Source organism: Pipistrellus kuhlii, unplaced genomic scaffold, assembly GCF_014108245.1.
Source record: "Pipistrellus kuhlii isolate mPipKuh1 unplaced genomic scaffold, mPipKuh1.p scaffold_m20_p_3, whole genome shotgun sequence".
Lineage (NCBI taxonomy): Eukaryota > Metazoa > Chordata > Mammalia > Chiroptera > Vespertilionidae > Pipistrellus > Pipistrellus kuhlii.
In genome coordinates this window covers 25,415,629-25,487,717 of record NW_023425529.1, presented here as the reverse complement: position 1 = coordinate 25,487,717, position 72,089 = coordinate 25,415,629, and the positions used below count along the sequence as shown (strand labels likewise).

Below are 72,089 nucleotides of genomic sequence, written 5' to 3'. Positions count from 1 at the left end.
GCACTCACGTTACAATAGTACACTAAACCTCTCCTACTTACATTTGCTCAGTTACAGTACACTTTCATTGGCTCATGTAAACGCTCAAGTCTGTAAAATTTAGGAGTGTGAACAGTGCCAGGCTAAAAGTAGACTGGAAAGAATTTGCTCATGTATACAATTATAATAGTCTGAGCAACTGTAATGAGCTATGGGTTAGCCTATCATTATTCCCGCATCACATGTGATCCTTTTCTGTAGCCATTCTGGAGACATTCCTTCTTTTGCTTCCCTAGAACATATCTCAGCAACTAAAACTCTTAAGTTTCTAATTTATGGAGCAGTTACTATATGTCAGATTGTAAAATCACCAATACCCTGGGAATGAAGATAATATGATTTTCAATTGTGGGAATTTAAGCTCAGAGAAGGCAAGTAGCTTCATGGTCATACAGCTTATAAGTATCAAAATGGATATTACACCATAGACTTACAGGATGCTAAAGCTTGAGATGTTAACTATATTCTCCTCATTCCCCAACTGTTAATTGTAATAGGAGAGCAGGATCAGGTAGGGGCCTGACAGTTGTAATAAGCAGCTTCCCAGGATACCTTCCGGGGACAGACAGGTTTGTTTGTCTACTTTTCCCCTTGGTAGTAGAAGCCTGATTTTGCTTAAGGTGGGAATGTACCTGGCTAAATAATTGTTCATTTTTCCTTGCAGCTAGAACTAGCCATATGATGCGTGGGCAATATTATGTAAATTAAATTATTCTAGGAAGTTTGGGGGAATGTGTGTTTTCAATCTTTCACTGTACTATGTGATTATGATGATGCTAATATTTGAGAACCTCTACTTTTTACAAAATTAACTATGATAGAAGGAAGTAAAGTGGCTGGAAAGAACCTGGAAAGAAAAATAAAAAAGAAAGGAGGAGAAAAACGGGAGAGGAAGCTAAGCATGAGGAAAGATTATATTGTGGGACAGTTTTATAATCATCCCCCGCCCCACACCATCTTAACAAAATGTTCTGTAGAATTTATAAAAGATTTGACAAGATCTTTGTAAATAGCTTTCTTGAGAAATTGATGTGATTGAGTGTGTGTGTGTGTGTGTGTGTGTGTGTGTGTGTGTATGTGTAGAGACTGGTGAAGGAGGTGGGTTCTGGGCACACGGATTGCCATGTGGGAAAAGATATACTGCACAAACAGAAGGATCAAGGAAGGCCTCACTGGCATCAGAATTACATATGGAATTTCCCTAAAGAAGTTCTCCTTGATAGCATTTGACACAGACTTTAAGTTTGCTGTAAATACTTATCTTCTCCTCTCCGTCTTACATCCTGACACCCCCACATTAAGTGTGAATCCCACTCCATACATATAAACACACAGATCTTTCTAGATTTAGGGTAATAGCCATATTGCTTCAGCATTTCTTTAACTAGACACTGTTGTCCACTGCACTCCTTGTTATCAGGCCTTGGTGTCATATCCTGATATTGTTGTTCTCCCTACTCCCCCCTCAGATTCCAGGTTCTTCTTGGAAGTGGATTTCCTGTTATCTTCAGGGAATCTTTGGAGGAAAATACCCTTTAAGAGCACTTCCTCATTTGGAATTTTAACCTCCCACTACATGCAATTTTCACTCTTTCATTCATTTATGATCCTCTCCATCTAACCTGTGAGCCTCTTTACCTAAGGGACTCAGTGTTATGCATCTGTGTGTTCCCAATGACTAGGAACAGAGCCTGACATGAAGTAAATACTCTGTAAAGGTCTGATGACAAAGTACTGGTGTTATCAATAGATGTAAATCTTTTCAAGGCCTCAGTTTCTCCCCCTCATACCTTCCTTTTGTCCCTGGATTTACTCCCCACACCCTCAACTCCCTTGGACTCTGACTTCTTACTGGGATTGGCCAATGGAGAGTTGTCACATGAGACTGGAGGGAGGGTACATCTTTGAGGTCAGGGTACATCTTTGCCTGTTGCCCCCTTTCTTGTGGGGCATCTTGAATGGGTTGTGTCCCTTGACCAAAGGTCATTGTTCCTCTTAAGGTGGTTTTCTCTATGATCTTATTCTCCATTCTAGGAACTTCTCCTTCTCCTCATTCCTATGGAGTAAAGAATGATAATGATTCTGCTGATCCTAGCCAGGTTGAATACACTGCCCTTCATGGTTTTCCTGCACCCTGCTCACACCCATGTAAACAGAATCAGTATTAAACCATCCTCACATTATCCTAATCTGATTGTGCCATTTGTTTACTGTTGGAACACTGACTCATATAACTGCCAAATATAAAATATGAGAAAACCTTACACATCATTAAACGTTCACCAATAACTGGGCTGTTCTTATGTTGTTTTTGCATTCATACACTATTTTAAATATTTGGTAAGTGTAATATTGAATATTTTACTTTAGCGCAGTTGTGAAATCTATGCCCTTCTCTAGTGTCCCATAAAAGCAGCCAATCTGTGTCTGTCTGGAAAGTGTCCCAATAGAGCTAGGATTTCTGCAAATAACTTCATGCAAGCAAAGGATTTCAGAGAATGCACAAATATATGTATAGAACACATTCCACTTGGTTTTTTACATGCATAATGCAATTTTTCTTGTTGAGTATAATATCCTTGATTTATTACTTTTACATTTTGATTTGTTAAGATACTTACATTCTAAACCATTCTTTCTAGCAACAAAACCACTTTTAGAACTTTAGAAGATACAGTCTGAAATATATATATATATATATATATATATATATATATATATATATATATATATATTTAAAAAGCCCATTAGATGGTTCTGACTGGAGTTCAGGATAGAGCCCAAGTACATATGATAGTGGAATAGGGTTAGCATTAAATATTATAGTTGTTCTTGTTTAATGTTTTAGTACATTCCTGTAGATGTGGTACCACAGTCTGATTTTGTAAATGACCCACATTCTGGCCTTTGCATCCAGGAGAAAATGGTGAAGGATCCAGATGCCCTCACTTGTACTCCTCCCCTGCTGCCATGGCAACTTGTTCATTTTTCTGCACTTTGCTTTTCTTACTTGTAAAATGGGAAAGTAGAGAATTAGTGATCTTCAGAGCCATTTCTGAATCCGTACTTTTTTATCCTGCTGTCATTAGAAAAAGAAGGGGGGAGAATACATTTCATTTCAAAATTCCATTTTCATAGCTAAGTGTTAACTGACTAGAACCCAACCAATATGAAGTCCTATATACTTTATTTTTCAAGTAGAAAAATTCAACTATGCCTCTTTAAAGATTTCCTAAATCCTTCCTGTCTATAAGTTCTGCTCATTCACCATTATTACCACAGTTAATTTAACTTCTCTCTGCTGTATTTGGCCTGTGATACCCAGATACTTTCCTTATATTCTCATGATTAAAGTGTTTCAACCAATCACTTCCCAATGTTTCCATTCTTTTATAATTTAAACCTACAGAAGACCTCTCTCATGATCCCTTCAATCTCAGTTCTCTTAAACAACTTTATATTTCTCGTTGGGAACTTTTAGGCCAAATATATATGCTAAAACATGGATTAGATCTTTTTATTATAGTGACTGCTTCCTTCCATAAGCCCGAGTGGCTAGAAGACCAACTAATTCCTCAATGTCACCTTCAATAATAGTGGTAACTCAGCAATTTCTCCCTCGCATTTACTCAATCAAGAAATGTTTGTTGCTGCCTGTTCAGTGGTAGTGCTCTTTCCATTAACCACAAATGCTCTATGTCCTTTCACTCATGAATATTAAATCTTGTCTATTTAATTATCATTGATTATTCAAATAGATAAATATCTATTAGTGCTTGTTTGCATCAGAATAAACACATGGCCATAAGGAACCATATCTGCTCACATTAACATAGTCATGGCCCCAGCTGTCAGTCACACTATTTGCTCTTTGAAGGCATTCCAGGCTTTCAGAACCCTCCGGGCACAGGTCCACACATTAGTAAATGCTATGGTATGTCATTCAGATCCTTTTGTGATGATGAAGGTCTTATTACCCCACTACCAATAGGCAGCCTCTAGGGTCAGCCTCCTTTGAATAGTGCCTCAGCGGAAGAGAGTCTTCTTGTCCAAGTCAAGCTCTCTTTGAGGATGGCCTATACCCAGAGACTTGGCATGAAGCTAGAAATCCCCATCCCTCTCACCTCAAATCAGGGTGGCTGTGAAGTGTCTTATAGAACTTCCCATAGGGTTGGCTGAGGCTTCTGATGAAATTGTCTTGAAGCTTCAATTTTTTCTCCACCCAGTCTTGCTTGTTCTCTTCACAGGCATCGTTCTTAGGATCTAAAATCTCCCTGCATGCTGATCTTTGTCTTAAGAGTTTGTTTCACCCCAACCTGCAACACACTTAATGGATTTGAAAAGGTTTCCACCATTAGGTGAGTAGGGATGCAGAGGGAGAGCTCACCCACAGCAGTCAAGTTCTTTTTAGCTTTTTTTGGGGGTGCGGGGGGGGGGGGGGGGAAGAAGAAGAAATTGGTGCAGAGGCTGTGTGCTAAATAATTGAGCAAACAGATTCAGCAAGGTGCCTGTACTTTTCTAGCTATCATTGGATAAGGCCTAAATTTGGTGAGGAGGAATACATGTTTATTGAATTTTGCTCACATGATTTCAATTCAGTATTTAAAAGGCTAACATGCTCAAAGAGCTAAGGTAATTTGCCAGATATCACACCATTAATAAATTAGTTAGAAACAATATGACTTGAATTGGTGCAAAGAATAAATGAATGTAAGTTTTTAGGTCTTTATAAGAAGAGGCTAGGCAGTTCAGTTGGTTTGAGCATTGTCCTGATATGCCAAGGTTTCGGGTTTGATCTCCGTTTAGGGCACATACAGGGAATCAGTCAATAAATGTATGAATAAGTGGAATAACAAATCAATGTTTCTCTCCTTCTTTCCCTTCCTCTCGTTCTCACTCAAATCAATCAACCAATCAATCAATCAATTTTCTTAAGATTCAAACATTTAACTTATATTTCTCTTTCCTGCATGACTTGGAAAAAACTCACTTTCTCACAATGGCAATACATTAATCTACCACGAACACATCAGCATTGGTGCATATCAAGTAACTCTGAAATGCAAGGTTTTGGTAATTTAAGAAAAAAATTAGAAAAGGCATTCAATCACACTTTGCCCCAATCAAAATAACACTTCTCAGGCTCATGTTGTCTGAGACCACCCCTCAAATAAGCTATTTAAACTTCTGCGAGGGCCTGTTTAATTTATGTCCCAGAAAAACTTGTTAAGTGTCAGAGAACTGTGCCAAGGGACCGCTTAATTGGGTTTTTGTTAGCAGATCTGAAAATTTCTGGGCCTTTTACTAGACTTGAGAATTTCAAAGTGAATTTATACATGTTTTAATAGACAGAAAAATCAAAGTGAAAGGGACCAGAGAGACCTTTGGAGTAAAGGTCTCTTTCTCATGTGGACAGTTTAATAGCTTCGTGTGAAATAACACGATGCTTTTAAAGATACTTTTGGAGGGCCTGTTTCAACCATAAAAGCGGTGGATTTCCTGCGAGTATTGCAGTATGTTGCCATTGGCTCATCACCATTGGAAGGCTGCTTTTGAATCCTGCAAAACTGGCTCGTTGTGATCACTCTTGAGCAAAGGTCACAGTCAGCAAATTGTAAGAAAGAACAATAGGTCATTGGCTCAAGAAAAGAAAAAAGAAAAAGAAAAAAACGCATTTCCCTAGATAGGTCTTTAGATAGTGGTGCTCACATCTTAAATAACTTCTACCCCTTTTGGAGCAATCCATCTTGTCAATTTTTTTCAACTTCCTGCCAGACTTTTTATCAGAGGAAATTCAGTACCTGTCCTTGCAATCTTCATATCCTGAGTAAACAAAGTGTCTGACAAATTGTCAAAAATCATGAAATACTAATTCTTCTAATATTAAAAAGTTTTAATATTTTTTACACATTACTTTTAATTCTTCTAATAGTAAATGTCTCTGATTAAAATGGTTCTAAATTATAAATAGTGGTAGTGATTATTTATGAAACACATACTAACCTTGACTAGGGGCCAGTTACTAATGTATGCATTATCTCAAGAGAAGATTCAGAGAGGTTAAGTAAAAAACAATACAACTAAAACTTAGCCCCATTCCTGGCTCACTCCTCACTGTGACTTTAACCAGTAAACAGACAGTGAAGCTGGAAGACAAGTAATGAATTCTTTTCTCTCTCCCTCTTTAGAAATACCACTTACAATCCTGTCACAGGGCGAGATGAGGAGTTTGCTACCATCACGTTTTATCACACCATGACTTTAAGCAAAAGAGTAATGAAACTGGTTTCAGCTTGGCAAAACTCAAAATATGCACCATGCAGATTGCTTATTGCCTTGTGATCTTATTTGTTAGATAGATAAATAGATGATAGAAACATACATATATACATACATACATATACACATATATTACAAATTATATGTAAATTATATATATACATATATATGTGTGTGTGTATATATATATATATATATATATATATATATAGTATATGAACAGTACACAAGAAGTTCTCTAACAAAGGAATATTACATAGGCCTTTATGAAGAATATACAAAAGTGTTTTCAGTTGGAGGAATTTGTATTTATTAAGAGACTTCTGCCAAGGACATTCATATTCTGTCAATGCTACAAGGTCTATATTTTAATTCCCTTTTACAAATGAGGAGAGTGTGGGTAAAATTAAGTATCTGGCACAAGGCCACATGAATATCAAAGCAAATCATCTAAACTAGAGCACCCCCTCAAATTCTCAAATTGTCAACTTTCTTATCATAATAACCTCACCATTTCCGGCTGATTTCCAACAGCTGTTTTTGTTATTGTTCTCGATGTTGTTTTCATTTCCTGTTCCCCATTTACATAGAGATATTTTCAGAATTAATCTGTCTTTCAGCCAAGATCAATTTGTCCTATATTAATTCTCACCAAATGATACCATATAGGGTGACACTATTGCAGTGGTTGCCAAACTTTGCTGACCTTGAAATTACCTAGCAATCTGGAAAGACATAATCATGTTGTGTTCTTATCCCAAATATTCTTGTTTAATTGGTATGGGCCCTGATCAGAGAATCCATGGGTTTTAAAGCTCCCACCTAATTCTAATGCAGCAAAACTTGGGAATTTTAATGAATTTTTAGTGTTCTCTAGGCTGAATCTACAAAACTCCAAGCTCATGTCATTGGACTATATTTCTTACTACCCTTCTTATTGCACTCATCTGTGGACCTCCAGGATCCTTCCCTCTTTCCTTAAGATATTAGAAATGGTCCCTTCAAAACAATTATTGCCATAATTTTTTAAAAAAATATATATTTTATTGATTTTTCACAGAGAGGAAGAGAGAGGGACAGATAGAAACATCAATGAGAGAGAAACATGAACAAGTCCTTGACTGGAATCAAATCTGGGATCTTTCAGTCTGCAAGCCGACACTCTATCCACTGAGCCAAACCGGTTTCAGCTATTGCCATAATTCTTGGTGGCTTCCATATCCTATAGACAATCCCTTGAATATCTTGTCTTTTCAGATTTTTGCCTCCTTCTTTGAATTGTGGTTGTCCTTTATACTGCCTACGTCACCTCCTGTGAAATTACACCCCCCAAATGTTTTACTCATAATTGCAGCATTCCCCAAGGTCAATTTCAAGTGCACATCTTTCCAACCACCACATCCTATCTTTCAAGGTCATTTATTTTTGTCCTTGACTCTAACAATTACTCAACTTTATTTGCACCTGACTTTGAATCTCCAATTATTCTACAATCTCTTCATAGTCCCTTGCCCACCTCATATTCTCACTTTGTTCTTATCTACCTTAGATTCTAGAATTCACCAGTATCATTATTCCCTTACACACACTATGCCCCATTTCCCCCTCCATAGCAGTCCTCTGGCAAAATTCCAAATTTAGCTAAATACCCAACAACCTCAAGAATTCTTTAATGCCGCCAGACAATTCCACTCATTTCCCAAATTTATTCCCTCAGCCACTAACTCTCAGATGGTGACATAGATTCTTATTCTGCTGAAAAATATGTACCAAATTGCAAGAAAACATCCACATGGGTCTATCACAAAGCCTACAACACCATATTTTTATGTGTTCAGATATTTGATCTTTCCTCCTTTTCCGTGGATGAACCTTCTGTGCTCTTATGTATGACCACCTCTTTCACTTACACACTAAATTCTCCTCTCACTTGCTTTTTAGATTCCACATATAAGTGAAATCATATGGCATTTGTCTTTCTCTATCTGACTTATTTTATGCAACACAGTACCTTCTAGGTTCATCCATGTTGTTACAGATGGGATGATTTCATTCTTTTTTGTGGCTGAATCACATTCCATTGTATATATGCACCCTTTCTTTATCCATTCATCTACTGAAGGCCACCAATGTTGCTTTCACATCTTCACTATTGTAAATAATGCCTCAATGAACAGATGGATGCATATGTCTTTTCAATGTACTTTTGGCTTTTTTGGATAAATACCCAGGAGTGGAATTGCTGGGTCCTTCTTTGTTTCTTGTTATAGTCTTTGTCTTAAAGTCTATTTTGTTTGGTGTAAACATTGCTAAACCAGCTTTTCCCTTTCTTTTCATTTCCATTTTCATGAAATATGTTTTTTAACCCTTTATTTTCAGTCTCTGTGTGTCTTTCAATATGGAGTCTTCTGTAGATGGGTCTTTTTTTGTGTGTGTGTATTTTTTCCCCCATTCAGCCACCCTATAGCTTTTGATTAGAGCATTTAACCATTTACATTTAAAGTAATTATCAATATACTAGATGCTCAGTGCACAAAATTTGTGCATGGGGGTGGCGGGAAGAGGGGGAAGGTTGTCCCTCAGCCCAGCCTGCACCCTCTCCAACCTGGGACCCCTGGAGGGATGTCTGACTGCCAGACATCCCTCTCACAATCCAGGACTGCTGGCTCCCAACTGCTCGCCTGCCTGCCTTCTTAATTGCCCCTAACTGCTTCTGCCTGTCAGCCTGATCACCCCTTAACACCACTCCCATACTAGCCTGATTGATGTCTAGCTGCTCCCCTGCCAGCCCATTTGCCCCCAACTTCCCTCTTCTGGTGGCCTGGTCACCCCTAACTGCCCTCCCCTGCAGGGTTGCTCACCTTCAACTGCCCTCCCTTGCAGGCCGGGTGCCTCCCAACTGCCTTGCCCTGCTGGCCATTTGGTGGCAGCCATCTTGTGTCCACATGGGGGCAGGATCTTCGACCACATGAGGGTGGCCCTATTGTGTGTTGGAGTGATGGTCAATCTGCATATTACTCTTTTATTAGATAAGATATGTAATTATTGCCATTTTATTATTCAAGTTTTTAAAATTTGTTTTCTCTTCTTAAAGAAGTCCCTTTAATATTTCTTATAATTGGTGGTAATAAACTCCTTTAGCTTTTTCTTGTCTGAGATGAATACCATTTTCTTTAAAAAAAAAAATACATTGAATTTGAATCAATTTTGAAAAATCTAATGTATGTTTAATGTTTTAAAATAAAACAATACTAAAATTAAGTATTCAGAATAGCATAAAAATTCTATATTTACTAGGCCTTGAATTATCACCTTGAACTTTTCTAAAAACAAAAGTACATTTGGCTTACAATACATATTTCTAAAGGAAAGGAAACAAATTTCATTCAGATGTTTGTGAAACCAAACATGAACACTGTCATCTGAGGAGTAGAATTTATGGGAAAATAAGAGAAAAGATGTTTCTGGGATCACTCAAATCCCAAAGGAAGAGAAAGACACATCTCACTTAGCAAGAATTCCCACCAGAAACAAGGACACATGCATTTGAGACAACGAAAAACTGAATGAAACCCAAAAGCAATAGACAGATAAGGAGGTTTAAATGAGTGAAAACTAGTTTTCATTGTTTCTCATTGCAGTGTCACAACTAGCTTTTAAGGCAATTTTCCCATGATAAATTTTTAAACCTCTTTCTAATGTAAAAGTTGTTTGAGATATTTACTTTATATGTTAGTAAACATTGGCTTACTAGCGGCCACCAGTGTGCAAAAAAGAAAAATATTGGGATTAAAATAACTGGTTGAGATTTATTGATGAGAAAATATTCGTGTCAGTGTTCTAAGGAAAAGCAGCATATAAGTACAATAGGAGCTGTGAGAGCTACTTCAGAAAGTCTCTTCAGGAAATGTGCTTTGCAGATATACGTGACCACCAGTTGCACACCTTATCTCTTGTGCCCTTGGACTAGGGAGAAGTCTGGCAATAGTTAGCTCCCAACATGGGAGGAACGTTAATCTGAGTTGAAAAAGAACATGCTGAGTACTATGGAATGTTCTGTTTGTGCATCTCAAACGGTCCTAAGGCTGAGTTCAATGCTATGTAAAGCCCCACAGATATTTTTAACTTAGCAAATCATTTTAAACTTCTGTGAGATCGAATGGGTAAGAACTAATGAATTTGTATAAAGGACAAAATAGCAACATGAGGATTTTATTTTACTAGATGTGAAAATTTGTTATAAAGTTCTAATATTCAAAACTGTGGAACTAGAATAAGAATGACAGATTAATGGAATATAATAGGGAGCCCCAAAATAGTTATATAAGAAACTAAAGGTCCAGTGCACAAAATTTGTGCATGGGGGTTTGGGGAGGGGGGTGGTGTCTCTCAGCCCAGCCTGCACCCTGTCCAATTTGAGAACCCTCGAGGGAAGTCAGACATACCTCTCACAATACAGGACTGCTGGCTCCCAGCCACTCACCTGCCTGCCTGCCTGATTGCCTCTAACCACTTCTGCCTAACAGCCTGATCCCTCCCTAACCACTCCCCTGGCAGCCTGACCAACACCTAACTGCTCCCCTGCCAGCCTAATTGCCCCTAACTGTCCTCCCCTCCCAGCCTGGTCATTTCTCTTACTTGCCAGCCTGGTTACCCCTAACTGCCCTTGCCTACAAGCCTGGTTCCCCCCAATTGCCCTCCTCTGCAGGCCTGATCTCTCATAACTGCCCTCCCCTGCCAGCCAATCTGTGGCTGCCATCTTGTGTTCACATGGGGGCAGCCATCTTTGACCACATTGGAGCAGCCATATTGACCACATGGGGGCAGTCATCTTGTGTCTTGGAGTGATGGTCTATTTGCATATTACTCTTTTATTAGATAGGAATGGTGTATGATACATGTGTGAACAGAATGAAAATTTGTGGTCAGTAAAAAATATGTAATAAATATATATATATAACTTTTAAAAAGATTATTCAATAAATGGTTCTGGGAAATTAATAAATTATTTGAGTGGAAAAAAACAAGTTATTCCAAGTTAATTATAAAGTTAAATATTAAAACTTTTAAGTAGAAAAATCAAAATTAGGAGAAAAAGTAAAGAAATATTTTCAATGCTTTATATGAAAAATGCATGAAAAAAATTATTTAATTCAATTATTTGTAAGTACTATCAAGAATTCCATTATCAAAATTAAAAGGTTAAAAAAAATTAAAAGGTTGCCCTGACTGGTTTGGCTTGCCTTACTAGATAGAGCGTTGGCCTGTGAACTGAAGGGTCCCAGGTTTGATTATGGTCGGAGGCATGTACCTTGGTTACAGGCACATCCCCAGTGGGGAATGTACAGGAGGCAGCTGATCGATGTCTCTCTCTCTCATAGATGTTTCTAACTCTCTACCCCTTTCCTTTCCTCTCTGTAAAAAAAATCAGTAAAAATATATATATTTTTTTTAATTAAAAGGTAAACACTAAAATGGAAAAATATTTATACTATGTATGGGTTCAAATGATGTTCTTAATATATAATGAGTTCTTATGAACCTGAGAACCACATGTCATACACCAAATCAAGTTGGGAGAGAATCACAAATAGGCAATTCACAAAAGAAAGAATTCATATTCCTTTAAACATAGAAAATTGCTAATCTCCCTAATAAACAAAGATTGTAATTAAAATAATATTAAAACCTTTGCCTATATATATTTTTTAAAATAGGTATGTATATATAATCACAATGCCTAGAGCAGCAAAAAGGAAGTGAATAAGCATTATGATAGGTTGTTGAAATTATAAATTGGTAAATATTTTCTGGAAGAAAGATATACAGATTTTTATGAAAACATTTAAAAAAGTAAAATCAAAACAAAAACAACTTAAATGACCAATAGGCAATTGATTAAATAAATAATGGATATCATAATTGTGCATTTGGATAATATTCATAACAGAAAATTCATGATGGGTTATTTGTTCACACACACATAGAAAATTGCTAATCTCCCTAATAAACAAAGATTGTAATTAAAATAATATTAAATATTAGGGTTAGGGTTAGGGTTAGGGTTAGGGTTAGGGTTACAGTAGTCAAGGAAGGGTGCCAGGGCTGAGTTATTTATTTATTTATTTATTTATTTATTTATTTATTTATTTATTTTTATTTCAGAGAGGAAAAGAGAGGGATAGAGAGATAGAAACATCAATGATGAATCATTGACTGGCTGCCTCCCGCATGCCCCCACTAAGGATTGAGCCTCAACCCAGGCATATGCCATGACTGGGAATCAAACCATGACCTCTTGGTTCATAGGTTGACACAGCCACTGAGCCACACTGGTGGGGCCAGGGCTGGGTCTTGAAGGAAGATAAGAATTTGTCTAATGAGAAAAGAGAAGTGATAAAGAGAAGAAACGGGCAGGACTGGGTGAGACAGAACCAAGAGATGATGAGGACAGATGCTTGATGTTACATATCATATTCTCTACCCTTTCAATGGTTGTTTTAAAGTTATTAGGTATCTGGAAAACCAATAGATATACTCTTAACATATCGAAAAGAGCATGTGAAAACTTTCATTTTCTACCAGAGGTTCTATAAGAGCCTGTTTCTTTGAGAAAGAGGCAAAACTCATCTTAAAAACTGACAACTGGGTTATTTAAGTGAACAAGCATTGTAAAAATTTTTCACACAGCAACAAGTTTGGCATTGTGAGTCCCTCTAAATTCCTTAGAGATAAGTGGAGCTATTTACTACTGAAAAGTGGCTATGGTGTGCAGGGCCTGTATATGGGCTGTGCAGGGAACACAGAACTTTCCCATGACCTAGAGACTCCGCGAAGTGACCGCAGATGGTTTACACCAGAAAAGCTGGGGAAATTATATGAAGTCCTGTGAAAAATCTTAATTTAGGGAGAAAAAAAAATTAGCAACCTCCCAATTATTGGAGGTCTCCTGGAATCAGCCTATCTGAATTTTGACATATGGACTTTCTAAATCACAAAGTTCTGCAGAGAAGATGAGAAGCAAAGCGAGTTCCAAGTCCTGGGTTTTATTACCCCCTTCTTACACACCAGAAAGATTCATGGGAGCCTCTCCCATAAATGTTTTGCATGTACTGGAGAAATGGCTTGTTCTCAATGGACCTTTTTATAAGGAAGCAACACAATGTGCCAGGAGGGATGATGACCAGAACTCCAGTCTTCCTGATAGTTGTCTTAGGGAAATGGCATCTCATGGTTAACCTCACAGTTTTCACTTTTATTATCTTGCATCAAGAAGGCAGTGAAAGCAGAACAATACAATCAGTCCTAAGCAGAGGGAGGAGACCGCTGTTGGACGCAATATCCAGAATGTCCCAACATAGGAGACTCCAACTGAATTCATAAAAATCTAAATAGTATGGGATACCCAAAAGCTTAGTGGTGAAAGCTTATTTGTCACCAGCGTCAGAGATTCTACATTCGACCTCAAGTCCTTCTAGCCTGCCCCCTTCATTTTATAACAGTACTTGACATTGATTGAATGCAATCTAACATCAAACTTGAGGTAAATGGTACTTATGAATGTATAAGGTAAATCATAATTTGGGATAAATGATATCTCTATGAGATATACAATATTTTACAGAAAAAAAAAAAAAAAAAACCTGACTTGTGGCTGGCCAGCATGGCTCAGTGGTTGAGTGTTGACCTACGGACCAATAGGTCACGTTCAATTCCTGGTCAGGGAACATGCCCAAGTTGTAGGCTCTAACTCCAGTGGGGGGCATACAGGAGAAAGCCAATCAATATTTTTCTCTCATCATTGATGTTTCTATCTCTTTCTTTCTCTTTGAAATAAATAAAAATGTATTTTTTAAAAAAAACAGAGGTATAACAGAAATTAAGTCACTTGTTAGAGGCAAGACAGCTAAACAGCAGATGGATGGAGGGCCGCCCATTCCAGAGTCATACTCTTAAGCAATTTGCTCCAATAGGAAGGAGCTGAGACCCAGCTTGGGCCAAGAATGGTTTAGGGCTTTCCAAAGAAGTGCTTGGAAAATCTATCTAATATCATCCTATATAATAAAAGACTAATATGCAAATCGACCAAACAATGGAACAACTGGTCAGTATGACATGCACTGACCACCAGGGGGCAGACAATCAGTGCAGGAGCTGCCCCCTGGTGGACAGTGAGCTCCCACAGGAGGAATGCAGCTCAGCTAAAAGTTGAGCTCATGGCTGGTGAGTGCAGCATGGTGGTGGGAGCCTCTCCTGCCCTCACAGCAGCTCTAAGGATGTTCAACTGACAGTGGGGAGTGGGCCTAAGCCTTCAGTCAGACATCCCCCATTGGCTCCCAGATTGTGAGAGGGTGCAGGCCAGGCTAAGGGGACCCCCACCCCTCACCCCGCAAGTGCATAAATTTTATGCACCAGGTCTCTAATAAAAATAAAAAATCAGTACACTAAATTGCCCATTAGAAAGATAGTGTGGAAATTGAGATACAACTAATAACTTAGAAAAACAACACATTGCAATCTTATTTCCAAGTTTCAATGAGAAGTTTTGAATAATTAAAGATACAATCTCAAGATGGCAATGTTTGTTACTTTTATGATAAATGTTGGTATGGAAGCATCAACACAATTTCATTTCTTACCGTTAATGAAAACAAAAAACAAACAAATAAACAAAAAAAGCAATGAATGATTGTTTCATGGAGAGGAAGTTTTTAAGAAATAGTGATTAAGGGCACACACTCTGGAGTTAGCTGAGCTGAGTTGAATCCTGGTCCCCAGACTTCCTGGCCATGATATGCAATCTTAGTCATTGTTGTATCCTGAAGGCCTAGTAAAGGGCCTGACACCTAATAAACTGCTAATAAATGTTTATTGAATTTTTAGCACTTAATTCATTTTTCCAGAAAATGGACTTAGACTTTAGACTTGATCTCCTCTCTCTCTGTCTCTTTCTGTCTCTGTCAGTCTGTCTGTCTATCTCTCTCTCTCTGACACACACACACACACACACACACACATAAAATCAAGACTTTTTTTTTTAAGGGATAATATTTCTGCTCTTTTCTTTCTCTCTTTTGCTCTGTTTGAGAATAGCTGCTTCTCCTAGGACAAGGGCATTTGTAGAACAACATTAAAGTTGTGCTATGAATATTTTAACCACAGGTTTAATGGACACAAATAAGAAATTTATAGAGCCAGACTTCCAATACATTGCACGTTCAGTTCCAAACCACTGTAATAAAGTAGGTATCTCAATGAAGTGAGTGGTAATCTTTTCACTGGTGAAGGGATTTGTGAAAAATGCAACGCCTATGAAGCACAATCAAACAAAGTATGCCTGCATTTTGAAGTCTAAAATAGCCAGTTTGTCTCTTTTGATCACATTAACTTAAATATTCCTTTCCACTTTGTGCTCCATTAACTTGTCTGATTAGAATGTCTTTGGGTAGCATTTATTTTTCTAAAAGAAGTTGAGGAACTATTTGCATGGTACTTCATATCACCTTAGAAACACAAAGTCCTTTAGCCAGACTCTGATGTCTGCTCTTCTTAGCATTGGCAGCAATCAATAAAAATTAAAAAATTACATAAAAACTAAAAATGCATTTCAAAGCATCCATAACCACCAATATGAGTAGCTGATATGATGTCCTGAGTAATATGGAAGATAGAAAATGGGGAGCAAAGTAGTTCTACTTAGTGAAACATGCATTACCTTTAAGACTTTCGATTGCCTACTTTAAAATTTGTATTTTCTTTTGATGGTAAGCCCGATTACAATGAGACTATTCAATTCCTCTCAAAAAAATACAGATTAGAAGCTTTTGGTTAAAATCCTGGCTTTATTACTAGCTAGCTGGATGATTTAGCACAAGTAATTTGACATTCCTCATCCTTGCTATCATATTTAACTGAGACAGTTGCAATAGATTATTCCTCAAGGCATTGTTAGATCTAAAACACTATGATTATAAGTTTAATGACAAAAATGAGCTCTAATAGATGAACTGTGTTATTATAGAGACTCATTTAGTATATAAATTTTTTATTCAATAACAATGTTCAATATTTATTGAGCCAAACACTTTTCTAACACTTCATAAGTATAAACACCTTTACTCCTTCCAATGTCCCCCTGAGATAAGCAGCACTCTTATGCTGATTTATTTTATTTTATTTTATTTTATTGATTATGGTCTCAAATAATTGTCCTTATTCTCCCATTCCTATCCCAAACCCCTCCCTAGATATAACCCCCCCCCCCAACACCCGTTGTCTATGGCCACTGGCTAGGCCCATATGTATGCACACAAGCCCTTTGGTTGATCTCTTCCCCTTACCCCCATCCTCCCTTACTTTCCCTCTGAGGTTTGAGTCTGATCACTGCTTCTCTTTCTCTGGGTCTGTTTACGTTGTTCATTATTTCCTCTAGATGTGTGAGATCATGTGATCCAAGAAATACCCTTGTAAGAACCTAAACTGCGACAAGCCATAATGGTTACGCTGAGAGGCAAATGAATCAATCTGTAGTGAGTTCCTTTCTGGGCCAACAGTTCTTTTGAGTCCCAATTTCAACGCCAGATAGTTCCTTCTGTGTACATGCCAACTATGCTATTTCAGATCTGGTTGGTGGACAAATGGTGGTAATGCAGGTCCGCCTGTCTCTGGTTTGGTCCTGGGCATCCTTCAGCAACCCGCAGCTGCTGTCTGCTGGTATGCTGAGGCGTCGTCAGCATCTTCCATCTCTGAATTGTTCTTATGCTGATTTTATAAATGATAAAACAAAAGCACGGCAATCACAAATCTAGTGGCCAAGCAATGTAGCTGGGATTCAAACCCAGACCGTCTGGTTCAGTCCCCAGATGTTGAGGCAATTCTGCAACTCTGCTCATGCAAATACAAAGCATTTGTCCTGATCTAGAGGGGGAAAGATCTCCCACCCTGACCATCACAGCAGCTGGCAATGATTCCAGTAGTGCAAAATGTCATATCTTCTTAGAAATGTTTTTTGGTTTTTTTCTGGTAGAGAAGAGCATTTTGAAGGTTAAAGATTACTTTTCTCTACAGAGAACTATATACATATAACTCCTCTCATGTTTTTAACATTTTCTCTAGTTTTTAAATTACATAATCTGATTGCTGGGATTTAAAAATAATGCTGACACATCAATATTTTATTCTCTGTGTCAAGACAAGTAGAAATGAATGCTGCATGATTATTTCAATCCTATAAAGACCCCAGGGGAAGATTTATTTACAAATATAAGTATTGGTTTTTTAAAATGTAACTACTATTTTAAAATATAGAATAAGTGGAGAAAAATTATGCAAATAATCAGTTAGGTATGCCTATAAGTATTGTGTGAATGTGCATGTGTGTATAAGTATAAATTGCTAAAGATAGTATAAAACAGCCTAAGTATTGCTCATTATCAACACTTTCTAAAGAAAAGTCAGTAATGTTTTAGTTACCTATGTATTTTGGTAAACTTTTATGTACTTACTGAGGTAAGTTTATAAGATCTAATTCATATTAAGTAAAAAACATGGTGAACTTATTCTGTGGCAGCATAAGCCCCAACAAAAACGTACACACAAATGTTTGTAGCATCTTAAGTGTAATCGCTAAGAACTGGAAACAACTCAAATATGTATCAACAGTTGAATATATGAATCAATTGTGGTAAACATATACAATTAAATACTACCCAGCCTTAAATGAAATGACTATTATATAATGTAACACAGATAAATCTCAAATAATTATGCCAAGTAAAACTAGCCAAATCAACTAGAATATATACTATATGACCCAATTATTTAAAAGACTAGAAATTACAAACTAATATATATATATAAAAGGCTAAGTGATCATCCGACCAACTGACCATCTGACCAGCCGATAGGTATGATACACACTGACCACCAGGGAGAAGACACTCTACACAGGAGCTGCTGAGCTGCTGTCACTTGGGAGCAGTGGTTCTTGGGTAATGCACCCCAGAACCAGTGAGGAGAAAGCCTGATTCTAGGGTGCATCACTGGAGAACTGCCCTCTTGCAATCCGGGAACCCTCAGGGGATGTCATAGAACCTGTTTCAGCCCGATCCCCACAGGCCAGGCCAAGGGACCCCACCTGCCTGAGGGACCTCACTCACCCCATAGACACCCTTCAAGCTACAGTGCCACCCCAGGGGCAGCTGGCCAGGGAAGGATCCAGGGCATGCCTGGCCTGTCTCGCTCAGTCCCAACCCGCCAGCCACCTTCTAATTAATTTCCTTTCAATGTGCATGAATCTGTGCACTGGGGCACTAGTTTATAATAACAGAAAGCAGATCAGGCTTGCCAAAGAATAGAAAAGATTGAGATGGGATTGGAGGGATGGATTACAAAAAGGCATGGGGAATATAAGGAGTGATGAATATGTTCATCTTGATTTTGTTTATGGTTTCCAAAGTGTATATATGTCAAAATTGATCAAATTCTACTCTATTGGTTTCCTATGGCTGCATAACAAATGATCACAAACTTAATGGCTTAAAACAACACAAATTTAATATCTCACCATTTCCCTGGGTCAGGAGTCCAAGCCCGGATTAAATGGGTGAGGTTCTCACTAGGCTGAAATCAAGGTATCAGCCAGCGCTGTTCTCTTACTGAAACTCTAGGTCTTAGAACTCAGTGTCTTATGGTTATAGGACTAAGACCCCCATTGTCTGGCCAGTTGTCAGCTCCTAAAGGCTGCCTTCAGGTTCTAGTTATAGCCATGTGGCCCTTTCACAACATGGAAACAAACTTCATGAAAGCAGGAGAATCTCTGCAGTCTTCCTGATGAAGTCTTACAGGAGACAACAGGAGTGATGATCCCACTGAATTCACAGGTCTCTGAAGACACTCCAAGGATAGCACCGTCTCTGCTCCCCACTTCCTGTGAAGAAATTCTTGGGTGTGGGTCAGCTACACAGCTCCATAAAACAGTGTTTTTCAGGCCTTATACAGTCTATATTTATGAAGAAAAAAAATTCTAACTCTGCAGAGACAGAGTTTGACTAACACATAGAATTTACATGACTAAATAAAATGATTGATGCCTCAATCTGCAGGCACAACATTTTGGTTCCTTCACTGGATTTCAGAGCTTCTCTAAGAAGAACGGGTAGGTGGGAAGTCACCCCATAAAACCATCAGGAAACTCCTGAGTGAAAGGGAAGATCTACCATAAAGGTAAATTCCTGTGTCACCACCAGAAGATAAAAGAGAATCACAACTCCTCAAATGAAAGTTGTTCCCAACTTCTCTACATTGAGATCTAGGCTTTTGACCACTCTACATTTTAGAACAAGGCAACCCAAGGCTTCTATCGAACAAATATAATCTGGCAGGTCTGCCAAACTGCCATGTGGTTTTTGAGTTCATAATCCCTCAAATGTCCCCAAGTAAAATTCTAAAACACAAGTCATTCTTTCAAAGTTCCAAGATTTCATGGGTCATTATTCTCTATTTCAAAAATAAAGTTTAAAGGTATTCAAAATAAAGTATCAATCAGTTAGTGCTGAAACTGTAGAAGGGGCTGTGATTATTATCTGCCTTTAGAAATCTGTGCCATTCCAGAACGTAAGGGCTGTTGAGCCAGATTCACAGGTCACAGAAATACATGTCAGAGTTGGAAAATCTTCAGTGAGACAGATATTAGAGGTCCCTCTAAGAGGCATTTAGTAATCCCTTCATATTGAAACATGCTCTTAAGTCCCTCTGTCCCTTGAACAGAGCATTTCAGAGCATTGGATTGTTAATTACCCAACTTAATTTTCACTAAATTATTCTGATTAGTAGCATTACTTCATGTCCAATAAATTGGAAGGGGTGCTTAATTTCGTTAGTCCTGCCTTCTTCCACTTCTCTGCCTTCCCATTTCAAAAATGCGGTCTAGCTCTGAGTGTGCACTGAATAGGGAGATGCCCATGAAAATGTTATAAACTAAAAATTCTTTCCCCACTTAGAGTCCCTTTGGGAAAATTCCAAACCAAAAGGAGAATGTTTACAGAGCGAACTTCTGGAGAAAACAAATATGGAAGCTAACGCATTGCCTCTTTGCAATGTAAGCTCGAATCAGCCTGCTTTCATCCTGAAGGTGGGCTGAGAAAAGAGAAGCTGCTTTATTGAGTAGAGCACGCATGGCCGCTCTCCATGGGCTTTATCTCAATGAATCCCCAGGTGGGCGTTAATATCCCCATTCTACACATGACCATAAAGAACATGCCTACATCCACACGCCTGATATGTGAAAGTGTACATAGCAAGCCCAAACCTATGGGTTATAATTTTTAAAGATAATTGCATCTCACTGATAAAAACCGTGTTTGTAGGAACATCCTGGGTAGCCGAAGAGGCCCTTAACATTGCCCTTTTCTGCTGCAGCTACAGTCAGATCAACTAATCACTTCAAGCTATTGAAAATGGTCCAGAGAGTCCTCACTAACTAAAAATACAATGAACCAAAACTCCATCTATTTCAAGCTATTTTTCCAAGTGACTTGAATTTTGAGTGTGAATGTTTGGTTTAAAAACAGCCTCATCAAGCCAAGTTTAAAGAAGTATGTCCAAGATCCTTTTGGGTCAGCACAATTATGGTTTGGTTTTTTTATTTAATGTTCAGTAGGTTTCCATAGATAGTTTTACATAATCAAATAAAAGTTACACTCAAAAATATGCTGCTTCACAAGCTGAAGCAGGGTCTTGTGAATCCAGGAGAGTAAGAAAATTATTCTTGGAGAAAAATATCTGAGAAAGAAAAGATGCCATAGGGAGGCAAACTGAGTAAGAAAGGTGAGAAGTAAGTGGAATAGAGATCAGGTACATGTAAGGCCCCACTTCACCTCTAGATAACCTCATTCTCTGATCCTCTTTGTTATTGTTTTTGTTAATCTTCACCAAAGATATTTTTCCATTCGTTTTTTAAGGAGAATGGAAGAGAGAGGGAAAGACAGAAACACATCAGTTGGTTGCCTCCTGCATGAATCCCATCAGGGCCTGGACTGGAAAGGAGCCTGCAACCAAGGTACGTGCCCTTAACTGGGGACCCTTTGATATGCAGGCCTGTGCCTTATCACTAAGCCAAACTGGTTTAGGGCTCACTCCTCATTTTTAATGGATGCATGCCTACAATGTGAGAAAAGTTACTTATGACAGGTGTATCAAAAACCCAAAGGAAGTTTTTCGCTCTCTCCTCTCTCTGGAAGCTAATTCCAGCATGTCATAATAAATGTAAGAAGTCCTCAAAAGGTGGAAGGGCTTCTATATTCAGCAGGGCTGAATCGTATTATTGCCTGTTGTTATAGCCAAAAGCATTTCTGCAAACCTGAAAAAGATGCATATATTATTGCCTGCTTCCAGTCAGTTGAGGGCATTTTAATCTACATGTAATTACTTGCTGCTGGCTAAACAGCTGAACAGCCAAAGGCAGTTCCTCCAACCTGACAATGCCTACTGTATACCAAACTTTACCTTTGATATGTATATCTGCTTTGTCTTAGGGCAATTTGTGTTAATAAAAATCTAGGGGTCCAGAGATTCAGGGAACTTGGTTACTGAAGCTAGGTCTCCTCTGACCCCCTTATATATTCCAAATTTATATTTCATGTCTAGTCTCTTTATTAATTTATATGCATTCCCTTCTCCAGATTCCTGAGCCCTTCTAGAGGCAGGGAGAAACACCTGGCACAAGATAATATTTTATTACTTACTAAAATCATTGTTACTTACGGTTATTCCAATTCCCACATAAGATTACATTATTTCAGGACTTTCAAGATGGCAGCAGAATGGGTAGATTTTGCACTCACCTTCTTCCAGAACCAAACTAGAAATACAACTATTAATAAATTGGGGAACAATTACCACAAATAACGAACTGAGGACTAACTGAAGAGCCTTATAACCAAGGATTTGCAGAAGAAGCCATGTCAAGACTGCATCTGCACAGCAGCTCACACATCACAATCAGGGTTGAGCCTCATGGTGAGCCAGGCTGAGGGTTGATCCCATGCATGAATGAGCCAATAGCATCAAGACTCAAGTACAAAAAGAGGGCTCACTCAAGCTACACAATGGACATTCCTAGAGCACCCAGGTCAAGAGATCAAGGAGACTACACCACTGGGTCCCACAGCTCTTCTACTACATAAGGCCACCCCTACATGTTAGGACACAAATTCTCAATAGATTTAAAAAGATTGAAGTGACAAAGCACCTTTCTGACCATAATGGTATAAAATAATAAATCAACCACAGGAAAAAATAAAACCTGTTAAACACACAAAGTCATGGAGGGTAAATAACATGTTACTCAACCATGAATGGGCTAACAATGACATTAAGGAAGAAATATAATGTTACCTTGAAACAAATGAAAATGAGACCATAACAATCCAACATCTATGGGCAAAGGTCCTACATAGACATTTCTCCAAAGGACATACAGATGGCCAATAGACATATGAAAAAAAATACTCAGTGTCACTCATCATCAGAGAAATGCAAATTAAAACCAAATGAGCTATCACCTCACACCTGCCAGAAGGGCTGGCAAGGATGTGTATAAAAGGGAACGTCAGTGCATTATTGGAGGGAATGCAGACTGGTGCAGAGACTGTAAAAAATAGTATGGAGTTTCCTTAAAAATTTTTTTTAAATGCAACTGCCTTTTGATCCAGCAATGTCACTTCTTGAAATATATACTAAAAATCCTGAAACAGCAGCCAGAAAGAATATATATACCCCTATGTTCACAGCAGCCAAGATTTGGAACAGCCCAAGTGTTCCTCAGCAGATGAGTGGATTAAAAAAATATGGTACATTTACACAGTGGAATACTATACAGCCATAAAAATAAAAGAACCCTCGCCAGTTTGGCTCAGTGGATAGAGCATCAGCCTGTGGACTCAAGGTTCCCAGGTTCCATTCCAGTCAAAAGCATTGTACCTGACGAAACCAGTTTGATTCAGTGGCCTGCAGACTGAAGGGTCCCAGGTTCGATTCCGGTCAAGGGCATGTACCTTGGTTGTGGGCACATCCCCAGTGGGGGCTGTGCAGGAGGCAGCTGGTAGATGTTTCTCTCTCATTGACATTTCTAACTCTCTATCCCTCTCAATTTCTCTCTGTGTAAAATCAATAAAAAAAATTTTTTTTAAATTAAAAAAAGCATTGTACCTTGGTTGCGGACACATCCCCGTTAGAGGATGTGTAGGAGGCAGCTGATTAATGTTTCTTTCTCATTGGTGTTTCTAGCTCTCTCTCTCTCCCTTCCTCTCTGTAAAAAATCAATAAAATACGTGTTGTTTTTATTTTATTTTTTTAAAGAAGGAAATCTTAACTTTTAGATCAACATGAAGAAACGTGGAAATTATTAGGCTAAGTGAAATAAGCCATTCAAAGAAAGACAAATACCATATGATCTTACTTATGTGCAGTTTCTAACAACCAAAATAAACTGATGAACAAAATAAAAACAGAGGAAAAGACTGACAGCTGTCAGAGGGGAGGGAAGAGGGGGGAAATGGATAAAAGAAGGTGAAGGGATTAGCCAATGTATATGCAGACACAGACAACAGCTTGTTGATGGCCAGCGGGAAGGTGAACAGGAGCTTGGCAGAGGAAGATAGCTGGGGAGAGGGTCAGGGATATTTATAACAGTGTTAACAATAAAAATGAAGGGGGAAAAGATTATAATAATTTCATCTTGCCTCAATGCACACATTTTCACACTTTCTCTAACCAGGGAAATATGACTCTAGCATACTGACTTGCCATAGAAAATACAGTGGCAATTTTCTAGCTATCATTTTTACCTTAGATCCATTGGTTCTTTCTAAAATAACATTAAGCAGGAGAATGGTAAGAAGGAGGAGAAGGAAAGGGCAGGAGGGTGCAGAAGGAAGAAATGGATGCATGAGGTATTACTACCATCTGGTGGCAAGGATGCAAAAATACAGGAGATACACTCGGATCAAAATAGAAATAGTTTAGGAAATGGTTTTATCAAATGTCAAGAAAATGTTATTTCCAGAATGATTACCAGGTGTTTTATGTTACTTCTTTTATCCAGACCAGTTAAAATTTGAGCTGTTCTAACTCCCATTTTTTCCTGAAAAATGGGCCCACAGAAAAAGGTTTAATAATCATTGCATCCGATTCACCTCCTCACAGGATTCAGCCCCAAAACGTTTTTTTTCTCCATAGCATCCTCTGGTTGGCAGTTAGAGAACAGCACCCTAGTAAGGGATTGGGCTCAATAGCGTCCTTTTGTGGGTATTCTGAGAAGAGCAACCAGTAACAAATTAGGATCAATAGCACAATCTGTGGGGCATTTAGAGAACAGCACCCTAGCAAAGAATAGTGCTCAATAGCACACTCTTGTGGGCATTCTGAGAACAGCATCCTAGTAAGGGATTAGGCTGATTCACACCATCTTGTTAGCAGTTAGAAAACACCATAGTAAGTAATTCTGGGAGGCTGAAAAAAAATGTCCTTGTCTTACAGCTCTCTTAAGCTGTACTCCTGGGTTTTTGGTTTTGTTTTTTTTTTCTTTTTGCTTCTCTGCATGATTGATTTTTTTTCTCACCTTTGATCAGGTGCCAACTTCCAGCCCATCACTTTGCCCCGCTCCCTTGTTCTCCTGCCCACTCTGGCATTTCCACCTGACCCCACTCCCCTGAGATTTTGGAAGGTCTCTGTTTCCACAGTGCCACCTCTGAGACAGGCATTTTGCCCCTGCTCTCACACCTGTCAACAGTCCCTTTGACAAAGTCCTCCCAGAAAATCATTTGTGCTTATTATCTCTTTCCTGCAGGACTGTGGCACCAGGGATTGAAAAGGAAACAGGAGAGCAGAGGGTCCTGAAAAGTCCCTGGAAAGCTGGGGGAGGAAGGGGTGGTGAGGCCAGGACGCTGACTAGGAGGTGGAAAGCCCTCAGAGCAAGAGGGACGGCGTGAGAAACAGCTGTGGCACACGGTACAGGCGAGGCTACAGCAGCAGACGGGGAAAGTGACATCCTCGAGGACACACAGCAGTAAAAGGCTGAACAAAAACTGGAGCCCTTGGTTGCCCAGAGCCTGTAAATCCTTTACCTGTGCCTCTGGGGAAGCACCCACACCTGTGGACAGTTACCCTGTTGGGCTCCACACTTCTCTCCAAAACCCCTCCTTAACCCCCAGAGCACAGGTTTCTTTATTGTTTGCCTGTGCTTCTGGGCGCACTTATTCTCTTTGTCCCCGGCCCCCTCCCGGCTGGCAAATTTGACAGGGCCCCCTGCCTTTGGCTGAGGGCCTTGTGTGGACAACAACCCACCTTACCTCCCGCCTGTGGCTTAGATTCCAAAGTACAATCATTTTCCATGTGTCCGGCTTTGCCTGCCTCCCTTCTCTGGCAGATTTTGTTTTACCTCGAAATGAAATTGATTCAGGGTCCGTAAACCGGCTGACCAGCTCCACTGGGTCTCTCAGAAGAGGTGCTACCTTGTGCCGCCTGGGAAAAGTTCCTGATGCCACCCCACCTCCATGGCCACATCTCTCATTCCCCGGAAAACCCGTTTGGCAAAAAAGCACACTCAGAGCTCCAATGCAGCTCAAGACCCCTGCCAAGCCTGGGCCCCAGTCTGTCCCTAGATGCCAGGTCTAGCCAGCAGCCCCAGGGTCCTCGAACCAGTCTGGGAGGGGAAGTGTGCTGAGCCCTTAGTGGGGGTGTGCACACATCAGGTGGGAACTCAGCCCCACTCTGGAATGTTCAGGGGGCTGTGCTTCCAGGTCACCTGGCCACTTGAGTCCCTTACATGGCCGTGGCCCCTGATGAGGTGCCCACTTCCGGTCAACACCAGCCCCGCCCCCTGATCAGGTGGGCACTTCTGGCCATCAGGAGGCCCCTCCCTGATTACTTACCCACTTCCAGCTTATCACAAGGCCCTGAAATGGAGCCCTTGGTTGCCCACAGCCTGTAAGTCCTTTACTATACCTGTGACCTCTGGGTAAGCACCCACTCCTTTGGACAGTTACCCTTCTTGCCAAAACCCCACCTTAACCCCCAGGGGACAGGTTTCTTTCATGTGCACCTGTGCTTCTGGACACTCTTTCTCTTTGTCCGTGGCCCCCTCCCGGCTGGTACATTTGACGGAGTCCCCCTGCCTTGGGCAGAGGGCCTTGTGTGGACAACAACCCGCCTTATACCTTCCCGCCTGTGGCTTAGATTCCAAAGTACCATCATTTTCCATGTGTCCGGCTTTGCCCGCCTACCTTCATGGCAGATTTTGTTTTACCTCGAAAATAAATTGACTCAGGGTCTTCAAACCGGTTGACTAGCTCCATTGCTTCTCTGAGACGTGGCTCTGCCCGTCCAGATGCGCCTTCATGCAACAAGCCATTTGCATGAGGTGTCATACACAAGTTGCACACTATCCCATTGTATTAATTCTACATAGCAAAAAGATTTTCTCGTGGTTTTAAACAGTCTGCTTTTGATTGGGTTCCTCCTAACCTAACCGAGCCTTGAGAATCCCATCAAACCTACCAACTGTTATATACCTGGTAAAAATCTTAAAACGACAAAAAAGATTTCTTGGAATATTAATTGCAGGACTCTTTGCTCCTGTATTGTGACTTACTTCTGTGGGAATTGCTCCGTCATCCATAGTACAAACTGCTCAAACTTCTCAGTTTGTACAACAAGTTAAGGAAAATGTAACTAAGACACTGTCTATACAAAAAAGAATTGATAGCCAATTTGAGATAGAATTATTGGCACTAAAATCTACAGTTTTATGGGTAGGTGATAAAACCCACAGCTTAGAGCAAAGACTATCCTTATAGTGTCGTTATAATTTTTCCCAGATTTGTGTTACCCCCATTCCCTGTAGTAGTTCCTTACACCCTTGGGAATCAGTACAAAATCACCTTCTTGATGCTTGGGGTAAAGGTAACACAACCCTTGATATTTTAGAATTACAACAGTATATTGTACAATTATCCCAAAGAAACTTACAAACTAATTCCTTAGATGCTTTGCAGCAATTTAAAAAGGACATGAAAGAATTTAATCCCTTTCATTGGTTCTTCTTACATTTGCCTCTTAGCATAACATTGCTTGTCTCATTCTTTTTTTTTTTTTAATATATTTTATTAATTTTTTACAGAGAGGAAGAGAGAGGGATAGAGAGTTAGAAACACCGATCAGCTGCCTCTTGCACACCCCCCACCGGGGATGTGCCCACAACCACAGTACATGCCCTTGACCGGAATCGAACCTGGGACCTTTCAGTCCACAGGCTGACGCTCTATCCACTGAGCCAAACTGGTTTCAGCTGCCTGTCTCATTCTTGTTCTTACATGTTGATTTCCAGTCTGCAGATGCAAAATGAAGAGTCTTAAAAGGATTCAAGCCCTACAGACTGCATACACTTTTCAAGATTTATTAAGAAAACAAAAAGGGGGAGGTGCATGGAGCCATCCATTGTCAATACTATCATTAAAGTGCAACAAGGATCTCGGGAGGCTAATGAACCTTGAGCTTTAGCCAGGCTAAAAGCTATCCATCGATTGTTTTGCTGAGATAGTGGTGGCTTGAAGCAATTTCCTGACCTAATAATCTCAAAGTAAATCTTTACTGATCTTTTCCTGACCTTTGGGATAGTCTGCCTGTTATCGGTTTGCTGTGCTTAACTGAGGGCAAGATGTGTATCTAAAATTGAATAAAAACTGACAGGATCAGGATTTTGGAGAGCTTCTCCAGTAAAGGGAAGTTTCTGTCTAGTGTTTTCATTTGTGTGCAGCCCCTTCTTCAGATCCTGAATCCTAACTGTAAATGGATGCAGCATAGTATGTTGTCATTTATAAAAATAGCAGGATATACATATTGTATATACTATATGTGTGTGCATGAATATATATTAATACACACACATACATATATACATATATATACACACATATATATATGCTTATATTAAAACACCAACAGAAGGATAAATCACAAAGAATTTTAAATATTTACCAATAGACTCAGAGGGAATATAGTGTAGATGGAACAGGGAAAAAAGCTAGTCTTCTTTCAATATAGTTTATTTTATAAATTTGTGTTGGGAATAATATGAACAATCTCATTTAAATATTTTATACACATACATAAAATATTTATATATTAGTTATATGACTATGTACAAGAAACTGAAACACAGTAATCTTTCTGCAATCTTTAATGCCCTATGATATAAGGACAAAGAAAAACATGAGAGAAAAATGCTGGTTCAATGATTTTGTGCACTCTTGAAGTAAGTGTACAAAATCTGTCAAGTACTCTTGCCCAAAATAATTAAACCCAAATCTCATCAAGATTCTAAATCTGTCTACCAATTTGCTAAAATTATAGAACTATATAAAATTATGCCACAGAGATGCAATCAGCAAAATCCAGTTTTTTCAACAAATAAATTACAAGAGTGGGAAAAGGGTGACAGAGAGACGCCCTGGAGACTAAAAATGAATTGAGAGGCACAAGAGCCAATTTCAGTATAAGGTTCTTATTTAGGACCTGATTCAAAATGGGAAAGAAAAAAAAAGAAAAAAAAAAAACTTGACCTCTAGCTGGTTTAGCTCAGTGGATAGAGCCTTGGCCTGTAGACCAAAGGGTCCCAGGTAATTCTAGTTGAGGGCATGTACCTCAGTTTCAGGCTCCTTCCCAGCCCAGGCCCTGGTCAGGGCACATGTGGGAGACAACCAATCCATGTGTTTATCTCACATTGATGTTTCTCTATGTCATTCCCTCTCTCTTTCACTCTCTCTAAAATCAATGGAAAATATCCTTGGGTGAGAATTAGTAATAATAATGTTATATAATAATATGCAAATCAACCAAACAGCAGAATGACCAGTCGTTATGATGCACACTGACCACCAGGGGGCAGACACTCAATGCAGAAGCTTCCCCCTTGTTGTCAGTGTGCTCCCACAGGAGAAACGCTGCTCAGCCAGAAGCCAGGAGAGTGCAGCCGTCAGTTGGACATCCCCCGAGGGCTCCTGGACTGCAAGAGGGCACAGGCCAGGCTGAGAGATGCCCCCCACCAGTGCATGAATTTCATGCATCGGGCCTTTAATAATAGTAATAATAAATGAAAACAAAATTGAGACAATGGGGAAAGTTTGACATCAACAAGATAGTTAATAATATTAAGAAATAATTATTATATTTTAGGTGTAATGATGGTATTGTGATTGTGTCAAGAAGAGTTTCCACCAAAACCTGTTTGGCTCAGTGGATAGAGTGTCGTCCTGTGGACTGAAAGGTCCTGGGTTCAATTCCAGTCAAAGGCATTTACCTTGGTTGTGGGCACATCCCCAGAGGGGGGTGTGCAGGAGGCAGCTGATCAGTGATTCTCTCTCATCAATGTTTCTAACTATCCCTCTCTCTTCCTCTCTGTAAAAACTCAATAAAATATATTTAAAAAAAAAAAAAAAGATTGTGGAATATTCAATTCTATTTAAAAAAAAAAAAAGTTTCCATCTTTCAATGATACAGAAGTATCTTACTTAATAATAGAAAGATGTGTAAATTAACCATGCCTCTGTTATGCCCACCAGCCAATCAGGAGGTAATATGCAAATTAGAAGGACAAAGATGGCAGCCACCTCGCTGCTCCAGGCACAGAGTGGCCAGGCAGGACAGGACGCCTGCTGTGAGAGGGAGCATGGGGGGTGAAGGTAGCTACAGGAGCGGCATTCCGGCCTCAGCAAAAATGAAGATGGCAGACTCTGGCAGTAGTGAAGGCCTGGGTCCCTGATGCCAGAAGAAAACTGGTGATGGAATGCCAGGGGAAGAAAGGCCTATTGCACGAATCTCTTCATGCAAAGGGCCTCTAGTTTATAAATAACACTGTGTCTGGATAGTGTTATAAAATTTTTTGGTGCATTGTAGGAAAGTAAGGACATAAAGGAAAATGGTTTAAGCACAAATTGGTAATTAAAACTGATGATGAGTATATAATAAATAGTTATACAATTCTCTAAATTAATCAAAAATTATAAAAGACGTTAAACATAGACATAAGAAGCTAAAGGCAGCAATGATTTTCTATTCGTCCTTTTTCTATTCATTCTAGAATTCTTTGCTTGTTACATGCACTATATCCAGTGGGTACCTTGCATTCCAAGGCCATCCTAATCTACAGTTGACCACCAAGTTGGATTTTAACAGAGAAAATCCCCTTAGTCCCACTCTGACCTGTGTTTGCATCCCCTGAGTGGCCCAGACACCGCCATTAACGAGCCCCAGGTGTGTAGGTCCTATGCGATGCCTCTAAATTAGGGGTGTCGAACTCAATCAGAGAAGAGGCCAAAATCTAAAATCCAGCCTAAATCGCGGGCCGAATGGTTTACTGAACAGTCATAAACTGTCATTGTGATGGAAACGCAGCGGAGTGCAGTGATGACAGCGCGGTGCGGGCCACATTGCAAGGCCTGGCGGGACGGATTTGGCCCGCGGGCCTTGTGTTTGACACACGTGCTCTAAATCTAAGGTGCATCAGAATGGTGGAGGAAGAACAGCTCTTCCTCATGAAATCTGATGTGGAAACAGGAATGGAATCTAATGCTAGCAACAGAATTTCGGAGATTTTCTAAGGACACTGCTTTTCATTGCAAGGCATCTGATCTGACTGCAAGGGGAGCCTGGTTCTGAAACAAGGGCTAAAAGGTGGGATAGCCGAGATGCTTAAGGGTGAAGAAGTAAAAATGCTTAAATCAGGTAGAAAAGGACACACACAAAAATGAGAATGGAGAGATTAACAGCTGCAAATCTGGGATGTTATTTGTCTAAGGCACAAGGCCCCGGGCCAAATCCGTCCCGCCAGGCCTTGCAATGTGGCCCGAACCACGCTGTCATCACTGCACTCCGCTGCGTTTCCATCACAATGACAGTAGTTTATGACTGTTCAGTAAACCATTCGGCCTGCGATTTAGGCTGGATTTTAGATTTTGGCCCCTTCTCTGATTGAGTTCGACACCCCTAGTCTAAGGCGACTAGATGTCCCACTTTTGGCGGGACAGTCCCTATTTTTAACAATTTGTCCCGCCTCCCGCAGCATTTTTAAAAAGTCCCGATTTTTGCAAAGAATGCACAGACAAACTAGGGAACAGTGGGAGAACGGGAAGGGAATGTACGGCGACCATGTGGCTATTTCGCCAGGATATGAATTTTATATTATTTTTTGTTAATTTTATAATGTTAAACTTTAATAATAACAAATAATTGTTGAGAACTGATTATCGAGAACTGCTTATCAAAGTTCACATTGTTGATCATTTGTTAGAATTCACTCAAATGAGATATATGCCAAAGAATAAAATAATACTATACATAATTTTTTATTTATTATATTTGTAAATTGTACTTATGTTAAAATTTTTAAAAAAAATATATTACAATACTATTTTTGCGTTCTATGAAAATTTTTGTTGCTCCATATAGACCAAATTTTTAATCAAGAACCCCCACCCCCACCTCTCAATGGTGTCCCGCTTTACCAAAGTTAAAATCTGGTCACCTTATGTTTGTCCCAAGGATTCCTTTATAAAAACACAGAAATCAATGCTGTTGTGTCCAGAGTCAGTAGTACAGACCCGGTGTAAAATAAACAAGGATAAGGCAAAGGGCACATGGCGACAGAAGGTAGATGAAGGCAGATAGTTATGCAATCTTGCAGCAGCTTTGCAACACCTTGCAAAGAGCTGACAGTTTCAAAACCCAAGAATAGAGCCATGTGTGATCTCTGGCTGAATGGAAAGGGAAAAATGTACCTGCCATGGCCGGGGAGAGCACTCCCAGAAAAGTGATGAGCAAGCAGCTCATCTTCCCTGCCACAATCAGGCCACAGAACCTTACCGTGAAGAGATTGGAGGATTCTGGGGATGTAAAATGCAACCTAGAGAATATGGTTAATAATATTGTGATAACTATGTGTGCCAGGTCGGTACTAGATTTATCGGGATGATGATTTAGTAAGTCACATAATGTCTAATCACTGTGGTGTACCACTGAAACTAATATCACTTTTTATGTCAAGTGTAATTGAAGAATAACTTTTTTATTTTTTTAATATATTTTATTGATTTTTTACAGAGAGGAAGAAAGAGCAGTAGAGAGTCAGAAACATCGATGAGAGAGAATCATGGATCAGCTGCCTCTTGCACAACCCCTACTGAGGATGTGCCTGCAACCAAGATACATGCCTTTGACCAGAATTGAACCTGGGACCTTTCACTTTGCAGGCTGATGCTCTATCCACTGAGCCAAACAGGTTTCGGTGAAGAATAACTTTTTAAAGTAAAAGGCAGAGTTTCTGCAAATTTTAGGGGTGGGAGGGAGAGATTTGTGGATTTAGAAATCAATGATGGCAGCCACTGTGCTGTTTTTTAAAAAGCAGGTGTTAACACCATACATCGTTAATCTCATTTATCCCCCAAAAGCATGCTCTTTGAACATATACTGTTTGCCGAGCCCTGTGCTAGACAAAGGGAATGTGATATTGAACAAACCTGGGGTGGTCTCTGAGGACAGAGAATCTCTCTTCCTTCTCTCTTAGGGAGTCGGTAAGCCAGAGATATTCATTGAGAGGCAACACACTCGCCTAGGCTCACCTCTCCAGAAACCCCTGCCCTCGAGCCCCTATGAACCACATTTTACAGTTGGCAGAGTCCAGGCAGAGTCCACAGGAGGTTAGTACACAGAGCAAAGGATACGAAACAAAGTTCTCCAGAAGCCAGAACTTTCTCCTCTGCAGAATTTGTGATTTACTGCAATGAAAAAACCTAACTCCTCAAACACGCAGCTCTCTATATATTAGAGGTTAGAGGTCCTGTGCATGAATCTGTACGTGGGTGAGGCCTGGCCAGCCTGGCCAGGGGAAGGGGACATGGGATGGGTGGTTGGCTGGCCTGACTGCTGGTCGAACTCCTGGTCAAGGGGACAATTTGCATATTAGCCTTTTATTATGTAGGGCATACACTGAGTGGTCAGATTATTATGCATTCAGAGATCATAATAATCTGGCCACTCAGTAGATAACTGCTCCATAGCTGTCTCTTCAATGTTTTCTCCCTGTGATCCCCCATCAATGTTCCCTTTTATGGCTGCATGTTGGCCTCGCAGAAGTGAAACAGGAATTTTAGGGGTAAGATAGGTTTAGGAAATTTTAGAAATTTTGGAAATTAAGGGAACCATGGAGAAAGCACAGTGCTGCAGAGCAGCAGAAGGTATATTTCCATAGAATAGGGGGGCTGCAACAGGTACACTTCCATAGAATGAGGGAGCTTGGGAACAAGAGAAGGAAGCCCTCCATCCAGGAGAAGAAAAAAGCCCAAAGGAAATAGGAAAACAATAAGGAAAGGGAGGGGGGGAGAGAACCTCACATGTCCAGGAGTTACTATAGGAACCAATCAAGGGAAGAGTGACCAATCAGAGGGTAAATCAAGGCACCAGGATCTGCAGCCTTTATAAGCCATAGGGAAAAGGAACTTAGTGAGATTTTTTTCCCCCCTCCCCACGTTGGAGTCCATTCTGTGGGACTCTTTCCCACTCCCCATGTAGTCTGTACTTGTTCTTCAGTAAATCTCCACTTTTGCTATACCACTTTCTGCCCGTGGACTCATTCTTTATTCTAGCGGACAAAGAATCTGGGTTCTAGTCCAAAAATTCCTTTTCAGAAGCTATTAAAAAATACCAACAATCTAAGGAACCTGAAGTAGGATCCCAAGTGCATTCCTTAATATAGCTCATTGAAACCTCCAAGTCATTATCACAGTTTCTATAAATAACTATAATTTATTAAATTCACACTATACACGAGCATTTACATGTTCATAATGTTCTCAGATGTTCATAATGTTCTCAGATGTTCATAATGTTCCAATTTATAGATGAGTGAATTGAGATTTAGAAAAATTGAGAAATTCACCTAAACTATAAAATCACCTAGTGGCCAAATCTGATTGAATTAGATCTGACTCAGTCCAAAACTCAGCCTCTTAGCAACTCTGGGTAGAGAAGAAAAACATCAACAATTTTCAAATTAAGAGTAACAATACATAATTTTTTTTTAAAAGGGAGTTCTACTTGTACATTGTGCAAAGCATTCCAAAGAAGTTCCAGTAGGTGGCAGTGTTTAAGAACATTATGGAGAGCCACAAGTTAACTACAGCTATGGCTGCGGGAGGTTAGTTACCAAACAAAACTCTTTAAATACTGGCCCACATTTGCATTTACAGTTATTTTACTCGTTGTCCTTAGGAAGATCCAGGTGCTAAAACATTACCATTTCCAGAGAATTACTTAATTTGGGGTTCACCCTGGAAGTTGCACGTACAGAACATTGGCTTTACTACATTAATTTGGTGAATCTTATTTGGGGAATCCTTCAGATTATGCCAAATACCAATTCCATCTTGGAAACTTTGTAGACCATGATACAGAGTGGCATTTAAATGTCTATTATTTTGAATTGTGTGTCAAACAGCGAGGTGATGTGTGAAATACAAGGTCAGGTTGTGCTGACATTGCACAGTAATAAGAACGTTTACACTTTGCCTAGAAACAAAAGGAGCTATCACATTTTCCTAACACTTAAGGCATTTTGCAAACTGCTCTATATTCATCATTTCTTTGCAACACCCGCCCCACCCTATCAAGTCTAATAAACCATTTGCCTTTCTGTGAACATTCTGTGGTTCCCACCTTCATATTTACATGCATTCTCCCTATTAAAAAGTTCCTTGTGTCATTCTTTCTCAGTTCCTACTTTGCTTCAAAAAGCTGTGTAAAAACATTCTCTAGACATAATTTCATCTATGTTCCTCTTTTGCATCTTTGCTGTGCATTTTCTCAGAACTTATAAAACCAATTTTTCACAATGTGCATTTTTATATTTCTTTATCCTGCAATTGTTCAATTTCATATTTATTCAATACACATCAAAAGATATTCTGAGATTCATATACTCAAAGATTCATCTGCAGCCAATTCTGTTTCTCATATTAAATATCTTTAGGATTTGCTTTTCTTTCAGAATTAGAATTTCTCAGAGAGGAACTTACATTTACAAAGACACTTTGAATAAAAATGTACATAATAGTCACATCTCCCTTTTTTCTTTTTCTTTTATTGCTATTTATTGTAAACATCATTATAATATAATATGCACACTGAGAAGTGTGCAAATCAGAGGCACACAGTTGATAAATTCACATAAAGTAAACACACATCTGTAGCCAAAACCTAGATTCATAGATTGAAGGTCATCAGAACCAGGAGTCCCATCAAGACCCCTTCCAGTCACAGCATTCATCACCACTCTCTTGACTTCTAACACCATAGATTCGTATCTCATTTTAAAATGTATCCATCATCTGCATACTGGTAACAGATGGATGCAGAAAATGATGTAGAATGAACATAACTAACAAATGGTTGTAATTCATTCCCATTTATTTATGAAATTCTCACAAAAACTCTATTTGCAGACAACAGAAAGTGAATATTAGAGTGAAGACAACATTTTCTTAAGGCCACACAGAGGGTTAAAGGCAAAATTGAGATTTGAAATGTGATCTCAGACCCTGGCTGGTGAGGCTCAGTTGGCTGAGCATCAATCCATGCACCAAGAGGTCACCAGTTCAATTCCCAGTCAGGGCAGAGGGGCAGGTTGTGGGCTGAATCCTCAGTAGGGGCCTGCAGGAGGCAGCCTATCTATGGTTCTCTCATTGATGTTTTTCTTTCTCCCTTCTTCTTCCTTCCTTACTTTCTTTAAAATCAATAAAAACATTTAAAAAATCTGATCTCTTCTACTTTCTTCAGTCATCTGCATACTGTTTATGAACTCTGGACACATAGTTCTTAATCATTATACTGCACATAAAGGAAAGAAAAACATTTCAAAAATCAATAAAAGGATCATTTATTCTTGTTAGTTAATGAAAAACAAATCAGTTATATTCCCCCTTTTACATATGGTATCTTTTAAAATTAAACCCATCTCTTGTATTCTTTCTGTCAACTTAATTACAGGACAAATAAAATCATAATAAACTTGAAGCACTCTGACATAACTAACTGGCTGAGTAAAGGAAGAACATAAAAATCAATCAATTGAGGAAATACCCATACTCGTTATTTCCCTAAAATAGCACATTCTTATTTATCCTTCTCTGTAGGAGCACCATATCAGGCAAAAAATAAAAATAAAAAATTTCTCCTATTAGAAATAGTTGTCACTTCCTCAAACTAGCAAACAGAAAGTCTTTTTTTAAAATAGCCTTGTAAGAAAGTAAATTTGGTCTACACAGGGAGAAGCACACGTTCCGGCCTAATTCATGAATCAGAGTTCTGCTACAAGATTGCATACTTACTTTTAAATGCATGCTAACGGGCTGAGTTTTTATAACTCCACACACAATTACACATGAAAGAGTTACCTAGAAAACTCCCAGGCAGCTGGGGGCACTGTGGCTCTGAAAATCAAAGATGGGCCTGGCCAGTGTGGCTCGGAGGCTGAGCTGAATCTATGAACCAGGAAGTCATGATTCCCAATCAGGACACATGCCCAGGTTTCAGGCTCGATCCCCAGTAGGGGGCATGCAGAAAGCAGCCAGCCAGTCAATGATTCTTTCTCATCATTGATGTTTCTATCTCTCTATTCCTCTCCTTTCCTCTCTGAAATCATAAAAACATATATATATATAATTGATTTTTTACAGAGAGGAAGGGAGAGGGATAGAGAGTTAGAAACATTGAACAGCTGCCTCCTGGATACCTCCCACCGGGGATGCGCCTGCAACCAAGGCACATGTCCTTGACTGGAATCAAACCCGGGACCCTTCAGTCCGTAGGCCGACACTCCATCCACTGAGCCAAACCAGTCTCAGCTACATATATATATATATATATATATATATATATATATATATATATATTTTTTTTTTTTTTTTAATGAGGGGTCCTGTGGGACCATACAGCTCTACCCCTTAAACATTTTCAGAGTCAACAGTTTACATGTATTTGTGCAGAGGCTGCTAGGTATGAAAATATTATAGTCTGTGCACCCTGGAAACCCTATCACCCAATATGGAGCCATCAGAAATGTAATAGCTGGAGACGTCAGATGAATGAAATAGCTTTCACTCATGGGCAGGGATTGCCCATGTTTGGGTACTGCTGCATTAAATGTCTTGAGAAGGCTAAAAAGGACTAATTCCAATGTAAACCTGATATTTGAGGCTAGTGATCTGAATCCATGCCAGCAAGCTCAGTGAACGTTCTTGATAACCTATAATTAAGTCCCTACCTCCTTCCCAGATACTGGTCTTGCAGGACCTGTTACTGTGAACAGTGCACTGCCCCGGAGGAAGGGTTGTTAATGCTGGCGCCAGGCCAGACCATCAGATATGGTCTGGAGACCCCCAACACCTAAGTCCTTCTTGCAAGGTCTGCGAAAAGGACAGGAAGCATAATCCATATTTGTGGGACAAAGGCCACAGGGAGATACAAAGGAAAGCCCCTTGCATGTTCCTTCACTCAGATTTGGAAGGCTGTTCCCTCAGTCTGCCGGTGTATTAAACAGCATCCCTCCTCTTCTTTGAAGCATCGCTTGGTTTTCTTTGGTCTTCTGCAACAGTCTGAGAGTTCCTTCAACTCTGCATTTTAAAAGCTTATAACTACAGAAGTATTTATGGTTTTTTTAAATTTCTTTATTGATTAAAATGTTACATATGTGTCCTTATCCACCTGTTATCCCCCATTCCCCCCCAACTCATGTCCTCAACCCTCGCCCCCTCCCCCTCCAGTTGTCTGTGTCCATTGGTTAGGCTTATATGCATGCACACAAGTCCTTTGGTTGATCTCTCCTCCTTACCCCCACCCTCCCCTACCTTCCCTCTGAAGTTTAATATTCTGATCAATGTTTCTCTATCTCTGGATCTGTTTTTGTTCATCAGTTTATGTTGTTAATTATATTCTATAAATGAGTGAGATCATGTGATATTTATCTTTCACTGACTGGCTTATTTCAGTTAGCATAAGTATTCATGTTTTGAGTATGGTGTATGTGTATGTGCATGAGAGAGAGACAGAGAGAAACAGACAGAGAGAATGCCTTTTGGAAACTATTGATGAGATAGATATCTGCACTCTCTTCCTTGGAAAAACACACATGTGCATGTATGCACAATTTTACATTAAAAATGTGTAGGTTTTGAGGAGGAAGTAAGATGGCGGAAGAATAGATGGGCGGATTCTGAGCCCTCTCCCCAAGCAGAAAGAGAGAGCAACTGAGGGTCTTGTGCTGTGAGTGTTTATTAGCAAGCTGGGAGACAGCGAACACCAGAAGAAACTGCTGGGGGGCCGCTGACAGAGGTACCCCTCACAGGGAAGCACCCACGCGGGCTACATCCCTGCCCGGAGCTACCTACCGGCTTGGACAGGAAACCTCGCCATCTTGAGAGGAAGATAGGATCGTGTCAGAGACCTGAATATCCACAGCCACAGCGACCACCAAGCATCTGTGACCCCCAGAACGTGGATCCCAGGCGACGCGAACACCTGGCTGCACTGGAGTACCCCACTGCTTGGCGAAAAGGTCAAATTTAGTGGGGAGAGAGTGGAGAGTGCTTGCAGTGAAGAAAAAGCCTGCGCGCATGGGGTGCGCGGAAGCTGGAGGACAGGGGCGGTGATTACAAGTAGAAGCCCCAGCTGTTGTGCGGTTGTCACCCATGGAAGTGGACAGGGCTCCTAACAGGGGAGATATCTAAAGAGCAACACATTTGGATCTGCCTCGGAGGAATATCGGAGAGTTGCCAGAGATTGCAGTTGCTCGGACCTGCCCCCTCCCCCGCTCCGTAGTTCCTGCTTCAGAGAGGACGAGGGGGAGGGGGGGCAGGGGGGGGGGACGACGACAAAACAAAACAAAAAGAAAACTGGAGAGGCTCTAGAGCACATGTGTTCAACACAAGGCCCGCGGGCCAAATCCGTCCCGCCAGGCCTTGCAATGTGGCCCGCACCGTGCTGTCATCACTGCACTCCGCTGTGTTTCCATCACAATGACAGTTTATGACTGTTCAGTAAACCATTCGGCCCGCGATTTAGGCTGGATTTTAGATTTTGGCCCCTTCTCTGATTGAGTTCGACACCCCTACTCTAGAGTCTGGGAAGTCAACCTAGAAACACTGCCCCCAGAAGCTAATCCACAAATTGACTCTAGTGTAATAAAAACAAAGCAAAACCTGCCTAAAAATCAGGACTGGATCATAACAATAGAGGAAGCGAATGACTTTCATTACTGCAAATTTTAGAAAAAAAATTTTTTTTAATTTTTAAATTTTTGTTTTTTATTTTTGTTTTCATTATTTGCAACTTTTACTAAGAAACTATTTTTTTTTCTTTTTCCTCACTTGATTTTATCTTTATAATTATTACATTGTATATGTAATCAACATTATTACTACTACTAATTTACCTTTTTCATCTTATTTTATTTTGTTTATTTTTATTATTTTTACTTCATTTGATTATATATATATATATATATATATATATATATATATATTAATTTCAGGATTACTGTTCTATAGTCTTTATTTATCTTTCCTTCTCCAACGCTTTATTCTATCTCAACACTACCTTTATGCCTTCACCCTCTTTCTGATCTTTTCCTTTGGTACCCTGTTTATCTTAACCCTTTCCTGCTCTAGATTTTCCCCATTCCTTCTGTCTACCCCCTCCTAAAATTTCACCCTACTTGTCTATATCTAATTTCCAACTACCTGCTCCAAACCCATTCACACCTCCCTCGCAGTTGTCCTAAAAACAAAACAAAACAAAACAAAAAACAGTCCTTCTCTCTAACTCTTTGAAGTTGTATGTTGAATGTTAACTATACTGAAGTTGTATGCTTTTTGTTATAAGATTGATTTGCCTATGCTTTTTGTTTGATTGTATGTCTTTGTTATTCTGGGTTCTAGTCAACACAACCACCCTTATTGGTGGTTATTAATATCGCAAAAACATTTCTATTCAGTGCCTTGTGTGTTGTACCTGGTTGTGTTGTATTTTGTGCCTTTAAATCAAAGCAGGAGAGAGAGAACTACACAACCAGACATCCTAGATCACGGGGAGACCAAAAAAAACCCCACATATGAAAGAAAAGCAGGCTTCACCAGAAAAGGAAGTAAACGAGATAGAGGCAAGCAACCTACCTGAGCAAGAATTCAGAGTAATGATCATAAGATGGCTAAAAAGAATGGAAGACAAATTTGACAATATGAGTAAGAACCAAGAGGAAATGAAGAAAAACCAAGAAGAAATGAAAAATGACATTGCTACTGTAAAGAACTCAATAGAAAGCATCAAGAGTAGATTAGAAGAAGCAGAGGACCACATCAGCGAGCTAGAAGACAAGATGGAAAAAAATACCCAATTAGAACAACTTCTAGAAAAAAAAATTAAAAAACAGGAGGAAAGTCTAAGGGAACTTTGGGACAATACAAAACAAAACAATATTAGAATAATAGGGGTTCCAGAAGGAAAGGGAATTGAGGAAGACATGGAAAACGTATTTCAAGAAATAATGTCAGAAAACTTTCCTGAGATAGAGAAGAAAAAACCCACACAAATCCAAGATGCTCGCAGAGTCCCAAGCAAAATGAACCCCAGAAAACCAACCCCTAGGCACATTATAATTAAGCTGGTAAACACCAACGACTTAAAAGCAGCCAGAGAGAGACAGAAAGTTACATATAAAGGAACCCCCATCAGACTAGCAACTGATTTCTCCACAGAAACTTATCAGGCCAGAAGGGAATGGGATGAAATATACAAAGTCATGCAAAGGAAGGGTCTGAATCCAAGAATACTATACCCAGCAAGGCTATCTATCAAAAGTGAAGGTGAAATCAGGAGCTTCACAGACAAAAACAGACTAAGGGAATTTATCTCCACCAAACCAGCAATGCAAGAAATGCTAAAGGGTCTACTGTAAAATTAAAGAAATAGAAAGCAAAGAAGGAACACAGGGGTATAGAATAAAAACGGCATCAAATAAGTATCCATCAATAATAACTTTAAATGTAAATGGACTAAATGCTCCAATCAAAAGACATAGGGTGTCAGATTGGATAAGAAAACAAGACCCATACATCTGTTGTCTACAAGAAACCCACCTCAGAAAGAAAGATGCACACAGACTGAGGGTGAAGGGATGGAAAAAGGTTTTCCAGGCAAATGAAAATGAAAAAAAAGCTGGGGTAGCAATACTTATATCTGACAAATTAGATCTCAGAGTGAAGGACATAACAAGAGATAATGAAGGCCACTTCATAATACTAAAGAGAGCAATCCAACAAGAAGAAATAACCCTGGTAAATATATATGCACCCAACACGGGAGCACCCCAATATATAAAAAAAACTGCTGGAGGACCTTAAGGGAGAGATTAATAGCAATACAATTATAGTAGGAGATTTTAATACCCCACTATCACCCTTTGACAAATCATCTAAACAAAAAATCAGCAAAGAAATATCAATCCTAAATGACTCGCTAGACCAGATGGAATTAATCGACATCTTCAGAACATTCCACCCCAAAGCCACAGAATATACATTTTCCTCAAGCGCACATGGGACATTCTCAAAGATAGACCACATTTTGGGATATAGGCAAAGTCTCTTCAAATTCAAGAAGATAAAAATCATATCAAGCATCTTCTCAGATCATAGTGGCATAAAACTGGAAATTAACTACAATGAAAAAAATCCAAAGAAATCAAACACATGGAGACTAAACAGCATGCTATTAAACAAGGACTGAGTTACCAAAGAAATCAAGAAAGAAATTAAAAACATCCTGGAAACAAATGACAATGAAAACACAACTATCCAAAATCTATGGGACACAGCAAAAGCAGTTTTGAGAGGGAAGTTCATATCGCTACAAGCCTATTGCAAAAAACTAGAAAAAATGGTAACAAATGATCTAACTCTACAACTCAAAGAGTTAGAAAAAGAGCAACAAGAAAAGCCCAGTAAAAGCAGAAGGAAGGAAATAACAAAAATCAGAGCACAGATAAACAACATAGAGACCAAAGAAACAATACATAAGATCAACAAAACCAAGAGCTGGTTCTTTGAAAGGATAAACAAGATAGATGGACCTCTAGCCACGCTAACCAAGAAACAAAGAGAGAGGACCCAAATAAACAAAATCAGAAACGAAAGAGGTGAAATAACAACAGATCCCGCTGAAATACAAAGGATTGTTACAAAATACTACGAACAACTCTATTCCAACAAACAGAACAACCTGGAGGAAATGGACATATTCCTAGAAAAATACAAACTTCCAAAACTCAATCAGGAAGAATCTAAAAATCTCAATAGAGCAGTGACTTGGGAAGAAATTGAAACAGTCATCAAAAAGCTTCCAGCAAACAAAAGCCCAGGGCCAGATGGCTTCACAGGAGAGTTTTACCAAACATTCAAGGAAGAACTAAAACCTATCCTCCTCAGACTATTCCAAAAAATTCAAGAGGAAGGAACACTTCCAAACTCCTTCTATGAAACCAGCATCACTCTAATACCAAAACCTGATAAAGACAACTCAATGAAAGAGAATTACAGGACAATAGCCCTCATGAACATAGATGCCAAAATCCTCAACAAAATTCTAGCAAATCGGCTCCAGCAGAGCATCACAAAGATCATACACCATGACCAAGTAGGATTTATTCCAGGAATGCAAGGTTGGTACAATATCCGCAAATCAATAAACGTGATACATCACATAAACAAATTGAAAGATAAAAATCATATAGTCATATCAATTGATGCAGAAAAAGCATTTGATAAAATCCAACACCCTTTCCTGATAAAAACTCTCAACAAGGTGGGAGTACAAGGATCATACCTCAACATAATAAAAGCTATATATGATAAACCCATAGCCAACATTATACTCAATGGGCAAAAACTAAAACCATTCCCTCTACGAACAGGAACAAGACAGGGATGCCCACTATCAACACTCCTCTTTGACATAGTACTGGAAGTACTAGCCATTGCAATCAGACAAGAGGAGGAAATAAAAGGCATTCAAATTGGAAAAGAAGAAGTAAAGTTATCCTTATTTGCAGACGACATGATATTGTATATAAAAAACCCAAAAGACTCCATTAAAAAACTAATTGACTTAATAAATGAATTTGGCAATGTAGCAGGATACAAAATTAACGCCAAGAAATCTATGGCATTTCTATACACCAACAGCGAATTTATAGAAACAGAGACTAAAAAAGCAATTCCATTTACCATCGCACCAAAAAAATTAAGTTACCTAGGAATAAACTTAACTAAGGAAGTAAAGGACCTATACGGGGAAAACTACACTACACTGAAAAAAGAGATAGAGGAAGATGTAAACAGATGGAAGAACATACCATGTTCATGGATTGGTAGAATCAACATCATCAAAATGTCCATACTTCCTAAAGCAAACTATAGGTTCAATGCACTCCCTATTAAAATACCAACGGCATATTTCACTGACCTAGAAAGAACTCTCCAAAGGTTCATTTGGAACAATAAAAGACCCCGAATAGCCACAGCAATCCTGAGAAAGAAGAGTAAAGTTGGAGGGATCTCAATACCAGACTTCAAACTGTATTACAAAGCCACTGTTCTCAAAACAGCCTGGTACTGGCACAAAAACAGACATATAGATCAATGGAATTGAATCGAGAACCCAGATATCAATCCAAATCACTATGCTCAATTAATATTTGACAAAGGAGGCACGAATATACAATGGAATCAAGACAGTCTCTTCAATAAATGGTGTTGGGAAAATTGGTCAGATACATGCAAAAGAATGAAACTAGATCACCAACTTACACCATGCACAAAAATAAACTCAAAATGGATACAGGACTTAAACATCAGACGGGAAACCGTAAAAATATTAGAAGCATCCACAGGCAACAAAATCTCAGACGTATGCCAAAAGAACTTCTTCACTGATACTGCCCCTAGGGCAATGGAAGCTAAAGAGAAAATAAACAAATGGGACTACATTAAAATAAAAAGCTTTTTTTACAGCAAAAGAAACCATCAACAAAACAACAAGAAAGCCCACTGTGTGGGAGAACGTATTTGCAAATGTTACCACTGATAAAGGTTTAATTTCCATCTACAAACAGCTTATACAACTAAATAAAAGGAAGATGAATGATCCAATTAAAAAATGGGCAATGGATCTAAATAGAATATTTTCAAAAGAAGACAGAAGGAAAGCCAAAAGGCACATGAAAACATGCTCAAGGTCACTAATTATCCGAGAGATGCAAATCAAAACAACAATGCGGTACCATCTCACACCTGTCAGAATGACCAACATCAACAAATCAACAAACGACAAGTGTTGGCGAGGTTGTGGAGAAAAAGGAACCCTCGTGCACTGCTGGTGGGAATGCAGACTGGTGCAACCACTGTGGAGAACAGTGTGGAGTTTCCTCAAAAAACTGAAAATGGAACTCCCATTTGACCCAGTAATCCCACTCCTAGGAATATATCCCAAGAAACTAGAAACACCAATCAGAAAGGATATATGCACCCCTATGTTCATAGCAGCACAATCTACAATAGCTAGAATCTGGAAACAGCCTAGGTGCCCGTCAGCAGATGATTGGATCCAAAAACCATGGTACATCTACACAATGGAATACTATGCTGCCATAAAAAAGAAGGAATTCTCATCATTTGCAGCAACCTGGATAGAACTAGAGAACATTATGCTGAGTGAAATAAGCCAGTCAATAAAAGAGAAATACCACATGGCCTCACTCATTTATGGACATTAAAAAACATTATAAACTGACAAACCAAAAGATAGATATAAAGACAGTAAAGCAACAAGCAGACTGTAAAATTACACCAGGGAGAGTAGGGAGATGTGGGGGAGATAAGAGATCAACCGAAGGACTTGTATACATGCATATAAGTACAACTAATGGACACAAAACTCTGGGGAGGGAGGGTATGAGGGGTGGGGGTGGGGGGCAATGTTAAAATATGTACACAGATAATAATTTAATAAATAAAAAAATTAGAAAAAAAATGTGTAGGTTTTATGGGTCTTCTGAAAGGTTAGGAAGCCTTACATCAATGAAGAGGATTTTAGGCAGTGTAGAAGATAAATACCAATATTAAGAATTTTTCAGGAAATGTGGAATGTTGGGAACCATGAACATTCCCTGTTTTAAACACAGACACGTGACCTGAGTTCCCGAATTAAGGTAAGGAAGATGTTGAGTCTAAAAGCTTGTCCTTCATACTCTGACAACTCTAAATTATCTGTTACTTCATAGCTAACCTCTGGCCATCCCGTGTCTCAGTGTCTTTCCTCTTCTCCTAAGGCTGAGATGAGGTTTCTTCAAGTCAATCTTAGGAGTGAAAACAGACTTCCATTTTTCAGAAAGCCTGTCCTGACTGCCTAAAGGCTCTATACTCACAGGCGAGGCCAGATGCCCCAAATATCCTCTGCTCATTAGCATGTCATTCACAGTCTCTAGACTTCAAGGAATTCAAGCCCAGGAACCATGAATTATTTAACTTTGTGTCCTGAGGTCTTAACATGGTGCCTAAAATTTTGAAGTAAATGAATGAATGAATGCATGTTCAGACACTCTTAAACTTGTTTTCAGAATTTGAAATACTATCCCTGCCTTTGAACAGGCTTGTTTAAAAGGAGCATGTACTCATGAATAAATCACCCACCTCCACTCTCCCTTTCATCGAAGCATGCCTTGAAAGAAAATGGGGCAGCTGCTTCTGGGTCCAGTGAAGTCAGTTTTTTATAAGTGAATTTTTATAGTAAACATTTCTCATCTCCTTTCCTTTCATGTTTCATTATCATTACTTAAATAAATATACATGTTACAGTGTAAAATTTAAAAAGCTACCAAAAGATATACAGTGAAAAGTAACTTTTCTTACCACCCAGATTCTCAATTTCCTACCCCAAAGCAACCATAATTGGCCATATTAATAGTTTAGGAATATAAAAATATTTGTCATTACATTGTAAGACATGCATTCAAAAGCAAGTATTTGCTGTGGCTACCGTATTCTCAATCTCTGACAGCTGCTGGAAGGAAGAAAAAGTATACCCTGATGGCATGGCCTCCTGGACAGGCAGAGTCTGAAATGCCTGTCAAGGTTGCAGGCAAATCTATCCAGGAGATGGCTGGAAATAGAGGCCTGAGGCTCAGAGAGAAGTGTGAGCAGGAGTTGGAGTTCAAGGGTAAGAAATGATCGATGCCATTGGAATGGTGTTAATGGCCCAAGCAGCATGGGTAGAGGGAGGTGGGAGTCTGGCATCACACTGAGTCTTTAATATTGCAAGCACCAATATTAAGAACAGATGCTAGAAGATGAGCTAATAACCAAACCCAAGAAAAATCAATTAAGGATTGCCTTAGATTGGCCTGCTATAACAGTGCTATAATTATAGCACTATAGGCTGGGTCATTTATAAATAACAGAACTTTATTACTCATAATTCTGGAGACTGGCAAGTCCAGGAGCAGTGTCTGAGGAGTGTCCCCCTCACATGGCAGAAAGGGCAAGGGAGCTCTCTGGGGTGTCTTTTATTAAGACAAATCACATTCATGAGAGCTCCATGCTCATGCTAATCATCTCCCTTTGTTGCAGAAGACCAAGAAGACAAAGCACGCTTCTGAGGAAGTAGGAGGGACATCGCTTAATAACACCAGCAGACTCAGGGAACTGCCTTCCAAATCTGAGTGAAAGAACACGCATGGGGCCCTCCCTTATATCCCCCTCCCTGTGATCTTTGGCCCACAAACATTATGCTTCTGGTCCTTTTCACGGGCTTTGCAAGAAGATTCCCAGATGTTGCGGGTCTCCAGGCCATATCTGGTGGTCTGGCCTGGCGTCCCTTGGCCTCTATAACCAGTTCTGCAAGACCAGTATCTGGGAAAGAGAGAGGGCCTTAATTATAGCTTATCAGGAATGTACACTGAGCTTGCTGACTTGGATTCAGGTCACTAGCACCCAAAGGTGAGGGTTACATTGGAATTACCCCTTTTAGCCTCCTTACCTTCTCCCCCAAGCGTCATTTCTAAACATTACCACATTGGGAATTTGGTGTCAACGTATGAAATTTGGAGGAACACAATCATTCTGTCGATGTAATAGGGATGAATTAATAACAGTAGATTTCAAAACATCAAACTAATAGCAAATTTTGCACCCTGGACACTTTAAAGGCCAACACTGTAAGACACTGAAAAGAGAGGAATACAAGAAAGTATTACCCGTATTTTCCGGAGTATAAGACGACCCCCTAATTTTATAGTTAAAACCTAGGTTTAGGCCTATACCCTCCACTTCAAAGAAAAGACTTACTTTGCCGTCAAGATCTGCAGGTAATTTTTATGCAATTTTGGTCTTTTGCCCCCGATTTTCGGTTGACTTTTTTTCGTTTCAAAAGTTGTCTTATACGCCGGAAAATACAGTAATAGCACAGTGAGAGGTGTAAATTTTGTCCAACAAGTATTTATTGAATGGTTACTGCATGCTAGGAATGCGGAAATGAAACAATGAGCAATGCAGATTCTCGCTCTGTGCTCTACAGCTGTATGCCTTGGTGCAATTGTAACTGTAGGAAGATGCCCTTATATGACCTTTCCTCCTCACCCTGGTGGAACATTCAAAGTAGAGACACGAGTCTCAGGTTGCCCAATGTGTAAAGCACCCACATGAGTTAGAAGGATTTGGAAAGCCTGTAAACATCTATTGCTCAAAACCCGTGCCTAGAAAGAGGGCTTAAAAAGTAAAGGGAAAGTTTTCTAAAACTTTAAAGAAGAAGAAAAAGGAGACACAGGTAATACCTTAATCGATAAAGAATTTTTAAAAATGCATAAAGATTAAAAAAAATGCACGAAGGTAAAAAAAATTATCACCTGCCATCTTCCAATTGTTATTTCTTCTTGGTTGTTTTCAGTTTCAGACACGTTCTTCCCATGAGAAGCTACAATCTAAGGGGAAGAAGGGGTGAGAGAGGGTTGGGAAGCTCCTAGATGTTTTCAAAAGTAAGGTGACAGTTGCTAAGAAGAAAAACAAAACAAAATAAATGTGATCTAGTAGATGAGCAGAAAACGGAAAGTGGAAAAGAAAGAAAAGCGCGTATTTTATTAACATATCTTTACCAATTATCAAAGTTATGTAAGTTTAGAACAAAATACCATTTCCATCTGAGAAACTGGCAAATATAAAATCTTAAGTCAGACATGGCTGGGGAAGCATGGCAGGATGCAAACTGTCTGAGAAACAAAAGCCAGTATTCCTTGGCCCAGTAATCTCTCTTTCAGAGCCCCTAAGGAAGGATAAAAAATGTAGTGGATGACTCTATACAAGGATATTTTTTTCAATATTATTTACCATAGTAAAAAGTCTAATGTCTAAAAATATAGGAATAGTGAAATAAATCATGGCATTTCAGAAAGTTTGTTTATAACCTTCCTGACTTCTTATAATATTTAAAGTAATATTTTTAAAAAGGAAAGAGATATGTATACATCTAATTTAAGAACGATCCTCAAATTTTTATTTTTATTTTTTACAGTTTTTTTTATTAAGGTATTATATATGTACATATCTTACCATTGCCAGCCCCCATCCCACTCCCATACATCAAATTTTAAAAGTTTGTTAATACCCTATCTTAGGGGTGTCGAACTCAATCAGAGAAGGGGCCAAAATCTAAAATCCAGCCTAAATCGCGGGCCGAATGGTTTACTGAACAGTCATAAACTGTCATTGTGATGGAAACGCAGCGGAGTGCAGTGATGACAGCGCGGTGCGGGCCACATTGCAAGGCCTGGCGGGACGGATTTGGCCCACGGGCCTTGTGTTTGACACATGTGCCCTATCTGGTTCAGCTCAGTGGATACAGCATCAGCCTGCTGACTGAAGGGTCCAGGGTTCGATTCCAGTCAAGGGCACATGCCTGGGTGTGGGCTCAATCCTCAGTAAAGGGTGTGCAGGAATCAGCCAATCAATGATTCTCTCACATCATGGATGTTTCATCTCCCTCTCCCTTCCTCTCTCTGAAATCCATAAAAATATTTAAAAATAAATAAACAAATTTTGCTTATTAGCTGTGTTATCTTGGACAGAGTATTAGGCCTTTGTGACTCAGTTTCCAAACCTGTAAAATGAAGATAATAGGAGTGTCTTATAGATTTGAAATGATGATTTCAAGGGAGTTAATACAAGTAAAATAATTGATGTATTACATGCACATGGTACAATACATGCAATTAATATGGCCTGTGATGTGAAATAGAGTATTGGCCATGAACCAATAGATCAAGGATTCAATTTCAGGTCAAGGGCACATACCTGGGATGCAAGCTGATCCCGGCCATGGTTGGGCACTTGTACAGGAGAAAACCAACTGATGTTGCTCTCTCACATCAATGTTTCTCTCTCTCTCCCCCTTTCCCTCACTCCCAGTGTCCCAAAAAAGTCAATGGAAAAAAATATTCTTGGGTGAGGATTAATAAAATATAGATGTATAATGTATAAATATATGCAATTAATATGTAAACATAATAAAAATAAAGGCATATAACAAATAAAAGCAATGTTATTATGTAAAACAAATTCCTAGATGTGTATTGCTTTATAGAAGTATCAGAAAACTTCAAGCAAGTGAATCCCAGGGATTTTCAGTTTAAAATCTCAGGGAAAACACTTTCCACCTTTCAAACTTATGTGCTTCAAAGGATTACTTCCTCAACCATATTTTAAATAAGTATGAGGAATGAAGGGAAAGAGCAGCTGACCTTCAGGACTGCAATTCAAGTAGTCAAGAGGAATCATCTCTGAGTATCCAGACTGGTCTGAGACGGAAGAAGCAAGGGGCTGTTTACTTTACAGTAAGCATTTTTATTCTATTTTATTTTCTTATCTTTTATTTGTTAAAAATAATATGTTACATGTGTCCGGCCAGGACACAGAAAAACTATTTATCTTCTTCAGGGTCTCTAGCAGAAGAAAAGAAGCATTTGTAACAATAGAATCAAAAAAGCCCTTGGCACCAGAAAGAATCAGAGGTCACAGTTCTCTGAAAGGACAATGCCGATGGCAATTGGTAGGCTTCACACCATGAAGACCTTGACCTTGTCCTGAGTGAGTGTGTGTGTGTGTGTGCCTCTCCTCTCTGTTCCCAGAAGCAGTCCCAGGTTACCACCTCAAGGACACCCTTGGAGGAGGTAGGAAAGTTCTGGTTTCTGACTGGCTCTGCTAGACCTGGCCTGCCTGCAGGTTAAGCTTCAGGCAAAACACTGTGAGCTCTAATCTAGGGCATAACAACTCACTCTGTGTGACTATTTCCTTTACAGTATCACCCTACGAGGACTGAACCTTACCAAGACAAGGCTCACCTGAGGTACCTTTCAAAGACTTCTCTCTCCCAGTAGGAGACAGCAAGGAAGCATTTTTTTTTTTCCCCACGAGTGAGACATGTTTAGTTAAAGGGGTCGGCACTGATGTTTTTCAGACACCCAGAGAAAACAGCCTCCAAGGACAAGAGGAATAAAAATCGCTGCCACACACACTCTTTGATTTGAGCCCAGGAGTTTGTTACCTTCAGGATACTTCCAACTGCTCATTCATTCATTCACTCCCTCACCAGCACTGCACTGAGGTACCAGGCACTGAGCTGGGTGTTGAAGACACAGAGATGAATGGCAACTTGCATCTTTGAGACAGAGATGAATTACATCTTTGGAGTTACCAGGGACTAACAGAGAAACCGAGCCTTACTGGGGAGACCATATAAATTTGTAGAGAACTTGGAAGAACAGGCTCTAGGCCTCACTTCCTCAGGCATCTAGCAGGCAAATCCGGCACATTGGCTGAATGAGGTGGTGGTGTGGGGAGGGAGGGGGCACACACACACACACACACACACACAAATAAATAAAAATAAAAAATAAAACCACCGCAAAACAACCCCGTAATTGTTGCATCAAACGAGTTTTATAACCGAGACGGTGAAAATGGAAAACTTCTGCTTTATTTTGAAAACCATCCCTGAAGCACCAGCCCTTATTCCAGGGAACGCATCATCCACCTCTTAGCTGGAAACGGTGGTCTTCTTAAAGTTGACTCGAAAAGCAACATCGAATTTTATTTCTCCTTGGACGAAGCAAGAGCGTGGACGTCTTGCAGAGGCGAAGGCGGGTTTCAGACTCAGCGCGGCCTCTGCCTGCGGACGGTCCCGCTGGCTGGGAACGGGCCGCCTGGGCGGCCAGAAGGTGACCTGCTCCTTTGGGGAGGCGGAGGGCGTGGGCACACTTGAGCCCTTGTCCTTGAAGGGGATTGAGCGAGCGGAGGGGAGGAGCAGGCGGCGCTCGGGTTTCCAATCACAATGGGGAGAGCTGGGAGGCTGCGGGAGACGGGGCGGGCCCGCCTCTTCCTCCTCCTTGCAGATCCTGCGCGGGGAGCGGACGCCGCAGCGGAGACTGCTTTCTTGGCGCCACTCTTCCCACCATCCGAGGAGCCCCCTCTCTCTCTCTCTCCTGGTAGGTTTCAGCTCCAGAGCCCGAACCCGGGTGGGTCAGACAGGGGGGTCCTTGTGTGGCCAGAGGGAGGGAAGAACCGAGAAGGACTGATGTCCTCTACGGCCTGCAGCCCCGAGCATCCGGACTCCAGTCCTGGCGCCACCCGCGGGTTCGAGGCTGCATGCGGGTCGCGCCTTCCGCTTGGGGGACCCGAGCGCGGGGGACCCGAGGCGGTGCAGCCGAGCCCCAGCTTTGTCCTCCGCGCAGCGGGGCTCACATTTGGCCTGTGCACCGTGGGGGGAGTCTTATTTGCAGCAAAACCTCGGGCTCTCGTCCTTGGTGGCTCAGGGCGGCCACTGTCCCCCCCTCCCAGTGCCCGAGGAGCTCGGGGAGGAAGAAGGAACGAGGGGGCGGGCGAGGGCTGGCTGGTCTGGAACCTGGGCATCGGGATCTGCTGCCGGAGGCCGGAGAAGTGCCGCCGCCCTTGCGGGGATGAGGGTCCAGGGTGACCCGCAGGTCTGACCTGCTGCTCTGCAGCTGCGGGCGCTGCCCTTCCCGGCGGCGCTGGGGACGGACTCATTTCGGGCCTTTTTTTTTTCTTTCTTTCTTTCTTGGTGCTTGGGGAGCGGTGTTTACTTTGCCAGCTTCGTGTGTTGAGAGTAAGGAAGGCCTCGGCGTTCTCCGGGGAGACCTTCTCGGGGGGACCTGTGGTTGCCGTGGGAGGAGAGATGGCCTGCGGGCGGCCAGCACCCGAGGCTGCACTGGGTGCCTGGGGAGAGGGGGAGGGGAGGGCTGGCGCTTGTTCGGTGGAGGAATTAGATGACAAAACATGGCTTTCTAAAAAGTTAGCATTGAGAGCTGTTCGTAAAGAGGGTCTTTGTTCCTGAACTTAAGGCACGGGTTTATTTCTAAGGATTTGTATGCACAAGGGGTTAGGAGGGACAAGAATCAGGTTATTTTTTTTTACCATTCTGTGTATCATTCTTTTCCCTTACAGCCACCGCTCTGACCTTGGCACAGCCCTGCAGACACTACAAAACATTGTATTCTAATTTTTTTTTTTAGTAGCTTGTAGTAAGGACATATTGAAGAAAAACGCTTTCTCGGGAAAGATATGAAAGAATCTGCACTGCCTCCAAACTGTAATTTCCGAACCTCCCCAAATTAATTTAAAAAAAATCTATCTGAACAACCAGTTAGTATGTAGGTAGCAACTCATTACTGGATTTTTGTTTCCCGTTGCTTTCTGCGTCCTCTGTGTACCTGAGGGATCTAAAGCAACTAATGAAAATAAACGTACCGGAGGAAAACTGCATTTGTACCTACTTCTGTTCAACAAGGAGAGAGGCAGCATTCTTTCTTCTGGTCCTGCTAACAATGCAGGACGTGTAAGAATTTCATTGTAAGGTCATCTGTAAAGACAGCTGCATGCTGTTCTGGATTCCACTGGCATCCATGAGAAATGCAAATGTGCTCTGTAAAGGCTAAAGAATCAATTTAGGAAAATGTTTCTTTATTTCTTTTTTGGGGGGGGGATAGCTTTAGAAAAAAATAGTTGTTACACAGTTGTCTCCACAGTTAAGTACTTTATTCCAACTCAGAGACTTACTAACTCTTAACATACACGATTGCTAAACTAGGTTTTGTCATTTAGTTGATTGCAGACTAGAAAAAAAACAAAAAACAGGCTTGGGAAGCAGGGGCGCAATTTGAAACAGGTGCTGTGACCCCCAAGGTTCCAGTCTAGCATTCTAAGTAAAAGGAAACATAAATAATGGACATGGTAGTGGGTCACAATGAAAACTGATACTTAATTCTGAAGAAGAAAGAGGCTTACTCATGATCTGTGCCCGCTGTTGAGGAAGACAGGGGGGTACAGTAAATTTTGCCATTTGTTTTAAGTTTGCAGAAAGGGTACTTGATTGTACCTGATGGCACAGATAAATTTGATACTACTGTGTAGAATGCTTTCCCATAGTTTTCGATTTAATTTTTAATTTTTTGGGGGGTGGGGAGGCTTTAAAAAAAGAAAAGACTGGAAAGAAACTAATTCAAAGGGTGATAGTCTCTTAATTGGAACCTCCTGAAAGGAAAATAGGTGATTATCTAACCACCTTTCAATAAGCTTCCAAGGAACACTGAAAGGAATTCAGAGTTATTATTTTATTTTTTTTTTTTGGAGGGAGGGGCGGAAGAGCACCTTTTGCACAAACATTATTCATCACTATTTTATGCTCACTGTATTTATCTAATTATTTAAGCACACATTATATATTCAGTACATATATTCAGTACACGGTGATACAGACTTAAGTAGCCCTAGCCGGGTGGCTCCGTTGGTTGGAGTGTTGTCCCATGCACATATCTGAGTTATGGGTTCCATCCCCAGACGGGGCATGTGCGGGAGGCAGCTGATCAATGTTTCTCTCTATCCTTCTCTCTCCCTTCCTCTCTCTAAAATCAATGACCATGTCCTTGGTTGAGGATTAAAAAATCATAATAAGATTTAAGTAGAAGAAAACAATAGAACAAGTCAGTCCCTATCTTCCAAATGTGATAATAACCATTTGTACAAACTATGCTAATAATTGGCCATTAATTTTATTTTGTTACATATAAATTCTTTCGAAGGAGAGTAGAAAGATCAGTTCATTTACACATAAATATTTTTGTCTTGTAGCCAGTGAATGAATAAGACACAAGACAAAATGACAACTTGTTAAATACTAATATGGGATCATAGACTAAAGGGAAGAACCCACATTCAAACAGCTTCAGGGAGGTCTTATCTTAAGTTCTCCCTTAAATGAGTCACCTGGTTCTTTAAAGTATAGTCTGTCTCCTGGCAGACCATTAGGCTCTTTCCAAACTATACTTTGATTTAAAATTTGCAGTAGTAACATTGTTAGGGTGGTTCCCTAATTTCATGTGTAATATTTTGATTCTCTTCTTCCAGTGCGCAATGGCGACTCTTAAGGAAAAACTGATTGCACCAGTTGCCAAGGAAGAGGCAGCCATCCCAAACAACAAGATCACTGTCGTGGGTGTTGGACAAGTGGGTATGGCGTGTGCCATCAGCATTCTGGGAAAGGTACGTTCCAAGAACACCAGACAGGACGGACACTTTCAGCCTGTGTTCTTCACACACGTCAGGTTTTATTGTGTCTTTCAAAGATATTTTTATCCTGAATAACTTAGTAAGTTATAGGCCTGATACTGAACCTTCAAATACGTGAGCCAGTGTCTCCTGAGAGAATGACAGTGTCCCTCCCTATATGACACAATAGAGGTAAGATTCCTAGGGAACTGGATGTTTACATAATACTATTATCTAATATACAGTGCCCAGATTGAAAACTCTCCAGCTGTTAATATCATGTTTTTTATGGCTGTTTTCACCCCCCATTCAAGATCACATATTTTATATACTGGCTATATCTCTTTATTCTTCTTTAATCCAGAACGATTACTCGGGTTTTCTTTGTCTTTCAGATAAGTGACATTTTTAAAGAGTCCCTGTCAGTTTTGTAGAATGTCCCACCACTTAATTATGTCCAGGTTAATATTTTTGGGTGGAGTCATGACTAGGTGATGGAGTATTCTTCCTGATATATTATATCAGGAATCATGCAGTGCTCAATGTGCCTCATTACCGGTGGTGACTGCAAGATTTCTCCACTGCAAATCTCCCCTTTTCCTCTATAAGTAATAAGTAACGTGCACAGTGGCTTTTTGAGGTCATGAAAATATCCTATTATTCTCCTCAAAATTTTACCCAATTGTGTTATAATTTAAAATTTATAGAAAATTTGTAAGGAATAGTAAAAACAAACTATCTTTCATATCCATTTTATCCAAATTTACCAATTCATAAATTTTTATTATATTCTCTCTACACACACATACACACACACTGGATTTTTTTTTAACCATTTGAGAATTAAGTGCAGATATCATTCCCTTCTAAGAGTATATTTATTTAAAATAGGACATCTTCAAATATTCTCACATAACAAATGTGATTATCAATATCAGGAGATTTAACATTGATATCATACTATTAGCACCTTCCACTCCAGACTCTATTTTTTCTTTGTACCTCCTTGGACTTGGGGCTTGCCTGGTATCCTATTGTGCTTTATATCATAATTAGCTTTGTTTAGTTTCTGAGAACTTTTGAGGAAAGAGCTTTCTTCTTATTTTACCTCACTGAATTCATTCTTGTTCCTTCTCAAGGTTGCCTTCAATAGGGGAACTACCTACTTCCCTCCAAAAACAAAAAAATGCCTTGTCTGCAGGACACACACTCTCTTTGTATTTATGGAAAGGCTGCCTGAAAAACTTCTCACCACGCATATTTCTATTTGCAAAGTTTAAATTCTAAAGGAACAAATTCTGAATCCCCACTGAGAAAAATTTACCAAAGCAATCAGCTAATGTATGTAGTGTGCGATAATGAAAGTTTCTTTCTTTTGCATTTTTTTCTAGCTCGTTTTAATTGACTAGGTGCCTGGGATTTAGGATAGTTGCTTCTCAAATTGCAGGGAATTTAAATAATCACACTTTAGTGCTCACTGTTCATGCTGGTAAAGATTAAACGTAGTCCATTTTACACTACTTTTATGTAATATTTGAGTATGTAACCTGTTCAAAGTGTTTTAACTGAAATGCTTCCTATATTTTTATTGATTTCAAAAATGAAGGGAGAGGGAGATAGAAACATCAATGATGAGAGAGAATAATTGATCTGCTGCCTCCTGCATACCCCACACTGGGGATCAAGCACACAACCCAGATATGTGCCCTGCTCGGGAATCGAACCTGGGATCCTTCATTAACAGGCCAGCGGTCTGTCCATTGGGCCAAACCAGTTAGGGCTGAAATGCTTCATTTTTAACAACAACCTGAAGAGGTGGGAACTGTCCTATTCTGTTTTCAGCTGAGGTGGCTGAGCCTTGAGATGAAGTAGCCTGCCCACAGTCACAGCTGGCAGAGGCAGAACAATACATTTTTTTCTTTTTTCAATCCTCAGAGGGTATTTTCTCATTGATTTCTAGAGTGGAAGGGAGGGCAGAAGGGCGAAAGGAAATATAGACTTGAGAGATTGGTTCACACACACACACACACACACACACACATGCACATCCAGACCTAGGCTGCATGCAACCAAGGTATATGTCCTTGATGGGGAATCAAACCCATGAACCCTCCATCTGCGGGGCCCAGGCTCTCACCACGGAGCAACTGGCTGGGGCATAGTGGAACTGTATTTTGAACCCAAGATTGAATTTTCTTTTTATTCTCTGCTAGCGTTTGAGTGGTTAAAAACAAAGGTATTAAGGCAATACCAGCCAAGGATTTTTCATTCTTCCTGCTAATCTCAATATTTACATTTTTCAGAAACCTGTATTTGAGCTATCTTGAGTCTATGAGTACTTCTATGACTGTTTTAGTTTGAAGTCTTCCCTAGTAAATAATTTAATTGAGACTGTATCTGCAGTTACATAATACTTTGGCCCATTTCTTGAGAGAACAGACCCTGCTGCTAACACAGTGGGAATCTTCCAGTTCAGATGCTTGCTGCGAGGGAATGACTGCCTTGTTCAAAGACCATTTGATTAATTCAACAGGTTTTAATCTTATTTTGATGAGTACGTGTGAAGTGCTTCAAAATTGGTGTTATTTGGTGAGGATCATAAACCCCACTAGCTTAACAGAGAAAGGAAATGAGCAGTGCCTACTCTGTTCGGTCTCTGTATTTGGCCTCATTTCTCTACGGAGGTTCTGAGCTGGGATTGTCGTCTATGAATTACTGTTGGAAAAGGAACTCAGAAAGATTAAGTGACTTGGTTAAGATGCCATAGATAGTGAGCACCAGGCCTGGCCGTTTGAGTTCATCGCTGGTGTGCTTTACAGCGGACACACATGGCTTCGGCCCAGAAGCCGGGCCAAGCTAGGGCATCAGGGAGAGAGAGGCTGAGGAGCCCACACCTCAGCTAGGCCTGTGAAGGCAGCTCAGGCTCCCTAGTAGCATGTCCCAACATTACAAAGACTCAGTTATTTTCTGCCTGTACTCTCCCCCCCTCCCACCCCCTGCCCCACGTCTCCCCCAACCTCATAGCCAACATAATAACCATAGCAAACTTTTTAAAAAATATATTTTATTGATTTTTTTTTTTTTTTTTTTTTTTTTTTACAGAGAGGAAGGGAGAGGGATAGAGAGTCAGAAACATCGATGAGAGAGAAACATCGATCAGCTGCCTCCTGCACACCCCTACCGGGAATGTGCCCGCAACCAAGGTACATGCCCTTGATCAGAATCGAACCTGGGACCCTTCAGTCCACAGGCCGACGCTCTATCCACCGAGCCAAACCGGTTTTGGCTGAGTGTCTATTCTTGATCATCACCTTCAGCCATCTTCTTGAGCAAACAGCAGAAGTCTCTGAGAAGGAACAAAGTAATTATAGACATACTACAAAGCAGTTTTTATAGGCAAAGCCTGCTTACAAGTGGGACTTAATGAAAACTTGGAATTTGTACAAGAATAGACAGGTTAATGGAACAGACTAAAAGCCCAGAAATAGGCCCGAACCATATTACATGATAGAAGTGACATTCCAGAGGAGAAGAAAAAACAAATTATTGAAAAATAGTGCTTATCCATGTAGCTAATTACTTGAAAAAAGTTACGCCTCTTCCTACCACAAATTTCATGCGCCCTAAACACTTGGAAATAAAAATGCAACCATCAGTGCGGCTCAGTTGGTTGGAGCATCATCCAGCACATTGAAGGGTGGTGGGTTCCATTTCTGGTCCATATATGTACAGCAAGCAACTGATCAATCTCTCTCTCTCTCTCTCTCTCTCTCTCTCTCTCTCTCTCTCTCTCTCTGTTCCTTTCTCCCTCTCTCCCTCTCTCCCCCCACCTCTCTCTCTCATCATTGAAAAGCATGTCTCCCTGTCTTTCAAATCATTGAAAAGCATGTATTCACATGAGGATTAAAAAAAAAATGCAGCCGAAACCTATTTGGCTCAGTGGATAGAGTGTCAGCCTGTGGACTGAGAGGTCCCAGGTTCGATTCCAGTCAGGGGCATGTACCTTGGTTGCGGGCCCATCCCCATTGAGGGTTGGGGGGGGGGGTGTGTGTGTGCAAGAGGCAGCTGATCGATGAGTCTCTCATCGATGTTTCTAACTCTCTATCCCTCTCCCTTCCTCTCTGTAAAAAATCAATAAAATATATATATTTTTAAATGCAACCATCAAATATTAAAGCATTGGTGGCAGGAATTTACTAGCTATGAGAACCAAGAGGCAGAGTATGGCTGTGTCCAGTCCACATACTTTACATTAAAAGACATTTTTGTAGTCTGTTAAACAAGGTTTCAACAGTGGCAGTCTTGTTTTCCAACTGGCCTTATTCTTTAATAAATTATTGCATTTGCAGTTAATCTGAGCCTCGCAGTTTCAAATATTTAAAAATATATTTACAACTTAAGTGGAATGCATAGATGGTAAATCCATGGGCTACACACTAAGCTACCGCCGAGGGAGATGTATTTACCCCAAACAGCAGCCTCAGTCCTTAGTCACACGCGTTCCATTCGCCTGCCTCCGCACTTGGAGGACATTCAGTGGTGCAGATGCAGTTAAATTCGGCGCCGCAATTATTTTTTCAAGGGTTGGATCGCTTCCATTCTTGCCAGCTGTGTAGGCACTTCTCAGCCAATTGTCTACACCCACTGAAACCAAAGACAGGATCTGAGATCCTGTGATATCCTTTCCCACTTAAGCCCCAAATTGTTTTGCCCTGTTGCCTTCCCCAGCACACATGTGATGTTACTAAAATAAGAGGGGCGTTCTTCGTGTTCAGTACCTTGACAGAATGCTAGTGCTATTATTAAGTTATATTGAACATAACTCAGTGGGTTGCCAAATAAGGCTTCATAACATTGATGCGATGCCCCAGGAACTTAACTCTTGTTCATATCAATTAGCCTGTGGTAAAATTGGTTTCGGAATAGATCATTTTACTGTAGTTCCAAGAACCTATCAACGGTGTTAAGTGAGGACTTACTGTATAATGTAAGACGTAAAAAAACATGAATGAGGGTTTTGTGTGACCTTGCCAGAGGCTGCAAAGGAACAAAACCATTTTAAAGGGGTTAATACATGTGTTTAAGTATAAATAGATGAAAATGAATGCCAGTATTGGACAGTTGTGGCAATGAGAAAATATTTACAAGTAATTCCCGCCTCATAAAAGGGCGATTTCAGAAAATCTGCAAGTTAAGTTGTTGCTTGGAACTAGGAACACATTCCATCACAAGGAGGCTTGAGGGTCACAAGCAAACCCTCACAGCTTGCTTCATGAGGCTGGCCAGCCATTGGGGTTCTGGAGACAGGATTGTCCTCATTCCTTGGCCCTGCAGGGAGCCGGACCTGCTTTGATGAGAAGAAAAGTAGGTCATGTTTCTTGTTGGCATCTCACCTCTCTCTGCTTCTTCTCTCTCTACTGGTCAGCAGCTTCCTGGCAGCATCAGTTCCGCCCAAGGTTACCCCTTATCCTTCAGAGTTCTTCCTGAACTCTAGCTACCAGTGGGCTCCAGCACTGATACATCACATTAAGCTAATTATTTTGCCAATAGTCCTTAGGGGACTAACACCTGTTTTTGTGGTTCTAGTCTCTGGCTGATGAGCTGGCCCTGGTGGATGTGTTGGAAGATAAACTCAAAGGAGAAATGATGGATCTGCAGCATGGAAGCTTATTTCTTCAGACACCTAAAATTGTGGCAGATAAAGGTAGAGTTATTTCAGGCCCAATGCAGCCTATCTAATAATTGATATCCTCACCCCCTGATAAAACATTAGTCTTCCCATCGTGGTGAATCTCGTGATGGCAGTTTCTTCTTTTTTGGGGTTCCAATTCATTCTGGAGGACAAACACAGAAGTCTTACCTCTCTGTAAACATCCATGTGACTTCCACACATTTGGTACCTAACATTTTAGCAAATTGTATTATAATATTTGTTTATGTGTATAGGAGAATGGGAAGGTTTCAGACAGGAAAAAAGCAAACAAACAAACAAAAAAAACACCTGTCCAAAGTAATTTATTTGAGTGCCTTGATGAAGCTAAATGCATTCATGTTCCAGACGACAGTTCTGGATGAGCAGGTTTATGCCAAGAGTCTGCCAGCACAGCATGGCTCTGCCTAAAGATACAGAAACGTGGGCTCCAACATAATTTCTAATAATACTCCTACAAATAATAGCTGTTACTGATCGAATTGTTGATTAAACTTTGCATGGCTCATCTTCATCTTCATAGCAGCCCTTTGAAAGGTTCTCTTACCTCCATTTTGTGGGTGAGGAAACTGATAAGATATTAATGGCTGTCAGAAGTTACATAGCAGCATGGCTTAATTATGAATCATCCATAGCTATTGAGTCTAATGATTGCATCAAACCATAATGTCTTTCTATTTTGGGAAAGGACACATTCTCTAGAGAAGCTCCCTGTTGAAAGTGAATAAGCTTGAGTGTTAGAAATTAATTGCTAGCCAAGAGGTAAACATTTCAGTTCCTTCCTTCCCCTTCATAGATTGAATTAACATTAAAGGCCTAAAGGTACCTTTAAATTGCTTTCTTTAAAAATTTTTCAGTTAAACTGAAACTGATTTGGCTCCATGGATAGAGCGTCGGCCTGTAGACTGAAAGGTCCCAGGTTCAATTCCGGTCAAGGGCATGTACTGATTGATGTTTCTCTCCCATCAATGTTTCTATAATAACTCTCTATCCCTTTCTCTTCCTCTCTGTAAAAAAACCAATAAAATATGTTTTTAAAAGTTTGCAGTTAAATCAGAAAGGAGGCTGGTTCCTCTTTTATTTTTTAATATATTCTTATTGATTTCTGAGAGGGAGGGAGAGAGAGAAAAAAAAAATCAGAGAGAAGCACTGATGGGCTGCCTCCTGCATGGCTCAGTGGTTGAGCGTCGACCACACTAGAGATTGAGCCTAACCTGGGCATGTGCCCTGACTGGGAATCGAACTGTAATCTCCTAGTTTGGTAGTCGGCAAACTGCAGCTCGCGAGCCACATGCGGCTCTTTTGCCCCTTGAGTGTGGCTCTTCCACAAAACACCACGTGTGGGCGCACACGTATAGTGCGATTGAAACTTTGTGGCCCATGCGCAGAAGTCGGTTTTCGGCTCTTGAAAGAAATTTCAATCGTTGTACTGTTGATATTTGGCTCTGTTGACTAATGAGTTTGCTGACCACTGTTCTAGTTCATAGGTCAACGCTCAACCACTGAGCCATGCCAGCCGGGCTGCTTTTTTTTTTTTTTTTTAATTGAAGGGTTGCCTGTTTGACTCATTGTTTATGTTTTGTATTATTACCGACAATGCAATATTTTATAAAGTCCATTGCAAGTTGAAATTCTTAGCCAGAGGCATAATTTAAGACCTCTTTTATTTTCTGGTACATTCTCCAAACCAGTTTCATGTTTGAAAGGCTTCCCTATAGAAGGAAGGAGCCACAGGAGCACTGTAAAACCTTATAATACAGAAAACGTAATGCTCGTGTAAATCCTAGACGCTTATGAACGTTGAGATAGTTTGGAGGCCTATCACACCCGGTCTGTTGTGATGAAGAGCTGCATTTAAAGGTCCTTTTGCCTTCTCCCTCTAGACTACTCTGTGACGGCCAATTCTAAGATCGTGGTGGTCACCGCTGGAGTCCGCCAGCAAGAGGGAGAGAGTCGTCTCAACCTGGTACAGAGGAACGTCAATGTCTTCAAGTTCATTATTCCTCAGATCGTCAAGTACAGCCCTGATTGCATCATCATTGTGGTTTCTAACCCAGGTATTTGAGTGCCTAAAGGGACCAGTTATGTTAAGCTCAGTGTGTTCGGGATCTGTTTTATTTTGTTTTTTGAATGGAAGAAAATCTGTCTTGGTGTTCACTAGCAGAAGCAATTCACATGTCCTCTGTTAATGGCCCTAAAAGAGTGGTGTTTGCAGAACTAATGGCGTGGTCCCAGGCCAAATGTTTAAAAATGTGAGAAGAGTTTTGCTGGCATAGAAAGCAGTTTCATCTTTTTTTTTTTTTTTAATCTGGGTTTGTCGTAGAGTCTAAAAGCTTTTAAAATTTCTATAAAGATTATCCTGGGGTACATAATGCAACATTATGTACTTCCTAAGAAATGTTTTAGCATATCTGACTTTTTGTTTCCCTAATCTCTAAAACTTCAAAATTGAATCAGATTGAATTTGAAATGAAGAGTTTAAGAAAACCATTATTCAGTCCTGGTTTAAAGATGGAAAGGGATTGTATAAATAGACAAACACATGCTAACACCAAATGTTAAAACATAATACTTCTGGTTAAAAAAAAATTGCATTATTTTAGTCTACACACTCAAAATCCACTCTGTATTTCACACTTCTTTTGTCTATAGTTTGCCACCAAACTTATTGTTTATTGGTGAGCGTCATAGATACATTGGTAAAATGGCAAAATTGATTATCTCTGACAGCTCATACAGAGAAAGATGGTGAATAAGAGCCAGGGGAATCCTAATATTTTGTAAAATATTGAGAGTTGAAAGCCAGCAAAGACAGAGATTGCTTTAGTATTCTTATTCAGTGTAATTCTGGGTCGCAGTTTATGAAATAGTTCAATCCTGCATCTAAATGTTCTCACGGTAGCAGATAGATGTAGGGCAGGAATGACAAAGTTGGTGCATCCTGTACCTAAGGCAACATTAATAGCTGGCTCTACAGCTTCCCAGGGCTAGCTTCAAAGTTTTAACTTTCCCAGGAGTTAGACTGGCCTGGATCCAAGTTGCCAAGGAAGAGCTTATAATACCTAGTCCATGATGACCTTAAAATATCTTAGCCAGCCAGTGTCTATATATGACAGTGAAGATGGAGACTGCAAAATTAACTCCTTGCCTTGCTAGTGTGCGCTTTTACAGCTTAGCCTGTAAGTACTGTAACCAACAAGTTTTGCCTCTGTGCAGTCTCAAGACTGTGCCACATCAGAATGAAGACTCTGTCATAGAAATCTTTTTATTAAATAGTAGGAAATGTTACTATTAATATCTTGTATAATAACAATTATTTACTAAATAGTATCTGTTCCGGGAAAATTTATAGTAGCATCCCTTGGAAATTTGGTAACCAATGCCTTTCTGTTTGTGATGACAGTCACTAACAGTCATGGATTGTTAGAACTAGGCGAAATTTAAGGGATGATCTAATTCAACCCTTTTTCTTTTCTCATGCAGTAAATAAACTAATCTGCTGGGATCTTATATATTTTCATTTCAAGTAACAAATTCTCATTTCTCATAACAAATAAAAAGCACAATACTGCGTTTTTCTTGTCTCGCTAAACCCAATTATCTCAAATATGAAAAGTCAAAGTACATTTTTATAGGCACATCTCATTTGGAGAATGGGGAATAGGGAGAGGAGGAAGCTAGGCACCCTTTACTTTACATAGCAGTCGAAATCAGTTCTGATTTACTTACATATATTTTTCTACAATTTGTAGTGGATATTCTCACATATGTTACCTGGAAACTAAGTGGATTACCCAAGCACCGTGTGATTGGAAGTGGATGTAACCTGGATTCTGCTAGATTTCGCTACCTTATGGCTGAAAAACTTGGCATTCATCCTAGCAGCTGCCATGGATGGATTCTGGGAGAACATGGCGACTCAAGTGGTAAAAAATATATATATATATAATATAAATAAATAGACAATATTTACTGTGTACTACTTTATGGTATTATTCTTGCCATTCTGAAATTTTTGAAGATGTTTTTATTGATTTTAGAGAGAAAGGGAGAAGGATAGAAAGACATCAGTGAGAGATAGACATTGATCTGCTGCCTCTTGCATGTGCCCTGACCAGGAATCGAATTGGGAACCTCCTTGGCTCATGGGTTTGTGCTCAATCATTGGACCACACTGCCCAGGCTGAATATTTTTGTTTTTAAATTTTATTTTTATGCATTTTTACATACTTAACAGTATAAATAAGTAATCTGTGGGGTGTAACTTTATATAGACTATGGAAATAATTGATTCATCATCATTTTTTTTTTTGCCTGCTAAATTTAGTATTAACTAATTATTCTTGGCTAAATAAATTATTATTACTATGATGATGTCAAGGGCCATATTATAATCCCCTCATTTTTTTCCTGTATTTCTTATTTGTATTCTAGTGTAAGAGAAAGCTTCCTCTTCTCCATTTTTTAATCCATCTATTTATATCAATGTAGACTCAGATTTTTATTTTATCCCACAAAAGTTCTGTCACCATTGTCATAATGCATAAATTATCTCAACTTTGTCAAAGAGCAGGCTCTTTAGGCTGACTCCTGTGTCTTATTTTTTTTTCAGTGCTGCGACTTATTTTAGTTTTAGTTTTAAAAATCTTTATTGTTGAAAGTATTACATACATCCGTGTCTTTTTTATGTCTCCATTTTTTGAGCCCTTTCTTGCTTTATCTAACAATAAAGTGCACCAGGTTCATCTTGTACTTCCCCTCTCCCAGACTAGAATCATCTCTTTTTCCAGTGAGCTCTGTTTCCTCCTAAGGGGAATGGTAATTAGAAAGAAAGATCTGGCATAGGTGTGCTGCTGCCCCTGGCATGTCTGCTTCTAGACCTTTCGGTGGACAGAGCTATGATAGCCATCAGGTTGAATGAAAGAGGGATGAATTGGGTAACAAAAGCTTTGCAATAACCAATGTCTACTGTTCAATAATGTAAATAAATCTTGCTTCAAATGAAATCTGAGTTTTAATAAACCATTAACAATAACTATCAATCATTTAAGTAGTAAGAGAGCATATGGTAAGTAAATCTCAAATATTTTTTATGAATTTAAATAGAAATGTTGGACATAAATTAATAATTGCAACAATACCAACAGTAAAATAATAGTGTACTTCTGTTTCTTTTATAATGATTTATTTTGAAACAGTTAAACATTTATTTTAAATGTTGTATTTTAAATTGATATTTTTCTTTTCATTGAAATTAATATTTTCCAAACAATTTTGTCTTAAAAACATTTATGACAATTGTGATTATATTTGATAACCCTAATCCTATTTATTAAACATAGAATTTCATACATTGAATAGGCTTATTGTATAAAACTATAATAATACAAAATTTTAATATCTACCCGATAAAAGAGCAACATGCTAATTGACTGTACCTTTGCAGCAAAGTTCGCCAGCCAATCAGGAACGAGTATGCAAATTAACCCAACAAAGATGACAGGTTAATTTGCATACACAGGCACCAAGCACCCAGATGGCTGGACGCAGGCAGGACATAGGCATGCGGCACTACCCCAGCCACTCCAGGCTTCTGGGCAGCAGGGGAAGGTGGAAAGGTGGCTCAGGCCAGAGCAAAGGTGGTGGTGCCAGCAGCCAGAGGAAGGAAGGCCCATTCTTGCATGAATCTTCATGCATCAGGCCTCTAGTTAATAATAATGATAACAGTGATCTTTGTTTTACAAAATTTGTTTCTGCTCACTATACAAATTTAAGGTATAATTTTTCCTTTGGATTTACTTGGAGTTTGTAATGTGATATTTGTAATGAATTTACCTTGGTATAAGAATTTAGTTTTACAATTATTACATTAGTGCACTTTTATATAATGAGGCTGATTTGTTTTTCTGACACATTATACTACTTTATTCAAGAGTTCTTCATATCCAAACATTTATCTGAATTTATTTTCTATATAAAGTATTTAGTATAGTGTCTGATGTATAATAAAAGCTTAATAAATGCTAGTCATTACAAATATACAATTTCTGGAACCACAGATCTAGAAGTGACATTACATGTCTTCTAGTTCAAGACTTGCATTTTAATGAGGAAGAAATGGAGGCAAGGCAATCATTGTGGCTTGTTAAAGATCCATTGTAGTTAGTGGTATAATTACAACTATTATAGAATCAGATCTTCAGACTCTTGACTAAGGTTCCATTCATTCGTTACTATGTCATTTTTTCCAAAACATCTTTTCCCCCTAAATTATGTATATAAAATGAAAAATAATTAAGTCATGCTCATTATCGAATTATTTATGTAGACCTCATAGCTTTCAAAAACCATGAAAATGTTTGTTTTTCAACAGTTGGCCTGATTTTGCAAAAGTTTTGTGCTAAAAGAGGTTTTGTTTGGCCATGGGCAACTTCTCCTTTCATAGCCGAGCTAGACTTCACCCGATGCCTTTGCTTATATTTCCTGAGTCTCCAGTGCTTTCTCCCAAAAGCCCGTATTATTTCTTGAGGACCAGTTCCAATGCCTATATTGTATACCCCTTTCTGTCATATTAAGTAGGCCCGTTAATTTTATTACACACTTTCTCCATACTTCTGTGAGGGCTTATCCCATTGTTTTTGTTTCCTTTACTTGTCTGCTTCTCCTGGTAAATTCTGAGCTTGCCCGTGTCATAAAGCATGTCTTTATTCATCTTTGTTTGCCTAGGTCTTCAGTAGATGCTTTTGGCTGGGCAGGAGATGTTAAGAATAGGCAAGGGAGTTGTTTTGGTGCACCCAAGCCTCCAGAGATAGCCAATGATAGATGCATACCTTGTCTGTTACCTATGCCTCTGGAGACATTCTTGGAAGGAAAGATTTGATCCAATTAAGACCAGAAAAATTCATTGTGGTTACACAAATTTTCTTTCAAGAAGTAAACTGGCCCTGGCTAGTTTGGCTCAGTGATTAGAGCATTGGCCTGTGGACTGAAGGGTCATGGGTTCGATTCCAGTTAAGGGCACATACCTCAGATGCAGGCTTGATCTCCATGCAGGCGACAACCAATCCATGTGTCTCTCTCACATTGATGTTTCTCCCTCTCTCTCTCTCTCTCTCTCTCTCTCTCTCTCTCTCTCTCTCTCTCTCTCTCTTTCTCTCTCTCTCTCTCTCTCTCCTCTCTCTCTCTCTCTCGTCTCCCTTTCTTCCATTCTCTAAAAATCAATATAAAAAATATCCTCAGGTGAGAATTAACAACACCAAGAAAGATATAGACTGAACTTGAGGCATGAGAAGAGATACTTTGACTATCTAAGATTTATTTTTACCTCACTCCGTAAAAAAAAGGGGGGGAGAGGGTTTATATTAGAAAAATAAATAGGAGGAAAGTTAAAAATTTCTTAAGCCAAAAGTTTGGGATAGTCCCAACCAGAATCCCTTGTGATTTCACGAATCTAGAGAAAAACAAGAAGTTCATATTCTCTAATTATGACATAATAATTCTGTTTTGTACCCAAATGGTTGAAAGTTAAAAGTTCAGATGTGTGGCTATTTGATGCTAAAGTCAGCCTTTAGGGGGGAAATACCCTGGAGACAGTTGTCATTGAGCAGTTCAAGTGGATAGCTTGCATCAGAGGTGAAGTCTGAACTAAGTGAAGAAAAGGTTTTTTAAAATAGTGTTGGAAACATACAAAATGTTTATTTTAGTTTTTATGTTATTTTTCCAGTGGCTGTGTGGAGTGGAGTGAATGTAGCAGGCGTCTCTCTCCAGGAACTGAATCCAGCAATGGGAACGGACAATGATAGTGAAAATTGGAAGGAAGTGCATAAGATGGTGGTTGAAAGGTAAGTGGAAGAGGGCTTGATTTAAGACAATTAATTTTATCTCTGCTTAGATAAAATTATAAACACTTTCCACGGCTGCCTGGCTGCCTGCTCAGATAAACTCTTACCGAAGTAACTATGCAGCTGTTATCTGCTGAAACAGACAAGACTAACTTACACTGGTCAGGTTTGCTATGCCAGTCACCATAGGGAAAGGAAATATTTTTCTAGAGAAATTCTGTTGTAGAGGAACAGAAACAATACATAGAGTTAACAAGAGTGCTTTTAAAATGCTTCCTGTCCATAGATAAGTCTGACGTATTTAGAAAGTAAACCTAGACTCCACTAGTCTCCTAAATTGCCTAAAATAAATACGTGCTGATTGATAGTTGAAAGTGTGAAAGCTGCGCTATATTTACCTTTCCACACGAAGATAAAGATGTCACCCATTCCTTCCATTTTCTTTTTCTGGAAACTCCCTTAAGAGCAACCGGTCTCTCTTTCTATGACCTTTATGCTTATCTTAAAACAAGGTGTCATGGGCCCTGGATTCCAATCATAACATTAACACTAACTGTATAGTCTTAGGGAAGTCATTTAACTTTTAAGTTGAATCATGGGTTTCTCCTCTGTAAAGTCAAATGATAATAGAATTATTGTACAAATTGAGTAAAAGCTCATTCACCTATGCACATACTTATATTGATAAGATTTTAATAAATGTTAAGCTGTTAATTACAGGGAATTGTTGTAACAAAACTAACTGATATCTCAAATATGAAATTATTTTATTTAGATCAATTTTAATGATTCCCCTTCCGCAGGAATTTAACCTGTATAATGATAAAAGGAATTTTTAAATGTTGAAGGGGTCCTTAGAATATTATTATGTAATATAGACCCTTTATTTTACAAATGAGAAAACTAGGGCTCACTCAGGTGATGTAACTTGCACCTGGTCTTCTAGTTAGTGATAAATTCCAATTTCCTAATACTCAGTTACTCCTTCCACCTCTCCAGGACCTGTGCCTTTGTGCATTTTGTGGTGTACAATTTGTGTTCAGAAAATTTCCAGGCAAAATATTGCTATCACTTTGCTCTTAATTTAGTTGGTCATAGTATTTTAGGTGACATTGGTAAGTGGGACCTCAAAATCAAGATATATTTTGTCTTTTGAATATGAAGATTCATTTACTTTCATCATTTTCTGGTTTTATTAATATCTTTGGAAATGTTCATGTCTATGAATAAGAAGATTGGTTGGAAAAAGTACATTTTTACTACTGTGATTTTATAATCACTTATCTAATCATTATAGATTTATCAAAACATTTACATAGCACCTACCATAATGTGTTTATATTTTAAACATTTTACATGCATATTAACTCATTTAATAACTACTGAGTATGATTTCAAAGATCTCGCTTGTGACATTTTTTTTTTTTTCTTAGTGCCTATGAAGTCATCAAGTTAAAAGGATATACCAACTGGGCTATTGGATTAAGTGTGGCTGATCTCATTGAATCCATGTTTAAAAATTTATCCAGGATTCATCCAGTATCAACGATGGTGAAGGTAAGACAAAGTGTTACAGAATAGAAAGTGATTTATAGTGCTATAGTCTATAATTAGAGTCAATTAAGGAAGGACAAGATAAAGTATCAGTCCACAGTTATTTCGGTTATTGCAAAATTTTATGGAGACCTTTTCTTTTCCTACAAAAATCCAAGGACAATAAGAACATAAACTTGTAGAGGCTGAGACATCCAATAAATTTTTATAGTTCTTTTGTGTGATGTGGCAAATTAAATAATTAATTCTGAATCTCATTGGCATAGTCTCACAATTAATGATCATTTAAATAAGTGTATAATAGTCTTATTTCAAGTTGGAATATTAAGCTGTAGATTGAATATGATGTAGCACTTGATATCTAAGTAAATTTAGTTTAATTCAAAAGCTATGAAACAGTTAAATAGAATTGATTGTTTTCACAGGAAACTAAAATTGCATTAAAAATTTTTGTAAGAAAACTCATTTTCCACAAATCAATGGCCAGAGTGAAAAAGTAAAGAGAGTGGTACATTAGATTAAAAGAAGCATACAAAAAAAAAAAAAAAGATAAATATTGAAGCATTTTTGAGTAAAACATGTCAGATTTTCTTAAGAAACAAATATGGCAAAAGTAGAATCATTGCCAAATTTTAGAGTGCATATGTAAGAATTTGTTTTTTCTCTATCCTTTGGTATATGTATAAAATTTTTGGAAGTCAAAAGTTTAAAAATTTATTAAAGTAACTTGTTTTGATAATTAAATAATTTAATTAATTGTGTAGTAAAATTGACCCTGTGAATTAAATTAGTTTATACAAACTGGTGGAAGTTTTTGGAAATTATACTATTTTCTTTTCCAGCAACTCTTGGGTATTATAAGAATTTTGCCTTTGAGTGACCTCTAACTACTATTCTGGATCTTGTAATTTTCTTCTTAACTAAAGAATTTTAAGAAACTTAAGATTTCATAAAAAGTAGCCCGTTAAGAACCACATTTGAATGCAATTTAATTTAAAGACATATATCAAATTCTGTTAAAGTCTACCTAAGAGAGAGAATTGCCATACAGTCCAATAAAGCACTTATTACTTTCTTAATAAATTTCTAGTTTTATCATAGTGTATATTTGTCTATTCTATGTATAAAACCTAACTCAAAACAGAAGTATTAGGGAAATCTGAGCCTGTAAGTAATGAAATCTAAAGAATGAGTTTGTGCTTACAAATTTCCTACAATTCTTTCTATTCAAAGATAGGACCTATGATCATTCTCATCTCTGGTTTTATTCTTTAATCTAAATGCTTTCCTTGTCTGGCAGGGGATGTATGGCATTGAGAATGAAGTCTTCCTGAGCCTCCCATGTATCCTGAACGCTCGGGGACTAACCAGTGTTATCAACCAGAAACTGAAGGATGATGAGGTTGCTCAACTCAAGAAAAGCGCAGACACCCTCTGGAACATCCAGAAGGACCTCAAAGACCTGTGACTACAGGGCTGTAGGCTGTAGAAATGTAAGAAGCACAATGTGATTAACCATGAGCCTTTAGTTTCCATCCACGCACATGGATCACAGTTTGCTTTTATCCTCCTAAATATGTGAATCTGGGCTTACGGAATCAAAGCCCATACCTGGTCTAATGCTTGCAACATGAGTGCTTGAACAAATAAATTAACGATGGTAGTGTGCTTCTGTTTCTGGAATTTTTCCTTTAATGGTTTCTGAAAGGTTTCAGTCAGTTTTGCAAAATAATTTTTCTCCTACATCATAAATTTCCCTAAGTTCTGTTATCTGCATTTCGTCTTCTATACTCCTCCCACCAACCAGCACAAAAATTCTTGGTCACGACATGTGCTATGATTTTGTTGTCCTGAGAAAATGGTTATCATTTTTTAAGCGATTTGATATTTTTCACAGCGAAATTG

General features: G+C 39.4%; 1 protein-coding gene across 2 annotated transcripts; it reads left to right on the top strand.

Annotated features, from left to right (window-relative positions):
• The first annotated feature begins 51,874 nt into the window (after positions 1 to 51,874).
• On the top strand, positions 51,875 to 71,852 carry LDHB (lactate dehydrogenase B). Of its 2 annotated transcripts, none has more exons than XM_036457658.2 (8): positions 51,875 to 52,003; positions 54,939 to 55,073; positions 60,666 to 60,783; positions 62,673 to 62,846; positions 64,542 to 64,715; positions 68,513 to 68,630; positions 70,064 to 70,187; positions 71,485 to 71,852. In XM_036457658.2, the coding sequence occupies exons 2-8, from the start codon at positions 54,945 to 54,947 to the stop codon at positions 71,650 to 71,652; spliced, it is 1,005 nt and encodes a 334-aa protein (XP_036313551.1). In that variant the 5' UTR covers positions 51,875 to 52,003; positions 54,939 to 54,944; the 3' UTR covers positions 71,653 to 71,852. The 2 variants fall into 2 exon arrangements, with proteins under 2 accessions (XP_036313551.1, XP_045443784.1); XM_045587828.1 differs by lacking the exon at positions 51,875 to 52,003 and adding an exon at positions 54,746 to 54,764.
• Positions 71,853 to 72,089: the final 237 nt, after the last annotated feature.

What these genes read in the sequence shown, in the direction of transcription:
- LDHB (XM_036457658.2), top strand. Translation starts at nt 54,945, where the DNA reads ATGGCGACTCTTAAGGAAAAACTGATTGCACCAGTTGCCAAGGAAGAG. An exon ending in CATAAGATGGTGGTTGAAAG is followed by an intron (nt 68,631 to 70,063) that starts GTAAGTGGAAGA and finishes TTTTTTTCTTAG; the next exon opens with TGCCTATGAAGTCATCAAGT. An exon ending in CAGTATCAACGATGGTGAAG is followed by an intron (nt 70,188 to 71,484) that starts GTAAGACAAAGT and finishes CTTGTCTGGCAG; the next exon opens with GGGATGTATGGCATTGAGAA.